General features: G+C 51.0%; 1 protein-coding gene across 1 annotated transcript; it reads left to right on the top strand.

Annotated features, from left to right (window-relative positions):
• Positions 1 to 13405: 13405 nt before the first annotated feature.
• MAP2K6 (mitogen-activated protein kinase kinase 6) lies at positions 13406 to 59061 on the top strand. Its single transcript, XM_066332332.1, has 12 exons — positions 13406 to 13458; positions 38427 to 38493; positions 39701 to 39749; positions 42851 to 42964; positions 44308 to 44427; positions 45144 to 45260; positions 46423 to 46474; positions 48324 to 48451; positions 49549 to 49626; positions 51997 to 52136; positions 55083 to 55128; positions 58479 to 59061. The coding sequence occupies exons 1-12, from the start codon at positions 13443 to 13445 to the stop codon at positions 58554 to 58556; spliced, it is 1005 nt and encodes a 334-aa protein (XP_066188429.1). The 5' UTR covers positions 13406 to 13442; the 3' UTR covers positions 58557 to 59061.
• The last annotated feature ends 10893 nt before the right edge of the window (positions 59062 to 69954 follow it).

Here is a 69954-nt window from a genome sequence, read left to right as displayed (position 1 = left end):
CTCTCCCAGGCTGGCTCTGGGGTGCCCCATGGAGAAGTGACTCCTGGAAGCACGAGGGATGTGAGATACAACTGCACATCCCTGCAGAGAAGCTCTGGGAAGGAATCCCACCTCCAGCTGCCCTCTCATTGAGACTACTTCCAAAATGAGAGTAAAATCAAAAATAATTTTAAAAAATATTCTGCTTTAAAAAAATTTAAAAGAGAAATCCAACCACAAAATGCTTCAACACCAAGCTGTGACAGCAACCAAGCCCTGCAGGAGAAATGAGTACAACTCCTCTGGATATTTTCAGGCAAGAAACGTCTCCCAGTGACAGCAGAGTGTCTGGAAAATAATCCAAAGCAGCAGTTCTTGCTTCCAGGTCATGAAAATGACTGTGCTTCTCCCCTCTGCTCACAGCATGCCCTGGAAGTGCCACTGCCTGCACATTCCAAGAGCATTCCCAGGAACAGAACCTTTGAGATCCCTCCTCAAATCCCCACAAGGGTCTGACCCAGCAACCCTTTCCCCTCAGCCACAATATTTTAATTAATCCCCCCAAAACTGGCCAAGATGATTTAACGAGATTCAACCAGCACTGCCAGTCCCTCTAATTATTTCCTAACCACTTCAAAAACCCCCAAATCCTCCCACATCTCCACTGGAACTCTGCCACTGTTCCATTTACATCACCCAGGTTGGAGGAAGGGTCACTGGAAGAATGTTAATGAATTTTTCATATTACACCTGCCACCTCCAAGTAAGCTACAGAATGATAAAGGACACTGCAGGAGCATCACTTGAATGGCGAAAAAATTCCATTTGGGGGAGGAAAAAAAACAACCCCAAACCCTCTGTGAAAGTCCAGATGAAGAACATGAGCACAGAGGCTGAGCAGAGAAAGCTGCCAAGGCATTTTAATTGATGAGCAGCAGACAAAACGAAGATATTTTCAACCTGTGAGGATCCTCCTGGATTTAGGCACCGCCTTGTGATTTGTGCTGATGTGGGAAGTGGGTGACACAAAACCCCTTGTGGACATCTCAATCACAGCCATCTCCTGCCACGGCTGGGGCTGGGCTTTAATTCCACATCAGAGATGTCACTGCTCCTTAAATATAATGCTCAGATGATCCTTGGGAAGTGTCCCCTCCCTTCCCCTGGCATCAGCCTGGCAACGGGCTTTAAAGGTCACATGCTGATTTAGCGCTGCACATCACGTTTGCCTCGTCTCCCGAGCCAAAAAAACCTCCCCCAAAAACCCACAAAAACCCCGAATAAAAGCCAACCAGAGGAGTGTCAGCCGCAGAGAAATGAGCTGTGCCCCGAGGCAAGAACAACCCATCAGTGAAAAACCCCGCGGAAGGGCAGGAAAATCAGATTATCGACCCGGCTGCTGGAGACAACAGCCGAGGTGATGCTCGAGCAAAACTCTGCTGTGCTCCTCACAGCGCCTCCGTTACTCAAATTGCCATGTAAAGACACTTGAGAACGCAGGCGCTTTATGCAGGGATTTCAAAAAGCCGGGCTGAATTCCCTCCGTTGTCCGAATTTTGTCCCTTCTCGGCCCCAAGGGGAACCCCCGCCCTGCCCGGGGCTGCGGATCCTTTCCCTCCAAACTGATCCCTGTTTCCTTGCGGGGACAAGGAATGACACGGAGCAGAGCCGGGTCCGGCTGTCCCCGCACAGCTCCTGCAGCATCCTCAGCATCGCCCTGCATCCCTGAGCATCATCGGAGCATCCCTGAGCATTCCCCTGCATCCCTGAGCATCATCTGAGCATCCCTGAGCATCTCCTGCATCCCTGAGCATCATCGGAGCATCCCTGAGCATCTCCTGCACCCTGGAGCATCCTGTGAGTATCCCTGAGCATCTCCCTGCATCCCTGAGCATCTGCTGCACCCCGGAGCATCACCTGAACATCCCTGAGCATCATCTGAGCATCCCCCTGCATCCCTGAGATTCCCCTGCATCTCTGAGCATCTCCTGCACCCCGGAGCATCCTGTGAGTATCCCTGAGCACCTCCCTGTATCCCTGAGCATCCTCTGCATTCCTGAGCGTCCCGGAGCATCTCCAGCATCCCTGAGCATCCTCCAGCCTCCGCGAGCATCTCCCTGCATCCCTGAAGATTCCTCTGCATCCCTGAGAATCCTCTGACCATCTCCCTGCATCCCTGAGCATCCCCAGCATCTCCCGCATCCCCACCGCGCCCCAGCCCCGGGGCCGCCGGCGTGTCTCAGAGGGAGCACACTCCTGCTCCCCACTCCTCCCTTTCCCCCGGCTCTAAATCCCTGGGAAGGCGGTTTTCTCACCGGTTTGCGCCCAGCCCGGCTGCCCCAGCCATCGGCTCCCGGCGCGAGTAACGCCGCGCAGCCAGGTGCAGCCCAACTCCTCCTCTTCCTCTCCGCTCCTTCCCCTTCCCGTCCTACGTCCTACCCGGGCCGGGCCCGCCTCTGCCACCGCCCCCGGGACCGGGACCGCCCCGAGCGCGGCCGGCGGAGCGCCGAGACCCCGGTGCCCCCGGTACCCACCCGGTACCCATCGGTACCCCCCTGTACCCCCGCTACACCGGTACCCCTCGGTACCCACGGTACTCCGGTACCCTGGTGCCACCGGTATCCCCCGGTACCCTCTGGTACCCTGGTATCCTCGGTACCCCGATACCCCTCGGTACCCCCGGTACCCCCCGGTACTCCGGTACTCTCGGTACCCCAGTACACCCCTAGTACCCACCGGTACCTACCGGTACCCTGGTATCCTCGGTACCCCAGTACCCTCCGGTACCCCCAGTACTCCGGTACCCTGGTACCCCCCGGTATCCCCCCATACTCCCCGGTACCCCCCGGTATCCCCCGGTACCCCGGTACTCCTGGTACCCCCCTGTACCCCCGCTACACCGGTAGCCCTCCATACCCCCCGGTACTCCGGTACCCCAGTACCCCTCGGTGCCCCGGTACCCGCAGCTGCTCCTGCTCCAGTCAGGATTCAGTGCCTGGATCCCTGCAGGGGTCGGGAATTCCTCAATTGAGGCATTGAGGAATTCCGGGCTGGTTTGAGCCGGAGTGTCACGCCCAGCAGTGACCAGGCTCTGTAACCACAGCCTGGACTCCACGCTGTTTTCTTGGAAAAAAGAGATCAGGACATTGTGTCCTCATGTGGAAAGAAGGGTCTCACAGCTCAGTATCCAAATGAAAAGCACTGTTTGCACGAGGAGGTCTCAGCCATGAGAATCCTTTGCATCCACTCCCTCAGCCACAGCAATGGTTGGGGAAATCCAGGATTGAAGCATCAGCCTGATCCCAGGGCCCTCGTTAGGCACAAGCCCCACAGCAGCACAAATCCCATGAAAACTTTATTATTTTTCCCCTTACTTTCTACCTTAACCAAGAGTATTAGCTCAAAGGACTCCGATTAAATAATTGCCTAAAGAATACTGAGTAAATACAATGACATAACTACAACTTCAATTAAAAAAAAACCACCCCAAACCCTTTTATCTTCATCCACCAAACACAATAAAAGCCAGTCTGGGGCTGAATTCTTCTGGTCACTTTGTTGTGGTCTCTGCTTACACTTCAAAAGTTGTAACTCCTCATATTCATGTTCTACTTCTTCCTGGCCTGGTGGAAGTTGGAAGAAGATGGTTTCTGAGGTCCCCTCCTGATGCTCAGATGGGTTTTGCCCCTTTTATTCTTTTCCATGTTCTCTGTATTCTTCACACATCTATCTGTAACTCTGTCTTGTTCCCAAAATCTCTGTCACCATCCAGAGGGAGAAAGGGATTCCAGAGGGGGAAACTCTGTTAGTGGCTCGTTTTCCCAGCACTTTTCCATGGCCTTTCCCTAGGCAGAAAGACACAACAAATTCCCGAGCCCCAAGCCCCAGAGGGTGCAAGGCCCCAGTGCTATCTCAGCTCTTCTGGGAACCAAGGATGGGAAGAGCTCCTGGAGATCCATTCTCATGGTCAGAACGCAGAGAAGGGGCCTGACCTGTGAGGGAATTGAATCACCACTTGTGCTCCTAATTAGTGCTTTTCATCAATCATGCTGATTTCCTAAACCACATAAATGTGTGCTTGTCCCCGTGGGGGTGGATTTTTTGTGGACATCTTTCTGTTCCTGCTCCTGAAGGCTTTTATTAAAGATCTGCTCTTATGTTACCTCCTTCCAAAAATTACCTCGAGCTTCATTTCCAGGTTGGAAAAAGGCAACATCCAACCCAACCCACTCAGTGAAGCTGTGATTTGATGCTCTACTCACCAAGTTTGTAACTATTTTTGCAGTTTCAGGGTGTTTTAGCCCAACAATTCCTCCTTTAGAGGTTCACAGCTACAACCCCCCCAAGACAATTCACAGCAACAAAATGTGAGGGCTCTGCACAAAGCACAGGAGGTGGCTGCTCCAAACATCTGGCTGTGTTACTTGGGAGGAAAACATCCCCTCAGACGTTGCTGGCAGCTGGGGGAGACACCCCTGGCACTGTGTGCTGCTGCAGCCAGGGAAACACCAAACAGAATCAGCACCTGAGGGTCAAACCCAGCCTAAACCTCAGGGAGAGAACCTCCAGAGAGCCACGAAACCTAAAGCACTGCTTTTCATCTTCAAAGCACCTCCAAAGCAGCACCTAATTAATTTGTCCAGCAGCCCTGTGTGCTCAGGAGCCTCAAACATCATCTCTGTTTGTGAGTACAAAGAGCCAAAGGTGATGGGATTTGTTCCAGACCAGAAGGAGTCTGTGCTGAGGTGGAGCTGGGTGCTGTGTTTGCACCACAAACCTCTGCAGGTTGCACTTCCAAGCAGAAGGGTTGAAAGACAAAGAGGAGGATTTAATCTCTTGTAGTGGAAGAGGGATCTAAACAACTCCACCAATGGCACCAAATGATGGCAACTTCCCGTGGCTCCAGCTGCAGGAAGGCTGAGGGAGCTGGGATTGTTCACGCTGGAGCAGAGGGAAATTTTTTCCAGTTCTCATCACTTTGGACACTGTGCATCACACCAGGAGCTGCAGGGTCACAGCAGAATGTAGAATGGCACTTCCTCCCTGCAGGTTGGATCATCTCTTCCCCTTTCTGTTTGCAGGGTCTCCTGCCAGGGGTATTCCATTGAAATGGAAAGTTGTGCCCAGGTGCTCACCTCAGGGACTCAGCAAACAGGATCTTATGGGAGCACAGCTCAGTGCACTGCAGAGGGAATGCATTCGTTCATCCAGAAAGGAAACATGACTGGCTGGATTTCCTTTCTTTCCTCTCTCTCCTTCTGTGACTCAGCCTTTTGAGAGTAAAGAGAAAAAAAAAAAAAAAAAAAAAAAAAAAAAAAAAAGGCATCAAAATCACAAAGGACCATTCCCAAAATCTTTGCTGCATCCCTGCTCGTGCTGTGGAAAACCTTCTGTGCTGGATGTGGAGCAGAGCAGGAGGGAGGTGCCTCCAGCAGGGCAGACTCTGCTTCCTGAAGGTAAATAGGGAGGTTCTGTGCTGTGCAGAGAGGGCAGAACAAGTCCAGTGTGGAGACGAGAAATAAGTGGCCAGAGATGGAACCTTATCCTGGGTGGATGTGGCCCTCCCATCCCCTCTGTGTGGGGATGCTCCCACTGCTCTTCCCAGTCTGCAGAGCCCTTTCAGGAAGCCCAGGAATGCTGCAATGATTTTGTGCAGTGATGCAGAAGCTGCAGGTAAACAGCTGCTCTTTCACAGCTTCTTTTTTTTTTTTTTTCCTGTCAAAGCCTTTGCAGGGCCCTTTGGGAGCCAGAGGCCCATCACAGGAATTACTTAGATTCAAACACAGAGAAACCCAAACCGGTTTGCATTTTCCTCTGGGTTTATTAACCAACTCGAGCCCTGTTCTTGCCTTTATTTTGTGGCTGTTTAGATATTTTCTCTTGTGCACACAGCTGGCTCAGGCACTGGCTGAGGAGATCTTCTCCACCTTTACTGGAAGTGAAGTGTTTGCATCAATAAATCTGTGGATAAGCACAAGGACGATGCATTTGCATCCTCTACAGCCCAGAGTCCCTGCCAGGGAAGCCCTTAGCAGGAATCCAGAGCATTTAGAGGCTTGTCTCTTTCTGGGAGCTGGAAAGAGGCTGAAATAAACTGTGCAAACCCCAAATTCCTCCAGTGTTTATTGCTCCAAGGCTGCAGCTGCACCAAACTGCAAAGGGTTCTTGGCCACTGTCAAAGCCACCAGCTCCTGGACACCAAAAATATCTTGATATTCAGCCCCAGGACATGATTAACAAATACAATTTAGCCCTGGATAAAAAGGAAAGGGCTTAAAGCCCAGTTGAGAATTGCAGCATTTTGCACCCCTGTAAGTGATCATGCAAACCCCAGTTCTTTAGGGGTCAGGTTTGCTGACACCATGCAGGACCCAGGTTTTTCTCTGAGCCTTCTGGAACAGCATCCAGCCTGGCTCAGAGTAAAATTTCATAAGAGAAATTTCAATCTTGGCCTAAGACTTGGCACAGGGAGTCCCAGCCCAGAATAGATTTTTACGGGAAGTTAAAAACCTTGGGGGAAGAAAAAAAAAAAAAAAAACAAACCCCAAAACAACCCAAGCTTTAAACTGAAGCATCAAGAGAGTCTCAACGAGAGCCCTGCCAGCAGCTCAATGCACAATATATACATTGTGTGCAATGCATAGATCATGCCATAATTACAGCCAGATGGGTACAAACATAGATCCACTCTGGCCATGAGTAATACCTCATGACTGCAGAAAAAAAAAAGAACCCAAATGCCTATTTTAAATCAGCACAGTTTGAGGTGGGGGAAATGTGACCTATCCCTGATGGGGATGTGACAGAAAATAAGTTGTTTTGTTTTTTTTTTCAGCACCGCTGTGGTGTGGGGCACCATCCCCCTGGTCCTGCAGCCACTTGCCCACCTCCAGCTGTGCTCCCTTCCCAGTGCTTTTTTTCCTGGATGGATTATTAAATATGATTTCCTGCTTTCAAAAAGCTCCTGGCTGGCTCTGCACTGCAGCACACTCCAGATATCTGTGTCTGTTCAAGGAAGAGATGTTTCCTGCTGCCATCCCAACAAAAAATCCCTTCAGACAGAGGTGCCACCTGTCCTTGTTTGGCACTGGAGCTGCTCAGCCTCATTCCACCATGTTTTAGAACATTTTTGCAGTGGATTCCTCCTGTTCTTTCCCCTCCCTGGCTGCTGGTGAGGCTTCTGCTTCTGTCCCTAAATATCCGGGTTTTTCCTTGCCCTGCACACTCCATACAGGGAATTTTGAGGGTGGCTGGGACTCCAGCATTGCATCCACATTAAAAAAATCAGGATGTGACCCTGGAACCAGGGATGTCACCCTGGAGCTGGGGGTGTCACCCTGGAGCTGGGGATGTCACCCTGGAACCGAGGATGTGACCCTGGGGCTGGGGATGTGACCCTGGAGCTGGGGATGTCACCCTGGAGCTGGGGATGTCATCCTGGAACCGAGGATGTGACCCTGGAGCTGGGGATGTCACCCTGGAGCTGGGGATGTCATCCTGGAGCTGGGGAGGTGACCCAGAGCCAGCCCTGATAGCACAGCAGACACGAAAGAGCTCTAAGTGCTCCCAGCAGCCTGAAGGATGCATTTGGGTCTATTACTGCAGCAAAGCCAACACTGAATCTCTTACACACACACAGAGGTGCAGGAAAGGCACAAAGGAGCAGATGCAAACGATAAAAATACCCCAAACCCAGCAGTGTTTGCAGCATTAAAACCCCATGCCAGCAGCCAGGGAAAAAAACAGCACACTGAGCTCTGCCCCTATGTGACAACCCCAGAGTGTGACAGAAGGATGTGACCTCTCACTTTCTGCAGGGACCCAGAAAAAGGTGACCACAAGAAAAGATGCAATTGGTAAAATTTCAGGTCTTTTTATAAGAAATAAAACTATCCCCGAGAGCAGGAATGCAAAGGCTCAGAGGGAAGGACAAGCAGTTCAAGACAGGCCTTATAAAAACACCTTTTCCCCAGCCCCAGATCAATGATTTTAGAAGTGTGAGGCTGCTTTAGTTCACCTGTGCATTAATTGCATATTTCTCTAAAAATCTGAAATTCCTGCCTGATTGTCCACCTCTGTCCCTCCTCTTTAGGTTAACACACACAAACACCACCCTCAGCCCTCCTGGAAGAGCGTGCTTGACTCACCACTATTGTCCAGCCAGATTTATGGCTCTAAAACCTTATTATTACTAAGCTGAAAGACATTTTTATTGATTGGCCTCTGCCTCCTTTATGAGCTGCAAGTACTTCTTGCATCGTTTTATCCTCACAATTTTTTCACCTCTTCAGCTAAAAGAAGATTTTACCAAGGTCCCACCCTGCGTGTGCTGGGGCAGCAGAGTTTGTTTAACTTCTGAGAATTCCAAGCCCTCCTGGATTTTCATCCATCTGCTCAGGATCCAGGGTGGTAAAAAACCGTGCTGGGACTTCAGAGCTGCAAGAGGAGAGGCTGGAAGAGGAGGAGGAAATTGAGACAAAAGGTGAGACGGGGCTGAACTCTGCAGGGCTTGTGTTTGGCTTTAAATTCCTGCAGGCTGCAGTTCCCGGGGAACAAAGGAATGCAGGAGATCAGCCCGGCAGCATTCAGAGCCCCAGGAGCAGATGGTGCCCGCTGCCATCGGGACAGCTCATTGTTTTCTCACCTCCTCTTCTCCCCCAGCCACATTCTCCTCGCCGGCATCTGCACCCTCTGCTTGCTTTGGTTTTTCTCGGAGCTCCTTCCCCAGCCATCCCTTGGGAGGGGCTCTTTTCCCAGCTGGTCCCTCTCGTGTTGGAGAACTTGCTGCAGTTGGTTCATTTTCTGTAGCAGAGAGCGTGCCTTGCCTGCTGCCCCATGACCCTTAGGGTCATTATTCCGACTATTTTTAATTTCCAGTTTGTTCCCGTACCTCAGGAGCATTAGGGAATGGTCACATCCTCTTGTCCAGCTGTTCTGTGGGGACTGGCCACTATCTGAGCTAAAAAATAATGAGAAATTTCCTGAGGTTCTGTCCAGAGGATGGGATCACACTTGAAAATGTCATTTTGTCGTCATCTCTCACAGGACAGACCAACCCAAACACTCATCCCAAATTATCCCTCCTTCCTCACAGCTCCCATTGCCATGCAGGGGGTGATGGCTGGGAGCAGAATCATCCAATAAAATCATAAACCAGAGGCAAAGAAACTGAAATAGCCACTGCATCCTTCAGCACAGGAACTGCTGGAGCCTGTCCCACCTCCTGCTCCATAAAGTTTGATCGCCAAGCTCCTCTGCTTGATTTCTCCATTTGCAAGGTGCATTAGTTTTGGAAAAAAACCAGGAATTCTGTCTGTCCCTGCACGGGGCCATCATCCAAAATACACAAGAGCTTCAGAGCAAAACCTGTGCCCCTTCCCACCTCCTGACACGCTGGGAAAAATCCTGATTCAAGCCCCCAAACCTGGTGTTGGTGTTCAAGGATGCAGCAGGCAGTACTGCAGGTTTTCTGGACACACTTTGGCTCCTGTTTCCCACCACCCATCATTATAACAGCTGAGAATCACATGTGAGCAGCATCTGAATTTCCCAAAGAATTCCTAGTGAAGGGGGATGAACCAGGGGAAGGGACCCACCTCCCCAGTGAGGAACTGGGGTATGGAAACAGCCTCTGCCAAAAATCCTGCAAGAGTGAAGCAGGAGAATTTGGGGATGCTGGAGCTCTGTGGACAGAGCTCTGGGATTCATTTCTGGCCCAGGAATGAGTGTTCACACACACACTGACACTGAAGCCTCCAATTGTGTGGGGTTTTTTTTTTTCCCCTGGACAAACCCAGCACATGACTCTGCTCGCCTCCCGAGCTCCTGATCAAAGCCAACGCCAGGAACAACCTCGTGGCTAAAACAAACAACATTTGGGGGCAAACCTGCTGTTTACAGACACACAGAGGAGATTTTTCAGCACTGAAACCACAGAAATTGTTTGTCCAATTTCTCAGCAGCAAATTCGTTCCTTAGCAGTGAAAGAGTGAGCTGGGAGGGGGAATAAATTAATAAATCAGAACTTGTAGAAAATTCAAACTACTGCAGGCAGGGAGTACTAGGGAAGAAAGTTATGGCCAGATCTAGAAGTTTGAGCTATTTAGTTCAGCTCTGCAGTAATTCTACTTCCCCCTTCCTTCCCTTTTCCCTTTCCTTGTCCCTTCCCTTTTCCCTTTTCCCATTTTCCCTTTTCCCTTTTCCCATTTTCCCTTTTCCCTTTTCCCTTTTCCCTTTTCCCTTTTCATTTTTCCCTTTTCCCTTTTCCCTGAGCAGGTCACCAGATAGAAGGAGGGTAAATCCCACCTGTACAAAGGAGATCTGGTCACATGATGTGCAGAATTTCAATTTTGGTAAGTGAAGGCTCTGTAAAGAGGAAACTGGAAGGTGAAAGGCCGGGCACTGGGCTGGAGCAAACGGGAACACAAAAGATAATAAAGTGTTTTGGTACCACTTGATTTAAATATAAGGAAGAATTTTAATTTTTTTTTTTTTTTTTTTTTTTTTTTTTTTTTTTTTTTTTTTTTTTTACAGTGAGGATGGAGAGACAGAGAAGCTGTGGCTGCTCCTGGATCCCTAGAAATGTCCAAAGCCAGGGCTTGGAGCAACCTGGGGTGGTGGAAGGTGGAATGTGGCAGGAGTGGGACGAGGTGATGTTTAAAGCTCCCTCCCATCTCAAACCACTCTGACAAACAGCTCTGAGTCCAGTCCTGCTCCCATCCTGTCACCTTCTAATGTCCCCTCTCGGCTCCAGGCCATCTCACAGGGGTGGGGAAGCTGCAGCCCTGGCACATGGGGACAACCCCCGGGTTTGGGGTGACCCTGCTGTGCCTCTGCCCTGCTCCATCCTGCTGCAGCCTGCCAGGACTCATCCTCCAGCCCGGCCTCTCACACCCTGCAGCCCTGCCTGAGCCACTCACGGGATGGACAAGCCTCTGCACATCCCAGCCCAGCCTAAAACCGTGAAAATCAGCAGAGAATTCCCCAGGGCGCTGTGCAAGGATGCCCTAATCCTGGGGAAAGCAGTGGGACCCCAGATTCCTGCACACCTTTGGGGAGGGAGGACAGGAAAAACGTGGAAAAAGACAGTAAAAATTGCACTGTGGAGGGACACAGGGCTTGCTGTGCTGTCCCTGTGTGTGTGACAGGGACATCCCAGTGTGCCTGGTGGCACCTGACAGCCAGCAAGGGACAGGGACAGAGCTCCAGGAAACGAGGGAGAACCGGGGCTCCATCCTCTATGGGAAATAATGCCATGAAATGGTGTGAGAGGAGGGTTAGAGCAGGGATCAGGGAAAGTTTCTTCCCCCAGAGGATGGTTGGGCACAGGAGCAGGGAAGTGGCACACCTCAGACCTCCCAGAGCTCAAGAAATATTTGGATGCTCCCAGGGACATGGTGGAACCCTTGGTGTGTCCTGTGGGGAGCCAGGAGTTGGATTCCATGCCCTGGTGGGTCCCTTCCAGCTCAGGATATTCCAGAATCCCATGAAAACAGCTGGATTTGGACATGACCCAGTGGTTGATTTTCCGACAGTTATCTGAAATTTTCATGGAAACCCACAGGAGCAGCCCTGAGCTGACACCTGCCTGCGGGTTTGACCAAAAGAAATTGCTTAGAACCATTAAAAGCCAATTGAAAGCTGCAGCTTTGCAGCACCGCTTCATGGGACTGTCACTGTCCAGCTCCCAGTCGTAACGTGTGAGTGAAGGGTTTGTCACCATTTCCGTGGCAAACCAAAATTTCGGGGATTTATTCCTTGGCTGAAAGGATTTGCTTGGCAGGAAGGACCACGAGCAGCAGCACACTCCCCTCAGACCTGAATCCCTCTGAAGAGCAGGAATTACACACAGAGCCCTAATTGAGGGTTGCAGCTCCTCCAGACTTTGGCCCTTGCAGCTAAAAGTGGCAAGGTCAGGTGAGTGCAAGTTCAGTGCCTGGGGCTGGCCGGGAGAAGGAGGCACGGCCCCAAAATCAGCTCTAATGCACCTTTTCCAGCTCGAGGAACGAGTGGCAGCACTGATTTCACTCCCATCTACTCCCTCCATGCAGCCTGTTCACTGGGTTTTGTACCTTTGTCATCAGTATTTTGCTGGGATGTAAAATATCCTCAGCATTAATTTAACTGCCAATGGTTTTAAAGCACGCATTTCTTATCCCTCGGTTATTTTTATGACATTTTATTTCTTTTCCACCGTTGCTCCTATAAGGAAACATATAAATGATGGTAAACAGTGCTTTGGGAAGGTTTAATTTTAGCTTTCCTTAGGATTTTTTTTTTTTTTTTCCTGAAAGAGGGCTCCTGTGTGGCAAAGGGGGTACCCACCTACCACTCCCCTGAGTCTCCCATGTGGGCAGTGTCCCCAGATCAGGGAAGTGTCACCAGATCAGGGAATTGTCCCCAAATCAGGGAACTGTCCCCATCTCAGGGAAGTGTCACCAGATCAAGTCTATTGACTCTTCCCACGGGAAATCTCCAAGACCACCTCAGAACACCTCGTCTGACTTGGGATGAACTCGCTCCATCTGATCTGCCTGCAAGGGGAAAAATTAAAAACCGTGGATCCAGAGCTTGCTGATGGCAGGGATGGATGCAGGGATGCAGGGAGGGATGCAGGGATGCAGGGATGCAGTGATGCAGGAATGGATGCAGGGATGCAGGCAGGGACACAGGGAAGCGATTATTAGAAGCGATTTGAAACTTTGAAGCGATTTGAAGCAATCTGAAGCGATCTGAAGCAGTCTGAACCGACCTGAAGACATTTTAAGCAATTTGAAGCAGTTTGAAGCGATTTGAAGCCCTCTGAAACGGTTCGAAGCGTTTTGAAGCGATTTGAAGCGGTTTGAGGCGATTTGAAGCCACTTGAAGCGTTCCGAAATGACTGTAAGCCGTTTGAAGCGATTTGAAGCGGTTTGAGGCGATTTGAAGCGTTCCGAAATGACTGTAAGCTGTTTGAAGCGGCTTGAGGCAGCGCGGGGCCGCTCGAAGCCGCCTGAAGGCGCGAACCCCTGGGCGCCCTCTGCCGGCGGCTCTCTGAGGGAGCGGGGTGAGGCGCAGGCCGCGGACTCCATTTCCCATGAGGCGCTGCGGCGGCGCGGCGCGTGCGCACCGCGGCCCCCCGCCTCCCCCCGCCCCGTGCGCGCCGGAGGCCGGGGCGCCCGCCCCGGCCCATCATGTAGGTGCAGCCGCGCCGGCCCCGCGCCAGCCGCGCAGGGACCCCCGCCCCCGGCCCGGCCCGGCCCGGTTCGGCCCGGCCCGGCCCGGCCCGGCTCGGCTCGGCGCGTCCCGAGCCCCCCGCGCCGCCCAGGCGGGAGCGCGCGCGCGGCGTTCCGGGGGGGGAGCGCGCTGCTCGCATCTTTTGTGTGTGTGTGTCGGGCGGCTCGCCCCTGGCGGGAGCGGCGCGGGGGAAAGGCTCTTTGTGCGCGCTCCCTCCCCCCCCCCCCCTCACGGCCCGGCGCGGGACGATGTCTCAGCCCCGAGGTGAGCGCGGCGTGCACGCGCGTGGCCGCTGGAGCGCGCGTGCGTTTCCGCGGGTGCAGCCCCCCGCGCGCGTGTGCGTGTGCGCGTGCAACGGGGCTGCGGGCGCGCGCGCTCGTGCAACTCCGGGGTGCGTGTGCGCGCGCGTGGGGGGTGTCGCGTGCACGCGCGCGCGCGCGAGTTCGCTCGTGCAACTTGCTCGTGCAACCGTGTGCACGCGCGGGTGCAGCCGGAAAGGGGGGGGGGGGGTTTTGCAGGCGCGTGCAACCGCGCGTGCATGCACGGGTGCGCGTGCACGCACGGGTGCGCGTGCACGCGCGTTTGCACGCCCGCGCTTTTCCCCCCGGGGGGTCGTCGCCTGTCCCCGGTGCATTTCCCAGTGCATTTCCCGGTGCATTTCCCGGTGCAGCCCCCGGTGCATTTCCTGCACGGCCCGAGAGCCCTCGGGCCGCCTTTGGCACGGCCGGGAACACGGGACGGGTGTTGCAGGAGCAGCAGCTGCAGCCGGGGCTCGGAGCGGGGGGTTAAAGCAAAGAAAAAAAAAAAAAAAAAGCCAACAACAACAACAACAAAAAACTTTCAAACAAGTCCGCGAGGGAGATGAAAGGTGAAACTGGAGTGGAGTTACCAGGAATTAAATATATACCTATGTTTCCATGGGAAAGTATTGTTCTCGTGCCAGCGCTGAGATCATTTTCCACCCATTTCTCTCTCTCTCTCTCTCTCTTTCCCCCTCTGCCCTGTAATATTTGGTAACTTTTTGGTCGGAGGCAGCGCTGGGGTTTGTCACAGCAGCACGCTCCGAGCGTGCAAAAAGGCAGGAATGGAGCGTTTTGGAACCGCAGGGACCCGGGAGCGTTTTGGAGCTGCAGGAATGGAGCGTTTAGGAGCTGCAGAAGGGCAAAAGTTGAGAATTTCGGCGTTTGCAAAAAGACAGGAATTGGGGCATTTTGGAGCTGCAGAAGTGGAGAATTTCCAGTTGTGAAAGGGCAGGAATTGGGCATTTTGGAGCTGCAGAAGTGGAGAATTTTGGAGTTGCAAAAGAGCCGGAATGATGCATTTTGGAACTGCAGGAATTATGCATTTTGGAGCTGCAGAAAGGCAGGAGTCGAGCGTTTAAGAGCTGCAGGACTGGAGCATTTAGGAGCTGCAGAAGTTGCAAATTCAATTGCAAAAAGGGGCAGAAATGGAGCATTTAGAAGCTGCAGAAGTTGCAAATTCAATTGCAAAAAGGGGCAGAAATGGAGCATTTAGGGGCTGCAAAAATTGGGCATTTGTGCAGCTGCAGGGACCGAGCATTTTGGAGCTGCAGAAGTTGAGAACTTCGGAGCTGCAGAAAGGCAAACCCTGAGCGTGGAGGAGCTGCGAAAGGGCAGGAGTTGAGCCCCGAGGAGCAGCGGGAGGGGGTTTGGGAAGGGGACGAGCAGTGATTTATTTCCGCCAGCGTGGTGGTGCTGCTGGTGGTGGCAAAGAGCAACTCCGGCTCTTCGCTTTTTTAACTCTCTGCTTATTCCGGAGCGGCTCTGCCTTGTGCCCTTGCAAGGAAGGGCAGGGTGGGAGGAGGTGGAGAATTTAATATTGCAAAAATGCTGCGGGAATGCAACAGCCCCTGCACGGAGCAGGCGGGGAGAGCTTTTAAGGAGGAGCTGCTGAGGCCATTCATTGGGAAAATAGATGCCCATGTGTCAGCGAGCGGCCGCACAGATGCAGCTTTCGGAGCTTTTTGGAAGTGCACGGGCTGGGATGTTGCAGCTTGGCTCTGCCTGCATCCTGCAGCCCTCGTGCATATTTGGGATTTAGCAGAGGAGCAGGTCCCAAACTGGGTTTGGAGCTGCCTGGTGTTGTGTTTATTTGTTGGTGTATTCCCACTAAGCCGTCTGCGGAGTCTTCCACAATAATCCTTGCGAAGGGACGACGTCGGGGAAGGAGGTGCCTGCACAGCTCTTGCCACACAGTTTTGTTTTTTTTTTCTCCCCCTCTTTGTCAAAGAAAAAAAAAAAATGTAAAGTTGTTGTATAATTTATTCCTAATTTGGGTTTGCTGCAGTCATCTTTTCCAGGCGAGCAGGGAATTGTCAAAGTTTCCGATGCGAAGCGCCAAGGAAGTTTGATAATGCGGGATTGGACCTGGTGGTACCCAGAGGACTCTGCCCCAGGCTGGAGGGTCCCTGGGACACCCTTGGGGGGGACAGGGGGTCCCCAAAACCCCTGGGGGTGGCACAGGCTGAGGTGGTGACAGGCAGGGAGCGACCTGTGCTGGTGGCCCTGCAGAGGTACTGAGTGTCCCCAGCACCAGAGCAAAGGGAAGATGGAAGTAGCCAACCCACAAAACATGATCTCAATGAATGGCATCATTCTTGACTCCCTTTGCCGTCCTCCTGGCTCTCTGCAGCCCCAGTGCCTGCATTCCTGGCACAGAGAACTTTCCCAAGTTCAGCTGTTGAGGCCAGGCTTTTGCAGGGGAAGGGGTTTCAGCTCCAGAGGTGGTGTTCATTTGGGGTAACCTGCATTTCGGGATCACCTTTCATGTGTTGCACAGAAGGTTCCTCAGCAGCTCTGGAAAATACAGCCCAGAGCCCCAGCCAGCTGCTGAGCCCTCTGCCTGCTTTGAATCCTTTCCAGAGTTGTTCTGAGAATTTGCCAGAGATTATTTTTTTTTTTTTTATTTGATGCAGCGTGTCAGGGGAACATGTGAGCAGCAGAGTTGTTCTTATTCCCTGCCAGGAATCCCACCTGCTTCAGGGAGACCCTACCTGTGCCATGCAAAAAAAAACCAGGGGGAGAATCTGCTTCCTGCACAATCTGTGAAGGTTGAAACTCTCCCTGGAATTCAGAAACAACGCTTTTCTTCTGGCCTTTTCTGTAGCAGGAATGAGCAGATGCCTCCAGCGTTGTGGTCACCTGTCCCCTGATGGGCTCCCTGAGGCTCCATCCCAATACACAATACACCCCTGCATTTCATCCTGTTCCCACCTTCATTCCCTATTGGAAGCTGCAGACTGGGGTTGGTTTTTTTTGTTGTTGTTGGAGGTAGCAACCCAAATCAGCTTTTTCCTGCAGCACAGCAGGTTCCTGCAGCCTGTTCCTCACCTTCAGAGATGAGGCTGCTGTGGCCAGCAGGGCCTTGATGTTGATGGGAGCTCAGGAGTTGAATCCTTGCCCAAATCCAGCCCGTTTGGCTGTCATGACTAATAGGATGTTATTTTGGAAGAGGAGGGGGGGAAAAAGAACCCAAAAAACCCAAACGGAAGTCCATATTCATTTCAAGCCAAGCACAGTCTGGGGCTGTAAATCCCAACTCTGGTGACAGCAGACAGATCCAAGAGTCTCCTAAATTCCTTGCAATGGGGGGAATTATTCCCTAGCAAAGCCCACGTGGGAGAAACCACCTGCAAACATGCAAATTTCTCCACTGAAATAAGAAAAGAGAAGGGGGAGCAGCGCCCATGGGAGCACTGATTCATAAATACATTGAAATGATGTTTGAACCCAGTCTTGCTGCCCGTTGGTCTCACACCTAAACCTCAGAGCCTGTTGCTCCAAACACAATTCCCAGTGCTCCGGCTGCAAAGGGAAGCTGGGATTATGAGCAGCACATCCCACGTGATGCTGGCTGAGCGTGCACCCTATGGACTTTGACCAAAGGCCCTGCACCTACTCCAAAGACCACGATTTTCTGTGAAACACTCTTGTTTTCCCCAGCCAGAGGTCTCGGTGGAGCAGCCGTAAAGCCGCAGCGTTAGTTGTTGTTGGGGTTTGGGGGTTGATTTTTTTTTTTGTTTTTTGTTTTTTTTGCAGCCCTAGGTAGGTGGCAGGTTGTTGCTGGTGTAAGATTAACCTGCGAGCAGCTCCTGTGGGTTGTGCAATGTGCATTTTGCCTCATCAGCACCACCTCAGCCTCTCCCCACTCACACGCTCCCGTGACACAGGCGCTTGGCAAGGGCACAGCAGTGCCACGGTCAGCCAGGTGCAAGCCCAGCAAAGCCTGGGCTAGCAGCACAGTTCAGCTCCAGTGGGTGATTTATTTCTAATTAATTAATTAAATTTTATTTTTTTTTTAAGGGCGCCCTGTTGAATCCAGTTTTGGTGCAAGGGGCTGGAGGTGCCCGTGTGCCTACTTTGGCTTAAGAGGGACCATTTCTAAACATTTCTAAACATTTCTAAAGAGGTGTAAAAACCTCCTGGGTGCCAGGCTGGAGGAATCACCCAGCTCGGGAAGAGCAGAATGTGGTTGGGGCAGAAAGTGGCTGGAGATGAACCAAAGCACTGCTGTGCCCAGGTGAGGCAGAGGAGCTGAGCCCTGCGTTGTCCTGAGGAGGTGTTTGCCCTGTCCCAACACCACAGGTCACACAGTAGCTCCCTGGTGCTACCCAGCCTCTTGGTAGGGACAGGACATAAATATTTAAAAGCTCCAACTCGAAGCAATTCTAGCAGTAAAAGTGCTGAGTTGCAGGAAGAAGGGAGCAGAGAGCTGAGTGCTCCTGCCAGGCTCCTCTGTGCCACCCTGAGAGTGGCTCCTTTTTTTGTTGTTGTTTTTGTCACCAAAAACCTCGGGGCATCCTCAGGGGTGAATTCCCTGCCCTGACACGGGCTGCTGAGGTGAGGCAAATGATGCTCCATGAAAAGCACGGGAGTGTTTTTTTGGAGGGATGGGACACTTCACGTGGAGCCACAGAAGGTGCTTACAGCAGTTGAAAATACACAAATGTCTAAAAAGTTGCCTTTGTGCCCCAAAGAATGCCTGTGTTTGTTGTCACTTGGGCCTTTTCTCTTTCTGAAAAGAGCTGTGACAGCACCTCTAGGAGCCTCTCTGAGAAGGACTGGAAACAAACACACCTGAGAAAAGATTCTTTTTTTTTTGTTAAGCTGGAGAAAGAATAGCGTGGGAGTTTTGTCAGCACAGGAGCGGGGATGCTTTTCCATCCCTCTGCAAATGCACTTGGACGCCCAAAGCTTCTTCCCCTGGTCACTGTGGTGCTTCCCAGCCCTGCCCCAAGGGGTTCACCCCATGAACTTGCATTGCTGATGCTGCTGCAGAGGTAAAGCTGTGTCCCTCACAGGGAGTGGGGACACAGGGCAGGTCCCAGCTGAGATGGCAGCGGGTGGCACAAGTATTCCATTCTGAGTAAGGATTACTCACCAGGAGTCCCTTCCTGCTGTCACCCTCGTTTTGGGGGGACCTTTTTGGGGTGCATTTGCAGGTTGGCAGCGTGGCCACCAGCAGCATCATGAGATGAAATGTGGAGTCAGCCTCCAGTGGCCAAAATTGCAGGAGAGTTCTTCTCGTTCGAGCTGCGGACAGGGCTATAATTAAAAAAAAAAATCTGTTTCGTTACCTGTGGAGTTCCTTGGGGCCTGTCTGGGGATAGTTTAAAGGATTAGCATTATCAGCTCGAGCAGTGTTAGCAGGGGAGCAGATCCAGGAGGCTGGAGCTGTGCCATGTCAGATATTCTGGGCTGTGGTGGCCAAGTGGTGAAGGCCATTCGGTGCAATTTCCATCTCTGCTCGTTGCGCAAAAAGTTGGGGCTTTTTTTAAATTTTTTTTTTTTTTTTGGTGCTTTTGTCTTCCAAATCCACAATACTCTGCACTTGACCAGTGTGAATGGAAAACTGACTCCTGCTCACTAAAAAGCAGGTTAGAGTTGGGAAGTCTGGGGCTGTTGCTTGTCGGGCTTTCTCCTTGCCTCAAAGCCAGGATTAATCCCATCCTTCAAATCTCCCCATCCTTTTACTTTAGGGATTCCAAACACAGAAGGTTCATCCTCTGCAATGAACCAGGGAAGTCTCTGGGGTGCTAAAGCATTTCTGAGTCATCTTGCCTTTGGATGTGGTGCAGAGGGATTCTAAGCATCCTCAGCTCCAAGAGGCCACTGGTGCGTCCTGGTCCCCTGGGGCTGTCAGAGCTCTGGCAAATCCCTCTGGATTTGCATCCCATCCTCAAGCAGGAGCCTGGATTTGTAGGGGCAGGCTCAGGGCTAGGAGCTGCTCTGGCCACATCCCCCAGTTGGAGCAGTGGCTGTGGCTTGTTGGGCTGCAAAAAATCTGAGTCCTGTGAAGCCCAGTGCAAACAACCTCTGCAGCTGGGGTAGGGTTTCACATTTAAAGAGAAAAAGCTTTTTTTTTTTTTTTTTTTTTTTTTTCCCCTATTCGAGCAGGAAAACTTCACAGAGCTGAGCTGATCCAGTTTCTTGCTGGTGCTGTTTTGTTAGCCTACTTAGCCTGCAATTTTATAATCAAGGCTGGGTTTGCTTAGCCTGCACCCGGGCACATCAAAACTCGTGAGAAGAGCTGAAGCCTGAGCAGCAGCCACTTTTACTGCATTCAGATGAAAACAGCGTGAGGGGAGGGGGAAAAATTAAAAGAAAAAAAGAGAAAAGAAAGAAAAAACCCAGCAGAAGTTGCAGATGAGATGCCAAAGATAAGGCAGCAATAGAAAATCAGTGCAGGAGTCAACACTTCAGTGTGTCTGCAAGAAGAGGCCTTTAATGAAGGCTGAGTCAGCACGGACTCGGGAGCTGCTTTTTGAAGGGGAATCTTTTTTTCTGAACAAAAAAAAAATGTAATTGCACTCGATGAAGAATGCTTATCAGTGCCAAATGGCCTCAGAGCATCGTGTGGCTGCTCTGTGCGAGTCCCAGAGTGTTTTTGTGCCTGTGTTCATCCTGCAGTGGGGGCTGAGCCCCGACTTCCCTCACTCCTGGGTTTTCAGCAGGGCTTGTTTCACACTCAAGCAACAAGTTATAAAAATTACAGCTTCACTCCGTGGTAGCATTCCTCTTATAAATGTTTATTGCTTCTCCAGTAGTTCAAGGTCAGATATAGAAAATGACTCAAAAGTCTTTTTTGTTGTTCTGACGGCTCTAAAATGATGGAAGGTCCAATCCAGCACAGACAAACCTTCCCAGAGACCTGGCACCAAAAGGGAAGGGAGAAAGAATATTCTAAAGGCAACCCCAAAAGTAAGTTTGGATTAGATATTAAGAAAAAAAACACCTATTTCCAGTGAGGGTGGTGAGGCACAGGGTCTCCAGAGTGGCTGTGGCTGCCCCATCCCTGGAAATGTCCAAGGCTGGGTTGGACAGGGCTTGGAGCAGCCTGGAAGATGCCTGTGGAATGAGACGAGCTTTAAGGTCTCTTCCAAGCCAAACCATTCCATGTCTGGGAGATTCTTTCCCTGGATTTGCTGTCACCTCTTTGGTGAGCAGCAGCCAGAACCTGCTGGAGTGACTACCTGGAGTCCCTGCAGGTAGGAGGGGACACAATCCCTGCCACAATCCCCGCCAGGGCAGGCCACACGGGCTCAGAAGGTGCTTTTGGCAGCAGCTCTGCCTGCAGGGTTGGTGCAGCACCAGGCACAGCTCCTCCTTGCAGGGCACCTCTCCAGCGCTGGCAGCTGCCCCCGAGTTAGAGCCACGCTTCCCAGCTTGGATTTCAGCACAGCCCCTTTTTCCTAAGGCTGCTTTAATTGCCTGCAATCAGGGTCTCCGGTGCTGCAGAAGTATGGAGAAATAAAACCCAGTCTGGCTTTGTGAGGGCTGGGATTGATTTCTTCTCCCAACCAGCTGATGCTGTGACCTTTCAGGAAGGAGCTGTCAGCCTGTGGGGTTTGTGCATGTGACTGCTCTGGGCTTTAAACACAAGATGTGGGATATTTATTGTGGTTTTATCCCAGGAGAGGAGCACCTGTAGGAGCTGAGAATAGCTAAAGGAAGAGACAGGGACTTTACACGCTGTCATCAAAATGCCAAAACCCCTTTGGGCTAAGCTACGTCTTAAGTAGATTTGTTTAAGCGCTTGACAAAAACGCCTGGAGCAGAAGTCCAAGGCACAGCACGGGGCTCTGGCAGCCCTGAGGGTGCAGAGGGTCACCCCAAACCCCCAGGAGGAGGTCAGCCTCTGGCCAGCTGTGAGCCAGAGGTGCAGACACAGGGCTGACCCTGATTTCCTGGCAGCTTTGGCAGCAGCACCAGCACAGGGAAGCTGCTGCCCCTAAACCCGAGCTCCGCTGAATTTTGGGATGTGGAGTGCGGATAAATCCTGCAGTCAGTGCCCTCGTGCAGGTTTTGCTGCTCTGAAGAGAAAGATGCTGCTGGTTAAGGCAAAAGTTCCCTCCCAAGCGGACTTTGCTACTTAACCGTGTTAATTAAATGCTTTCAGAAACCACAAGATTGACCTTCGCTGCTTGCCCACGGATTTTTCTCTCATTTCACAAGCAGAGGGTTGTCAGAGTGGCCTATTAAAGGAGAAGAAAGGCAATGTTCTAATACTGTCGGGGTTTGACCTGTTCCAAAGTGTTTTTCTGCATTTTAATTCCTGAGAGATGAAAACCACAATCCCCTAACGACCTGCCAGGAGAAACCAGGCTGAGTCAGGGAGCTCTTGGTTGAAATAAGGAAGAAAATCTGATAAAACGGTGAACATACTTAAAATTTAAGGTTTTTTTAGGTATCTATGCAATATGCCAAGACAACCATCATATCTCCAGGTCCTTGTGCATCTCTGTGATAATGGAATTGTCTTTTGGGAGAGACCCTCTAGAAAAAAAAAAAAAAATAAAAGGCAAAGAACACAGGCTCTGACTTCCTTACCTCTCCCAAGGACAGCAGCAATTTGCTCATGGCTAATAAAACTTTGGAACGTCTCCACAGGAAAAAAAGAAAAAAAAAAAACCTGGATCCCTGCCAAGCAATCAATTCCATAAATTAACCAGCAGAGCAGATCGTGCCTTGCATGGAAGGACATCCCCCATCCCAGAGCAGCCCCTGAGAGCAGCATCAGAACTGGAGGGAGAGCCCAAAATAGCCCCTGGCAGCTGGGGAAGGGTGACACAGGCAGGGGTGACCAGGAACAAATCGCTTTGTGGAGACAAGAAATGAAAAGAATTCTTCACTGGGAGAGTGGCTGGGCACTGGGATGGTCTGCCCAGGAGGTGGTGGGTCACTGGGGATGTGTTTAACAGAGCCTGGATGTGGTGCCCAGTGCCAGGGTTTATTTGGGGAGGTGGTGGTGGGTCATGGGTTGGACTCGATGGTCTCAAAGGGCTTTTCCAGCCTGGGTCATTCTGTGGTTCTGTGGAATGAGACAGGGCTGAAGAGAGAAGGCAGAGAGGAGAAGACCCCAGGGCTTCTGCAGGGAATGTGCCCTGGGGATGTCCCCTTGCTCAGAGCTACCTGAGCTCCTCAGGCTTCCTCCCAGCACCACTTCAGCTCCATTCATGTCCCCAGCAGCTTCCTTCAGAGCCAGGCATGCCTTTTTTTTTTTTTTTTTTTTTCCTCTTTCCTTTTTTTTTATAATTCTTTCCCCTCAAAAACATTTGGTACTTCCCCTGCAAGAAACCAGGAGCTTTCTGTGTGATAAGGGGCTGGAACAGCTTCCTGCAGAAGGGGAGAATTCCTCCTCTGGCTCTTCCTGCACTGAGCCAGAACAATGCCAGCGCTTCCAGCATCTCTTTACCTCGGATAATCTCATTTAGAGCCCATCCTGTGCGAGCATCTCCTGCCAAGGGGGGCTGCTTTTCCAACAGTTTGCTTTAAAAAAGGATTTTTTTTAAAAAAGGCAGGAGCAATCTTGGGCTGATGCAGAGCAGGGCTCTGTTTGAAACAGTAGAGGCTGAAGAATTTTTTCTTTTTGCCCTTAAAGGAGAGGCTAAATAGGATTCTTTATTTTTTCCTGTCTTCATTCTGAAAGTGCACGTGGTAAACTCAGAGCATCCAAGTCTTCTTGCAGGACTCAGTGGGACTGAATGTGCCTGGTTGGGATTGAGCACACACAGATAAGAATTTACAAGGTTGGGATGTATTTTGTCCTGGTTGCTAAGTGGGGTGGACATTATGGATCTGTGGGGATGATTTATGTTATCCTGCTTCTCTTGGTTACTTTTTCCCTCACTCTGTTTCTGCTTTCAGTTTTTTCCCAGTTCTGCTGGTGCACGTGGAAAGCAGTCTCCTTTTTGGGAGTGTGTGTGTCTGAGTGAAGCTGCAGCCTCAAACCTCACATGGGGCATTCTGTAGAGGCTTTGACAGAAAGGCTCATAAAGGGAACTTTGTGTTTTCAGCTTCTGCTTTAGAAAGCTGGGTGCAGAGATGTGACCTGATGGGCTTTGATCCATGTGGACATATGTAGAGAGGAAAAAAAACCAAAAACCTTCCCACTTGTGTCTCTTTATTGGGAGGACAAGACTTGCTGTCACAAGTCTGTCGCAGCGCTGTGCTGCCGTGGGTTTTGGAAGTGTGCTTTCCAAATTGAGATAAAATTGCATGATAAAACCCGGGAAAAGGCTTTTGTGCTTTCTGTGTGAGTTTATATGCCAGACGAGCCAACGTGTGCCCTTCAGCCTGGAGGAGACTGAGGAGAGGTCTCAGCAATCTGCAGCTCCAGTCTGTGTTCTCTGTGACAGCGACAGGACTCAGGCAATGCAGGAGCTGTGTCACTGGGATTGGGATGGATTTTAGGGCGAGGTTCTTCCCCCAGAGGGTTCAGGCACTGCCCAGGCTCCCAGGGAATGGGCACAGCCCCGAGGCTGTGAGCTCCAGGAGTGTCTGGACAATCTCCCAGGGACAGGGTGGGGTTTTGGGGTGTGTGTGCAGGGCCAGGAGCTGCACTGGCTGATCCTGATGGGTCCCTTCCAGCTCAGGTGGATTCTGAGCAGGTGTCTGGCAGGTCGTGCTCTCTGACCTCTGCCTTGAACGGGTTTGAACTTGCAAGAGCCTCCCTGGCAGCTGCCTGCACCTTGCCCTGCGCAGCCTGGAGCTGCTGGAGCCTCTCTCCTGTGCCAGGTGATGGTGCAGCAGCTCCAGTCCTGCCCTCCCTGTGGCCCTGAGCTCCTGGCACAGCCCTGGTGGCTGCTGGCAGTGCCATCAGCAGGGGGACAGCTCCTGCCAGGAGCTCCTGGCCTGCCCAGAGCTGGGACAGTGCCCAGAGCTGCACTGCTGGAGCCCTGGGTGGTGCCAGGGCTCACAGGGGATGCACGTTTGGGTTTCCTGCAGTTCTCATGGCTTCTCCCTGGGAATGGTGTTCCTGGGTGTGTTTAAAGTAGGACCCACACGTTTGCTGGAGGCATTGCCAGCAGAGGGAGCAGGAGCTGGTTCCTGCCCTCTGCACAGGTCAGAACTGTGAAACCCCACCTTTCATAACTGAGGTATAAAAATAAGCAGGCAAGCTCTTACATCATCAAGGAATAGCAAGAGAGCTGTGTGATGGTGTGGCACAAAGGCAGGATGATCAAAGCCTTCACCATGTTGAAACTTAATCACAACATTTGGCTGAACCTTTTGCCAAAATTCCCCGTGACAAAATGCAGGGAGGCAGATCCTCTCCTTCCATGCCACAGCTGCTGGTGTTGTGGTGTTCATCTCGTGAAGGAAAACTCTGGGCAAAGTTGCCACCTGATTTGTGACCTGCACATGGATTAGCACAGCCCTCCTGTCATCAGGGCCTTCTGCAGAAGGTGAAGATGCTCAATAAAGAAATGGCTTGTGGCACCATCTTCTCTTTCCATGGGTATTCCCGTTTGGCTCTAAAAGTTATTGATATTTAATAACCCAAAGCGTGACCAAATCAATGGGCAGGTTTCTCTCTGTGGAGCACAAATGGCCCATTTTACCCCAAGGTGTCTTTACTCATGAGCAGAAAATGATAAGTCCCAAGTTTTACATGCAGAGCATCAGCAGGAGATGTCTGCTGGCAGTGCAGCTGAAATGTCCACATTTACAATGTGCTGAACAAACCCAACCTGGGCTTGGTAAAACAAGACTCCCGTGGCTGCCTGGAGCCCCTGGTAACAGAAAGAAAACTCTATTGCCTCACATTGCCCTGGTTGGGTTTTCTTCCAGCCTGCTGTGGGGGTGATGGCACCAGGACAGGGATCACCCCTCAGGGGTGAGCAAAAAGCCTCTCTGGGGAGCAGTGGGGCTGCAGTAGGTGTGGGAAGCAGGAGCTGGAGGATAAATCTCTGTGCACGCTCCTCTGGGGACAGTGACACCCCCATAGGGGTCATTCCTGACCCAATCACACCCCTGGGATATCCAAGCCCTGCTTCTCCCACGTTTAAACCTCCTGATTCCTTTGGGCTGGACAAGCCTCAGCATTGCCCACGGAGCTTTGCCAGTGGCAGCATTGGGAGGGTGGTGGTGACACACCAGTGTCCCTCCTGGAGCTGTCAGCCTGTCCCTTTTGGGGCTGAAAGCTGTAACCAAAGGTGCTGCAGCTAAGCCAGGAGGCTGGCACTGCCTTTTTCACACCCCTGATCCAGCCCAGCCTGGCACTGGGGCCAAACTGATGGGAAGGTGAGCTCAGACTGAGTGCTTCAGTGTGAGCAAGGCACAGAGCCCTCCCAGCTGTGCCTGCAGCAGCGAGCGGGTGACAATGTCACCTTCCTTTCCATTTGCATTTCCCAGTGCTGGCAGCACAGCTGACAGCTCCAGGAGGCTCTGGGTGCTGGCACTGCAGCCAGGGCAGAGGCAGGAGCTGCTCTGTGTTTTCAGACAGCTCCCTCTGTGCTGTTTCTAAACCCCTTTTTGCAGGATCCTCTGGGAGAAAATCCCCAGCTGCAGCCAGGTTAAAAACCCAATACTGGGACTGGAGAGAGACCTTGAGCAAAAACGTGTCTGTGGGGTGTCTGCTGCGAGTGCGTCTTTGTCACCCCAAGGAAATTGGGGTTTGGGGCTCCACGTGGCAGTGGGGAAAGGAGTTCAACTTGGTGATGTGAATCCCTTCCAACTCGGGATATTTATAATTACCTGGGGTGGGTACTTTAGTGTTGGGGATGTACAGAAGATTTTTAGCTGGGCTGGGGCTCATGGATTTCAAGCAAATCCTGCTCCTCTTGTGGCTGAGGCAGATGGAGCACCTGCTTTTGTGTTAAATATGGGACAATTGCTGCTGCCTGCTCAGGATTGCTGTGGGAAGCTGGTCAGAGTCCCGTGGTGGTGTTCAGGGGTGAAATCTTGGTGGGTGAGGGGGAATAAAAAAAATCAAGTGTATACTTGGGATATCTATACTTGGATATATCGGGGTATATATTGTATACTGGGAGTGATGCCCAGCTGATGGGCAAACCTGCAGCATCCCCTCAGTTCACCCACTGGTCTGGGAGCTTCATCCCTTCATCCATGGGGAGCACCCACTGGCGTGGCAGGGTCCCTGGGGTGACATTTTAGGGAGCAGAGCCCTCCGTGCCTGCTGTCAGAGGGGCAGAGCCAGGCACAAAGCCACGACCAGCCACACTGCAGGAATATTTGGGAAGCTCTCGGCTCTCTGTGCTGCTTTTGCCCTGCTGGCAGGTGTGGGAGGTGTCTGTGCCCCTGGCCACATGTCACCTGTGCCCATCCTGTGCCCATCCTGTGCCCACCTCCTGCTCTGCCACGGCCAGGTGCTCTTTGGCACGGGGAAAACAGACACCCAGCAGCAGCAGCAAAAGCAGCCTCGTCCTCCAAATCCTCCTGCACAAAAGCCCTTTTGTTCTCCGGGTGAATTCCAAGAGCTTTTCTGCAGTTTTTGGTTCCAGCAAACTCCCACTGCAAGAAGACAGGCTGAAAACAAAGTGGCAGCGAAATGAAAAGTCCCTCGTAAAAAAAAAAAAAAAAAAAACCAAAAAAAAACCCCAAAAAACTGCCCAGGGCTGGAGGCTCTTTTCTAACAGCTTCCCTGGCCTGCAGCTCCTGTGGATTTCCTGATTGGAGATCAGCAGCAAAAGAAACAGGCTCTGGGATGAGGAGGCAGTGAAACCTTGGCAGAGGGAAAATGGGGATTTGTGGGGTGATGGTGCCTGTCCCATCTGCTCACTCCCAGAGCTCCAGTGCTGGGATTTCAGTGCGGGGAGGAGGAGAGACCAGAGGCTCCAGTCCCTGTGTTGCTCTGTAGGATCTCCATCTCCCCAGAGCAGCAGGAGGACGTGGCCATCCCACTGCTGGAGGCCACGAGGGATGCAGCCAGTCACCACGAGGAGCAGAAAACCAAATCCTTTAGGCCACCTCTTGGACCCCAGTAGGATTTCCTTGGACCTTGGCTACATGTTTCTTGCAGCTTCCCTGTCCTGCGGCCGGGAGTGATTTGTGGGATTTGGGGGCTTTTGGGATGGTGTGATGGGAGGAGTGGAAGGGAGGCTTGGGCCACCTGGGAAGTCAAGTTGTTGGGTGGAAAAAGAGTTAAGGAAAGGATGGTGAGAAGAAGGAAGAGGCTTTGGTCCTGATGAGATGCCTGTCAGGCTGTTGGAGATGGAGGGGTGCGTGGCCAGAGGATGGAATTCTGCGTTTTGTGCCTGGAATTCTGCGTTTTGTGCCTGGAATTCTGCATTTTGTGCCTGGAATTCTGCATTTTGTGCTTGGAATTCTGCGTTTTGTGGGCTGCATCCTTTGGCAGCTGCTGAGCTCCTGGCCCATGGGGGTCCCTTGCTTTGGTGGATGTGACTCAGAGCCCACAGCAGCAGCAGAGGTGTTTTTGCCTGGATTCCTCCGTGAGTGCAGCAGGCAGAGGGGACACACAGACAAGGCTCGTGCAGCTCTGGGAGTTGGTGAGATCCTTGTGGGTCCCTTTGCAGCAGGGATGTTTGTGATCTCCGTGTCACCCACGGCCATGGGTGGGTTTATTGGGCCTGAAATTTGAGTGTGCACATTCGGCAAAAAGTTCAGCCAAATACTGGGATTGAGTTTCCACGTGGTGAAGGCTTTGGTTGTCCTGCCTTTGTGCCACACCATCTCGCAGCTCTCTTGCTGTTCTTTAATGATGCAAGAGCTTATCTGCTGATTTTTATATCTCAGTAATTAAAGATGGGATTTTATAGCTCTGACCGGTGCAGAGGGCAAGAACCAGCTGCACCCAGCTGGGAGGAGGGTGATGCTGCTGCTGTCTGCACAGAGGTGCTGCCGTTTGGGAGGAGCTGTGCCCTTTCCCCCAGGCCATCAGAGTCTGGAGCAGCTGGCTGCACGCACCAGATGGGTTCAGCCAGAGTGTCGTAACACTAGTTTTTAATATTCTGCTCTCCCGTGGCCTGTGCTGAGAGCTGGAGGCAGCACTCCTCTATCTCCCACCTCCCATCAGCACCTCAGGGATGAAGGATTTGGGGCTGCTTTGCCTTGCAGCTGCTGTCTGGAGGGAGGCTGGCTGAGCCCCAGGCCGCCTGGCAGGGCAGGGTGTCAGGGGACAGCCTGGCCTTGTCACAGCTGTAGGTGCCAGCGTGGTGCTGGCAGCAGCGCAGCAGGAACTGGGTGGCCCCAACTCTGTTCCCTCAAAGTGGTGCCATGTCTGGGCTGGGAAGGGACATTAACTGGGGAAGGGACATTGTCTGGCAAAGCTGGGTGTTGTCACCTCCCCATCAGCGTCAGGAGGGAGCATGTGGCTGCTCTGTGCTGCTCTCTGAGTGTGATGGAATGGGGCCCTCGGTGTCCCTTTCCTCCCGTGTTGGTTTTCCTGCAGGCCAGCGCTGCAATGGGGCACAGGAAAGCCACTGGGGCACAGCCCAGTTGGGAAGTGAAATCCAAAGTGCTGGAATGTCCCAAACCAATGTGGGAGCCCATGGAACAGCTCAGTGAGGTGTCACAGATGTCCATAGGACACGGAGGATCCTAAACACCCGTACCTGTGGGATCTCCATCACAGCTTCACCTCCAGACTGGCCCTGCGTGCTGGTGTCACACAAAACCTGCTGGGTGGTTGATTATCCCAGTGCTCCCTGCAGGAGGGGCTCAGATTTGTTTGGTGAGGGGTTCCAGGGGGCACAGAACTGTCCCAGAGCTGTGTCAGCTGCTGTCTCCTCCCCAGGGTCCCTGCAGCCTCTCTTTGGGGCATGTCTTAGCACAGGATCTCACATCTGATCTCTATCAAAGCGCCTCTTCCGCTTTAAACTCAGAAGGTCTGAACTCATTCTGAGTTTTGGAAATCCACTCTTATCAGTGACAGCCTCTGGTAACCAAAATGTGCAGATAAACAAGAAGAAATTGCGTCCCTCTGGTTTCGGTGTTGACAAGAGTAACCCAGCAGCCTGCAGCCCTTTTGCAGCGTGTGTTAAGAGGAAAATGGGCAGAGTAACAGAGATTAGCCCGAATCAGGAAATTACCTGCAAAATTGAATTACTGGAGTACAGAGCTTACTGAAAGGAGGGCAAATAGGTCCTGATATTTGCAGAGTTTGGTGACATTTCTGTCCCCGTCTGCGCCGCAGGATCCGCAGATTAAAGCTGCTGGAGTCCGTGTTGCAGAGCTCTCTGCTCTGCCTCCTTCCAGTGTTCCCTTGCCGTGCTGTTCAGAGCTTCTCCTGCTGGAAGCCGCTCTGAGGCGGGCACCGAGCCTTGACCTTGTGATTTTACCTCGCAGCAAAGCCGGAGATCTTTGTCTGGGCTGTGTTTGTGCCTCAGCAGGGCTGACCTGTCAGCCGGGAGCGCGCAGAGCCGGGCCCTGGGACGCAAATAACCCTGGCATTGCTCAACCCCGCCTGCGGTTCACCGGGTGCACCTCGCCGCTGCCTGCGCAGCCCCGCGCTTCCCGTTCGGAGCCTCTCCTGGCCGGGTTTGCTACGGGCTGGAGGGTTGAGTCAGAGGAGCGAGTTCAGCCCTGCGACGGAGAAACCCCGGGGCAACCGCTGGCACGGCTGGGTGCTGGGGAACAGCTGGGTGCTGGGGAACAGCTGGGTGATGGGGCACAGCTGGGTGATGGGGCACAGCTGGGTGATGGGGAACAGCTGGGTGATGGGGAACAGCTGGGTGATGGGGCACAGCTGGGTGATGGGGAACATCTGGGTGATGGGGAACAGCTGGGTGATGGGGAACATCTGGGTGATGGGGCACAGCTGGGTGATGGGGCACAGCTGGATTCAGGCATGTCTGAGTGATGGGACACATCTGGGTGTTGGGACATGGCTGGGTGCTGGAGCACAGTTGGATTCTGGGGCACATCTGGGTGCCAGGAAACATCTGGATGCTGGGGCATGGCTGGGTGATGGGGAACATCTGGGTGATGGGGAACATCTGGGTGCTGGGGTACAGCTGGTTGCTGGGGTACAGCTGGTTGCTGGAGCACAGTTGGATGCTGGAGGCACATCTGGATTCAGGCATGTCTGAGTGATGGGACACAGCTGGGTGTTGGGACATGGCTGGGTGCTGGAGCACAGTTGGATTCTGGGGCACATCTGGGTGCCAGGAAACATCTGGATGCTGGGGCATGGCTGGGTGATGGGGAACATCTGGGTGCTGGAGCACAGTTGGATGCTGGAGGCACATCTGGATTCAGGCATGTCTGAGTGCTGGGGCACAGCTGGGTGTTGAAGCACAGCTGGGTGCTGGGGCACATCTGGGTGTTGGGATGTGGCTGGGTGCTGGAGCACAGTTGGATTCTGGGGCACATCTGGGTGCTGGTGCCCAGGCAGGTGCTGGGACACATCTGGATGCTGGGACACATCTGGGTGCAGGTGCTGGGCATGGCCACCCTCGGGACAGGACAGTGACTGGCATCCCCACCATTCCCATGTGGGTGCTGATGGTGTCTTTGGGGATTTGGGGATCAGTGGTGTGTGGTCACTGGGGCAGCTGTGCCCAGGCCGTGCCAGGCCGTGCTCTTCCCTTCAGGAGCCTTGGGAATTAAACTGGGATTTTAATTCCCGATTTAATAATTTAATGAAACGCAGCATCGCCTGCCCCCGTGGTGTGCCAGTGTTTCAGGGTTTCCTGCTGTGCTCTCATCCTGGTGCACGCTGGAAAAACTCACCACAGCCATAAAAATGCTCTTTCCCTTTCCCTTTCCCTTTCCCTTTCCCTTTCCCTTTCCCTTTCCCTTTCCCTTTCCCTTTCCCTTTCCTTCCCGTGACTCCCGGGGGACAGAAGGGAAAATAAAGGATGCTTTAATCCGGACAGAAAGGTGTGAGTTGCAGTGTGGGCACCGTGCTGTGCCCAGCCCTGGGTGTGCCAGCAGCTCTGTGCCATGCAGAGCAGAGGAGGCTGGAGCTGGGAGCAGCAGCAGGCTCAGCTCCGCTCCCCAGGCAGCCCAGAAATGTTGTTAAGGAAACACATCTCAAGTTTGCCGTTTCCAAGGAGTTGTTGCAAACAGCCCCGAGGGAAGAGACGGCTCAAGGACGTGTGGGGAATGTCCCTGTCCCTCTCAGAGGACACACCATCATCCCTGGAGCATCTCCATTGGCTTCCAGCTGCTCCAGCTGCTGCTGGCAGTGATGGAAGAGCAGCCAGTGGCACTCACTGGCAGGGCTGAGGAGAGAGCAGCTCCCTCAGGTTTGAAAGAGAGAACTAAAGCACAAATCCACCTCATCCTTGTCCCTTGGCCTTTGGTTGAAACTTCTACGGCTTTTAAAGCATATTAAATTCTTTTTGTGGCTACGTGAGGGGTCGGAAATGAGATTTTCAGACTCAACTTTTCCACATTATTGGTGCTTACACGAACACCTGTGTTTTGGTTTTCTCCAGAAACTGGGGCTTGGCTAAAACTCAGCCACTCACCCACCCTGTCCCTGGCACAAAGGGGATTTTGGGCACCTTTACCAAAATGTTACCGAGGCACACAACCCAGCCATGGGGAGAGACCTTCCCTTGTGCCTCCCTGCCACTGTCACCAGCACCTGCCTCCCTGTCACCTGCAGTTCCACCCAAATTTGGATGTCACAGGCATCCAAATCCCAAATCCCTGGGCTGGTGCCACGCTCAGACTGCCCAAATCCCGAAGGGTTTCCCACCCATTTGCAGCCCTGCAGTGGGAGGAGGATGATGGTGCAGGAGCCATCACTCTGGTCGTGGCTGTGGGGATGTGGCCACCAGCGTTTGGGACTACAAACCCCCCAGAAGTGGCTGCCTGAGGGATGTACCCCCCATTTGTGTTGTCTTTGAGGGTTTGGTTTTTATTTCAGCTGGAGTGGAGCCAGAAGGAATGCTCCAGCAGCACGGCTTCTCATTGAGAACACACTTTGTTATCTGGGTGTATTTATATTTTTCAGCCCCAGGCTCTGCTGGTGGCTGTTGTTTAGTCTGCAGTGGGCAGGGTTTGGCTGTGGGGACACCAGGAATGTCCCTGCTCCTCTCCCACTGGGCTGGGGTGTCCCCACGTGTGGGATTCCTGGAGGGGATTTTAAAAACCTTGAAACTTGGGCAGGATTAAAGGCTTTAAAACCTTGAGCACTGGGCGGTGGGGATGAGCTGCTGCTGGGGCAGGTGACAGGACTGCAGGGGATGGCCAAACCCACCCCCAGCCCTCACACTGTGCCAAGGTGGTTTGTGTAACAACCATCAGCATTTGCAAGTATAAATAATGAACCTGCGAGTTGATCTGTAATATTTATTTAAAATTTTTTTTATTTTTTCACTTTGGTGATTTTTGGTCGTTCTGTCGAAGTGTTTTTTCAGTACAAGGTTGCTACACCTACAGCAGCAGTGGCTCCAGGTGACCCTGCTCTGACCTGGCTGTTGTCAGCAGCTTTGAGATCTCTCAGTGTTTGTGTCCAGGAAGGTTAATGAGTGAATTTCTCAGAGATTTGGGAATTTCCAGGTGTCCTGCAAGGCTTAAAGTTCTCTTTGAGCCCCTCAAACCCACTGTTGTTGCTGAAATGTGGATCTTTATCCCTTTGCACTTGCACACACCGAGGTTTTGCATGAGGAACTTTCTCCTGCTGGCCATCTCCAGGGTGCCTGGGACACAAAATAATCTTAATTCTTTAGGTTTGCCAGAACTGTCTGAACTGAGAGTTTTGCACCTAAGCCACTGTGTCCTGTCCCTCTGCAAAGTGACACTTCAGGATCAGCCAGAAGTTGATTGTGGAGCCTTGGAGCTGCCCATGAGCCTCCAAAATTGACTCCTCTTCCATGGAAACCCACCAAACATTCCCATTTTGTCTTCATTTTAGGGGTGGGGGTTTGCTCACACAGAGATAGGGGAAAACCAGATCATTTAGCTTTCAAAACCTTCCAAGAAATCAGACCAAAAAAAACCAAAAAATCCTTGGGGGAGACAGGAATCGTAAATGAGCCACTTTTATCTCGTAAAGGAAGGGGAGAAAGAGGCATTTCCCTCCTGTGAAATTTTACCAGCAAGTGACATGCCTTAGAGTGTTGTTTGAAAGGAAATGTTGCTACATGGCTATTGAACACATTTTTAATAATAAATTGTGGCGAAGACAGAACTAGTTAATATCCTTTGAAGGAAATTGGAGCTTTCTGTGGCGAGGAACTATTTATTTTGGATTATATCGTAAAAAGTTTTTTGAGTGCAGTGAAAAGCCTGGAGACTGGGGAATGGGATTTTCCTTCAGAAGTCAAAGTTTATTTTCTGTTACAGCCCATGTGGGCAGCAAATTCCTCTGCCTTCCCTTTGTTATTCTCTGTTCTTTTCACCGTGAAAACGTGGAAATTTCCTTTTTTAATATTGTTATTTAACGCTGCCCTAATTGATGGGGGTTAACAACATCCATCCCTGAGCTCTGTCAGGAAGAGGTGAACCAGCCCCTTGGAAGTGAGTTTTTCTCCCCTCCCTCAGGAATTGGGTTGAAGACCTTCCCAGGGAAGTATTTAATGTGTTTTCATTAAGTCAGGGTTTCTTTCTCCAGCTCCAGGTTTGCTCTCAGGGTGGCTTTGGGCTGGTCCAGGTCCTGCAGGAGCAGCGCTGGGGCACAGCAGGTTCCAGTGATGCTGCAGCCAAGTGCTGGCCTTGGAAGCAGAAAATCAGGGAGTCATTAAGAGTGGGGAAAAACTCTCCAAACTCATGGAACCCAAATATTCACCCAGCCCTTCCAAGGCCCCAGAGCTTCTGAACAGCTCAGGGATGGGGATCCCACCGTGCCCTGGGCAGCCCCTTCCAATGCCTCACCACCCTTTTGGTGCAGAAATTCCTCCTGATTTCTGATCTAAACCTCCCCAGGTAAAACCTGAGCCTGTTTCCTCCCCTCCTGAGATGGAGCTGCTGCCTTGAGCAATGCACTTGCCAGAAAAGCTTTGTAAAGGTGTAAAAGAAAGTAGATTTAAGCTTCTGCTTGATGTTCCAGACATGAAGCACAATGTCACGAAACCCTGGAAGATTTGCTTATCTAAACTGGGTTCTGGAGATGTCTCTCAGCATCACTCCAAGCCAGGCTTGGGTTTTTTTTTTTTTTTCAATTATTCTTAAAACTTGGCTTTTGAGTCAAGTGCTTGTGGATGTCTCCGTGTGCCAAAATGCAGGGGGAACTCTCAGATGAGCTTCAGCTCGAAGGCTCCAGGACCAGCAAGGCTCCAGGGGCTGTTTACACAGAAAATTCCTGGGGTTTTGGGTGCTGGGGAGGAGATGGAGCATCCCATCTGCTGAGCCACCAGGCAGAACCTTCTGCAGGAGGAGCCACATTTAGACTCCGTGCCGTGTGTGGTGGTTCACTGGGGCTTTCCTTAGTGCAAATCTCAGGAGATTGCAGTAAAAAACCCTCTGCACGGGTGGTTTGTGCCTCAGGATGGAGCCTTGGGCTGGTATTTTGGTGTCTGAGGCACCTGTGGCTCCCTGGTGGCTTTTGTGTTTCAGTCCCTGAGCTGGGGGACCGATTTATTTATCCACCTGCTTTTCTCAGGTTTGCAATCTCCAAAAGCTCAGTTTGTGTGTCAGAGATGGGTCCCATGGCTTTGACTTGCCACAAGTGACACAGACCAGCAGCTAAACACACCCACGGTGGTTTGGTCCAGGAAACAAAGCTAAAAACAGTCATCATCCATAAAAAACCTCTGTGGAAAATGCTGCTCTTCTGGTGGATGGAACAGGTACCATCCCACTTTGGTGTGTGATTAAGCTGCCCCCACATTGGGAGCTCCTGTGCAGAGGATTTTTAATCCAGCATCATCTCCCCAAGCTGACGTCTGCTCTGGCAAACTGGGGGATTTTATTGTGACAGCCAGACACTTGCTTGGCAGTTCCTATTGAACAGAGCTGATCTTGACACTTCCAATTATTATTTTCCTTTCAAAAAAAAAAAAAAATTAAATTTTACAAAAAGCCATTTTAAGTATGTTTGTGTTTGGGGGAGGAAGTCAATCGTGTGTGAGGTGGATTTTGGATTTTTTGGATTTTGGAGCAGGGGATTGGGTGAAGGGGATCCTGGTTCCTGCAGCCTGCTGTGGTGGTTCTGCTGTTTAATCCTGCTTTCAGAGCACTGGGGTGCTGAGGCTTCCTGCAAACCACTTGCAGACGTTGGCCCCAGAGGCTTGGAAAGATGAGTGCTTTGCATGTTGGAACAAAAGGAGCTCAGAAATTTGGCCTGATCCAGTTAAAAGCCATGAAATCGCCTGATTTCAGCCCAAGATTCATTAAATAACCACAGAGTCAGCACAATTATCCCCGTGGCACCTCTGGGTGCTGCAGGTGCAAATCCTGGCCGTGGCACTTCCCATTTCCCATCCCTCCTCCTGAAATCCATGTCCTCTTCAAGCTCCTGTTGTTGCTTTTTTCTGCTTTTCTTGAAAAGAAACCCCCCAAAGAATGTTCAGCTCTGCCTGTGCCTTGGCAGCTCGAGCGCACGGACAGATTGCGCTTCAAAAAAATGGCAGAGTTTCAAAATATTGTGTTCTGCGAAGAGGAGACAAGGAAAATAAACTCCCCGAAGTGCAGATTTGATTTCCCCAGGAGGGGAAAGGCTTTTAGTGTTTATTTGGGTATTTGGGGTTGGCGTTTTGCTCCCTGGTTCTGGCACCACTCGCGAAGCGCGATAAGGTTCAACCTGTTCTGGGTCCAGTTTAAATCAGCTTCATTCCCAGTGGGTTCATTTTCTCCCTCCCTGAGCAGGTTCCTGAGGCTCAGGGATAACGCATGGGGTGGTGCAAGCACAGCCATGAAGGATCAAATGGAAACAAAAAAAAAAAAAAAAAAAAAAAAGAGGAAAACCAGCAAATTTGTGCCCGTTTCTTGTTTGATTTTGTGTGACTGCAGCGGAGTGAAAGGCTGATCCTTGGGGTTTGTTTGCTGAGTGTTAACAGGGACAGTCCAGCCCTAAAAGAAGTTTCTCCATGGGCAATTTGATGTCTTTTCCACATGCAAAATTTTGTGTCTTTTTGTGTGACATTTGTGTGATTTTTGTGTCTTTTCCACGTGCAAAATCGGTTTGAATCTGTGCCTATCCATTTCCTTGAGGATGCAGGCAGGAGGCAGAGAGGTCACTGGGATGGATGGCAGCTTGGAAAATGCCAGAGGAAGAGGGATTTCGTTTGCCTGCGCTGCCAGACCTGTCTTTTTGAGATTCCTTTGTCATGTGCCAACATCTCCCTGTTCCACATCCCGCGGGGCTGAGGTGCACTTGGCACAGGAAAGGGAATGTGGAGCATCAGCAGGGTTTGCTCCTCACCTCTGCCTCTGGATACAGCTGGAAAACTGGGAGGAAAAAAGGCAAAGAGCAGCTCTGCTCACTGCAGGAGTTCCTCCATTGGTTTTTAGAAGTGTTTTTTTGCTTCCTTACACACCAGCTTTTACTTTTTGGGAAAATTCAGAGCTGTTCTTTGTGCTCTCTGTGATCTTGCTGCTTTTATTTTGCTTTTCCTGTGTGGGCTTGGGAGCTCCTGGGAGCAGAGAATTGGCTTTTTTTGGGGTTTTTTTCCCCATTTTTCTTCCCCTATGTGCATTCACAGCTCTGTTGATTTCTAATCCCAGCAGTGAGGGTGCTCAGGGGTTTCCATCCCATAAATGCTGTTCCCATGAGGTGTCAGCTGGGTTCTTGCAGCCTGTTCCATCCTGGAATGACTCTGTCAAAAGGAGAGAGAACAATCCCATCTTTTGGAGCAGACAAAGAAAAAGAATACTAAAAAAAAAAAAAAAAAAAAAAAAAAAACAAAAAACCCCACCAAAAAATCCACTAAAACAAAAAAACAAACTGAAAAAACAAAAACAAAACAAAACTCCAAACCCAAGCAAACAAACAAGCAAACAACTTAAAAAAAACCCCAAACAAAAGCAAAACAAGAAACCTCTCCAACAACAACGAGAAAAAAAAAAACCCAACCAAAAAACTAAAACCCTAAAAAAAAAAAAAAAAAAGCTAATCTGAATTGATTAATTGATTCATAAAGGTCATTTTCCATTCTGGGTGCCTGCCCTTTGATCCAGCACCCCTCTGGCACTGGGATGCACAGGCACCTATTGATGTGTCAAAAGGAAAAACAAATTCACACATGGATAGGTGAAGGTTGGGAATACAGAATACAACTCATCCTTAAAATAAAGACTAATTGATCTAAAAAGTTAGGTGAAAAATGCTGAATGCCTCAATTAGATGCTTGTGCCCTTTTTTGAGGGGGTGAGGATTTTATTACCCAGCCAAATGTTTGCCTTGGGGTTTGGTCACAGGGCTGATGCTTCCAGCTTCTTTTCTCCATGAATTTGAGCTGAAATGGGGCTGGACCTGTGCAGTCATAAAAAAGGTTCTTGTGTTTCTCTGCTCAGCTGCCTCACATCTTGAGCTGCATCCAGCTCAGAAAAGCTTGGCTGGTCAGTGTGAATAGAAACAAATGGCTTTGGAGCCTGCAAACTTCAATTCTGCCCCTTTTTTTTTTTTTTTTTTTTCTGGGTTTGCAGAACTTTGAATGACCAGGAGATGAAACATTGCAGTTAAACAGAATCAGAACCTGCGCTTTCAGACGCAATTTTAAGGAGATGTTTCATCCTGCCAGGGTTTGAAGTCGTGGATCTGGAATGGTTTTAAATCTGAGAAATGTTTGAAGGGATCCTACGTGGGTGGGAGGAGAAATACCTTTCCCTTTGCATGTTCTCGTGGCCTGCCTTTGCCAGAGCTCCTGCTTCTTTTCTGGACCAAGCTGGCAGCCAAGAGCTCGCAGGTTTAAATGAAATCTTGCTGAACAAAGGCACTTTATGTTTGAACTGTGTGCCCTGAGTCTGCCCCAGCAGCCCTGGCTGGGCATTTCTGTTAAAGAAGGTCAACAAAGAGCAGACAAGCTGTGTTTTTGCGAATTAACCCCAAAGAAATCATAACAACAACAACAACAAAAAAGTGCCTTTCTTTAATTCTGCCTCTTTCTTGTTGCACAGGCAAGAAGAGAAACCCTGGGCTGAAAATTCCTAAAGAAGCATTTGAGCAACCACAGACAAGCTCCACGTAAGTGTGCAAACACTGAGGCAGAATGAAAAGCAAACCACGAAGCTCAGCTGCCTTCCAGCCCTTGGCTGGCACCTGCAAATGTCCAAGGCCAGGCTGGATGGAGCTTGGAGCACCCTGGGACAGAGGAAGGTGTCTCTGCCCATGGCAGGGAATGGAATTAAATGATCTTTAATTCCAGCCCAAACCCATTCTGGGATTCTGTGATCATTCCACAACCCTCAGCTCACCACCCTCTACCATCTGTGCCTCATGCAGGAAAAGAGAAAAACCCAGGAGGAGCCCCCAGTTTTGACTGGTGTGGCACTTTGGTCACCAGTTTGAGTAACAGGCATTTGGTCAAGGCATAAAACTCAGCCCCTGCCTGCTCAGCCTGGCAGAAGGAATCCCTCTGTTTTAAAGGCACTTTATGCTTGGCTTTCTTTGTTTTCTGTGGGGATGGAGTGTTTTCAGCCTGTTAACCTGTGCTGTGGGGCTGAGGTGATGATTTATAGCAGGTTTAGATGTTCCTGCCCATTTAATCCCTTTTTCCTGAAGGCTGGCAGAGATTTGGTGCTCGCCACCTGCTTTGATTTCCCAGTGAATCCCTCTGGGTTCCTGCAGGGGCAAGGAGAAACTGGCATTTCTGGCTCTGAGAGGTGCCAATTGCAGTCACTTTTTTATTCCTGAACCCCTTTTGAGGTGACTTTTGTTGATCCTGCAAGGCCAGGAGGCTGCTCAGCGCTGCAGGAGCTGCTGGCCTGAAGATGTGAGGGGTTGTTTTAAGGGTTGGATTTACTCACGGAGGGAAAATTTGATCTTTTGTTAACAGAATCACAAAATACAGGTTGGAATGGGCCCTCAAGAATTGTCTGGTCTGACCTTTCTTGGTGACAACAGGGTAAAATCTTGGTCTAGAGAAGATGGCCCAGCAACCTGTCCAGCTAAATCTTAAATGTGTCCAAAATGAGGGAATCAACCCCATCCCTGGAGAGATTATTACAAGGGCTGATTGTAAAGTTCTCACTGAGAACTTTTCCCCTTGTGCCCATTCAGAATCTCCCCAGAATTAACTTGTTCCCATCACCCCTAATCTTTTCCAGGTGACTCCTAAAAAAGTCTCCCATCTCTTTTGTAGCCACCTTTGAAATTCTAGAAAGTGGTGCCAGGGCCTTCTCTTCTCCTTTGTAGGAAACATTTCAAATCTTTTCCCTTTCCTTTCGTGCAGGCCACCCAGAGATCTGGACTCCAAAGCCTGCATCTCCATTGGTGAGGAGGTAAGGCTGGGACACCTCTGGCACCAGGGGACCCTCCTGGGCTGGCTGCTTGTGGGATTGCTTCCCTTCATCCCCCAAAAAAAGGGCAGATGATTAAACCCCAGCTGTTATAAACAACGCAGCCCATTTTGACCTGAAAGAGAAAGCAGCTGATGGGTGAATAAAAGCTGTGAAGATCCAACCTGGGAGCTGGTGAGCTCTGGAGGCTTGTGAGGCACATCCAGCCATAAATATCCCCGTGGCACCTGGTGTTTGTGCTGCTGCAGCCAGGGCTGTGTGGGTGGGAGCCCAGCTGGAGCTGCTGGTTGGCACTGCCCTGCTCACCCTTTGCCTCCCATGACACGTGGGCTCCCTTCATACTTTCCACCATGGAAATTCCTTCCTTGCTGCACTGAGGTGCAGCTAATCCCCTGGAAATAACCATTATAAAGCAAAGGGGGTTGTTAACAGAGTTGTTGGACTCTCCTCTGCAGTTTCTTTGCTCATTTAAAGCCTTCACCCCAAAGGTTTCTCTTTGCTCATGTTGAAGGTTATCTCTTCAGGAGTTGAATTCAAGGTAGATGTTCCTGCCCTGGAAGCAAATCCTTCTGACAGCATGGAAACCAGCCCACCTGAATGAAAAAAAAAAATCAGAATATGAAAAAAAACCAAAAAAACCAAACCCCAGGACAGTTATTACTTTGATAGGAGAAAAAAAGCAGAGCAGAATTCAGAAAAGCGCTTTAAATCTGGACAATAAATTTATGAGGTGCAAAAGACAGGCCTTGGTGTCAGTGAGGTAATTTATGCAGTGAAATGCTAATCCAGTAGTGGTTTAGAATGCCTGACTTTGGAGGCTTTCCTTTCATTTTGCATTTTGTATTTCCCCTGGCTGGGAGCAGGGCCTGGGAGGTGAGAACAGTGAGATGCAAAATGATGCAGCAGGGAGGCAGAGAAAATGCCTCCTCCAAGAAAATCACCTCTCCCCTGCAGTCCCAGGGATGAGGGGAGGCTCCAGGGCTCCAAAAATGCTCCCTGCAGGAGGCAGTGAGGCCGGGCTGGACACTGCAGGGGGAACTCACACTTGCACACTCACCCTTGCACACTCAGCCTTGCACACTCACAGAGTTTTCCAGGCACGGATCTGTGCCTGCCCCACTGGCACCTTGGGCTTGCATTTCCCATGGATCTGTGACCTGTTCATCCAGCCAGGCGCCTTTAGGGTGGGCCCCAGCATTCCCACACTCCCCCTGATCCCGAGGGGAAGCCACTTCTCCTCCTTTCCCTTTAAACTCCTCCTGAGTCTCCCCAAACTCCTCCGTTCGAGGAGAACGCCCCGAGCGCGTTTTTGGAGAGGCTCCTGATGAGCAGCAGGAGCAGTGTCAGGCAGCCAGAGCTGCTTAAATCCCTGCTGGGACTCCCAAATGTTGGTCAGAGCTCCTTGTGCACATTCCCAGAGCGTCTCCCTGCTCTCTGTGGCATCCCCAGCTGGCTCACTGCAGGCTGCAGGGATTTTTCTGCTGCGCTGGCAGAAAGCCGTGTGGGATTATTCCCTGGGAATCAGCTCATCCTCTCCCACTGCAGGGGGATTGACTGCTGGGGTTGTGCTTGCAGCAAGCAGAATGCCTGGCTTTAGTGGCAGAGGCAGATTTGAAACACCCCCAAATTAATAATAATTATTATGATTATGATTAGAGTGGCTGCACGATATTGTGGCAGAAAGGAGAAGGGCAGGGATGCAGGGTCCATACGAATTCATCCCTTGTGGAAAAGTAGGAGAAAATGATGATGGACGAAAGAAATCCTACCTGATTTGAAAAGAGGGCACATCCAGTTGATGTTTGGCCCATCTGCAGGTTGGGGGAAATGAGTTTCAAAAAATCTGGAGATGTTTCTGTGGTTGTTTGGAGAAAGAAGAGGATGGAGGGAAAATGAAACGAAGTAAAATCGAAGATGATTCCGTAGGGAGAAGCTGCTGTGGTGTTTTGTATCCCAGCCCTCACAGGATGGAGAGGCTGAAAGTGCTACCAGCTGAAGGTGGCTGGGAGGGACAGGACAAGAGCATGGAGTGACAGGACAAGGGGAAGTAGATTCAAAAGGAGAAAGGGTAGGGTCAGACTGATATTAGGAGGAAATTCTTCTTGTGAGGGTGGGGAGGCTCTGGCACAGGTGCCCAGAGAAGTTGTGGCTGCCCCTGGATCCCTGGAAGTGCCCAAGGCCAGGCTTGGAGCAGCCTGGGACAGTGGAAGGTGTCCCTGCCCGTGGCAGGTGGATGAAATGAGATGATCTTTAAGGTCCCTCCCACACAACCCATTCCATGACTGCAGCTCAGAGCGCTCTGTGATCCATGAGCCCATGACTCGGGGCTGTGGGTGGCTGTCAGGCAGAAAACCCATGGAAGGAATGGTCCTGCTGTGCCTGCCCTGCTCAGGATGCTCCTCCACACAGCCTGGAGCATGGACCAGAGGGCCCCAGATGGCCCCAGGAGAGGACAGGGACACGAGTGACGCTCCTCAGTCACTGAATGCCTCGTGGTGCTGCAGGGAGGGCCCCAGTGTCAGTGCTCAGCACACAGGAGAGCTGCTGCCTGTTACTGCAACAGAGTTCAGTGTGGGGAGCAGGGCTGCAGCCAGGGAAACCTCTGATCTGACATCTCTGCCCCCCAAATGCGTACTCACTGCTCTGGGGTTTATCCCACTGCTTCCTGTGCGGTGCAGAACGAGGGAAGTGACCCTCCTTGGTCTCTTCTGGCATGTCAGAAGTTAATTTGACTTTTTGCCCTTCCCCAAGCTGTGCCTGGGGCTTTGTGACACAGACCCACAGGACACGTCCCCTCAGAGCTCTGTGACCACTGTGGCGGTGGCTGACCCTCCTGCAGCTCTCTGTGATGCTCAGCAGTTCAATTCTGTCCCAAAACTGACCATTGAGTGTCCCTTTGGCCAAGGAGCCTGGAGGAAGACGTGTGTCACCTGTGTGTGACCTGTGTGTCACCTGTGTGTCACCTGTGTGTCACCTGTGTGTGTCATGGCGTTTGCACCTCCTCAGCTGGGGAGGGGACACAGGGAGAGGGAGGATGTGCCACGACAAACACTCAGAGGCCACTTTGGGCTTTTTTCCCCCAGAACTTTGAGGTGAAGGCCGATGACCTGGAGCCCATCTCCGAGCTGGGACGAGGTGCGTACGGGGTGGTGGAGAAGATGCGGCACATGCCCAGCGGGCAGATCATGGCAGTGAAGGTACAGTGAGCCTCGGGGCTTCTGTCCTGTCTGGGGTGCTGGGCACACTTGGAATCCCACCTTGTTCCTTCCCTGACGTTGGCTGCTGTCCCCGTGAAACCCTCTTTCCACGCAGGGCCCGAGATTTGGGTTATTGGGGTTATTTAACCAAGGGGGGTTTTGGGGTTATTTGGCCAAGAAAAGGGGGATGTTGGAAAAGTGGGGTGCTCCAGCGTTGTAGTGCATCAGTCACACTGTTCACCTTGATCCACAATATTCCTGTTTCTCTAGGATTCAATAGACCATCGTTTTTTAAATATACATGTACATAAAAAAATTTCCTTTGTTTTTTCTGCTGTAGCCCCTCAGATTCACTTCATAATTATAAAGAAGAATAATAATTGCACAAAAGACTCTTCTTCATGTGGGGCTTTTTCAGTCTCCTTGGGACAGGAAGTTTTTTGTTGTGATTTTCACGTTTTGCCTGCCGCAGTGGGATCTTGACTCATGGCAGGCTTGTAGATATTATCATGAAAAGTTTTCATAACAACAGCTTAGACTCATAAATTTGGAGATTAGGGAAATGGTCATGGGAAAAACTGTAGCTTGGGAAGGACCATTTTTTCGCTTGGCTGAATTTTAGTTTCCTTTCAGAGGAAAAGATCTGGAAGCTGTGAGCAAACCCTTTGCTCCTCAGTTATGGGCAGAATTTTCTGTGGGTGCAGAGGTCCCACGGCCTCTGTGCTCTGCATTTGGTCTTTTTGTTTGCTTTGGTGCTCACCAAACTGCCCAAGACCTCTGTGAGGGCGATGGAAGATCTCAGCTGGGCGAGGCAGGAGCGTTCAGGCTCTCTGTGATGCTGAGCAGTTTAATCCTGTCCCATAGCTGACCTCGAGGGGCTTTGGCCCAGGAAGATGTGTGGGACCTTTGTCTGCCCTGTTGTGGTTTTGGGCAGGTCTCTGGGTATTTCATATCAAGGATATCTCTTCCTGGAGGCCTGGGAAATGCATCTTTTCCAAAGCCAAGGGTTAGCCCACGGTGCAGGGCTGGAGCCTCTCTTGTGCCCAAACCCTGCTGATGTAACACATGAACTCCAAAAGCCTCCAAAAGGAACTCGATTTCCTGCTCCTTTCTCCTCTCCCAAGCCACTCCTTCCTTTTGGCTCTTGCATAGAGTGGTGTTTGCAGAGAAGAGCAAAGCCACCGGTGCTGAGAGGACCCCTGGGTGCTCCTGCCGTGGGTGCTGGGCTGGGGACACGCCTGTGACAAAGGTGGTGACAACGGGGTGGCAGCAGGGGGGCTCTGGGGTCCAGGTGTGGTGCCAAGGCCCTGGGGCAGCCAGCCCTGACACGTTCCGTGTTCCAGCGGATCCGAGCCACGGTGAACAGCCAGGAGCAGAAGAGGCTCTTGATGGATCTGGACATCTCCATGAGGACGGTGGATTGTCCCTTCACCGTGACCTTTTACGGCGCGCTTTTCCGAGAGGTGAGGCTCCCTGGGGCTGAGTTCCCACTCCTGCACTTCCTCCAGGGGCCAGGGGTTTAATCTCCACCTGCTCACGGAGGTTGGCTCAGGCCTGGGCCGAGGATGTGTCACTTGCTGTGGCTGGGAGGGTGGGACAGCCACCACCAGCTCCCAACATTCAAATCACCCTGGCTTGGTTTCATCCATGGGGAGGAAAAGTGTGGAAAGCTCTGAAAAGCAGGATTTATTGAAGAGCTTTAAGCACAGCTCTGCAGAGCTGAACTTTTCCTGGCTGGGCATCGGGAGCTTCAGCTCCTGATAAGTTTCTGGGCTCCTAAATCACCGTGGCTCTGCTTTGGGAAAAGCCCTAAATGGTAGGGAATGTGAACAGCAGTGAATTCCTGAGCAGGGAAAAGAAAACCCGGGACAGCTTTGCTGAATGGGTTGTGAAAAACAGGGAAGGGAAGGGAAGGGAAGGGAAGGGAAGGGAAGGGAAGGGAAGGGAAGGGAAGGGAAGGGAAGGGAAGGGAAGGGAAGGGAAGGGAAGGGAAAAGGAAAAAGGAAAAAGGAAAAAGGAAAAAAGGAAAATAGGAAAATGGAAAAAGGAAAAAAGGAAAAAAGGAAAAAGGAAAAAGGAAAAAGGAAAAAGGAAAAAGGAAAAAGGAAAAAAGGAAAAAAAGGAAAAAAGGAAAAAGGAAAAAGGAAAAAGGAAAAGATCTGCTTGCTTTCCTGTCCAGGGAGACGTGTGGATTTGCATGGAGCTGATGGATACCTCACTGGACAAATTCTACAAACATGTCATTGACAAAGGCCTGACGATCCCCGAGGACATCCTGGGGAAAATTGCAGTCTCTGTGAGTCCGGGGTGGGCAGGGCAGGGAAAGGGATTTCCCCTCTAAGCCAAACCCTGCCTGACCCAAGCTCCCTGCTGTCTGTGCTCCATGTGCCAGCCCAGGTGGCCTTTCCCACAGCTGGCCTCACATGTCTGTGGGTTATTTATTATAATAAATCATATGATTTAAATTCTGAATTTAATAAATCATATTAAATAATAAATAGAAATAATAACAGGTTTAATTTTATTTCATTTTGAATTAAATGGAAATAAAGTTTCTGTAATAAATATATAAAGATATAGATAATTTGTATCATAAATCTAATAAATCATGTTAAATGACAAATATAAATAATATGGATAATTTTTATTTACTTTTAGTGAATTAATTTTAATAATTAGAGATAATATTTCTATAATGTATAAATACACATAATGAAATATTTATTAAATAATAAATATAAATAATAATAGGTTTAATTTTGTTAAACTTTGAATTAAATAAAAAATAAAACTTATATAATAAATCTATAGATAATTTATATCATAAATCTAATAAATTATGTTAAATAACAAATATAAATAATATGGATTATTTTTCTTGACTTTTAGTGAATTAATTTTAATAATTGATAGAAATTATATTTATATAATGAATATATAAATGCACATAATGAAATATTTATTAAATAAATATAATAAATACACTACTTATATAATTTATATAATTTCTATAATATATATAATATATAATATAGAATATATGTAATATATGTAATATATATAATATATATATTATATATAATATATATATTATACATATTATATATATATTATATATATTATATATTATATATATATATAATATATAAAAATACATAATATCTCTAAGCGGTGTTATTCAATGGTGTTATGTATAAGCCATCACTGTGCTCTCCCGTGCACATGACGGACAGATGGCCCAGTGTGAGATGTGGGCAGGCTCCTGCAGCTCCTTTCCCTTCTCATCGGGGTCCTGGAGCCCCCGGAAGGTCCCTGGGTGCCCAGCCCCACCTCAGGCCTGCAGGGAGCTGGGGATGTGGTTCTCCTGCCCTCCAGGCAGCTCTGGGGGTGCAGCCACCTTTCATTTCTCCCCCTGGGGCTGCTGCCAGCTGGGACTGACTCTGCCTTTGTCGTTTCAGATTGTAAAAGCTCTAGAGCATCTCCACAGCAAACTCTCCGTGATCCACCGAGGTGAGTGCCAGCACACACTGCCCTGCTTTCAGCTCCCAAAAACCCAAATTACCCTGGATAAGGCGAGTGTTCCACAGCAGAGAGACTCCCCAGCATCTCATGGCTTGTAGCAAAAACCAAAGAAGAGGAGATGGGCTGCTGTTTGCTCCTTAAAAATCTGCCTGCTGCTCCCAGCATCTCCCTGAAGTGCAGGAGGAGGGGCTGGCAGAGGAGGGGCTGTTTCCCTGGGGTTCTTTCCCCTAAATCCATGGTCTGCTTCATCACCTGGGAGAAAATTCAGCCTTTTCCCCCTGACCTTGGGATGCTTTGGAGCAGGCTTGGCCCAGGTTTGCCCCGCAGTTCTGAGAGGGATCTCCCTGCCAGCCTCACCCTCCTGCTCTGCTCCAGCCATCCTCACCCCTTCCATGAGCTTCCCTGGGCACCAGTGCAGCACAGCAGGCTGGCGCCCAAACCAGCCTCAAGTGAAAGCAGAAATTCCCTCCTCAAACTTTACTGATGTTTTTTCCCCTGTCTCAAAGCTCTGTGAGCACACTCAGAAACAAATCTGCAGTTGCTGCTTGATACCTTCATTGTTAAGGGGCCATTTTCAATTTGTGATGAGGAGGAAGGAGCCCTCCCTGAGTGCCTGGGAAGCAGCAGAGTTCAGCTGGAGCAGGCAGTGGCACTGGCTGTGTTCTTCCTGGGGCTGGGGGTTGAGTTTTTGCCTTCTGTGTCCCTTACAGGAGGTGGAAAACCCTCCTTGGCTGCTGGGTTTCTCTGTGTACTTATTTGATTTCCACTGAAAATTGTCTTGATTTCAGCGTAGGAACAGATGGGTGAGGATTTTGGATACCTGAGGCTTTTGATTGCAGAATGCTGATTAGAGAGCAGATGTTAACGAGCTGTAAACACACAATTCTAATAAGCAGGACTCAAAACACAGCTTCTAGCATCCCTCAAAAGGTGTTTCATCTCCTGTATTTAATTCTTTATCACGTGGAGACAGAGGATCTTCAGTGACCTGTTATTTTGGGGTGGCGGCAGGGAAGGGATTGCTCCCTTTGGAGCATCCCAGAGAAAGCAGGGTCACCTGTGCTGAAATTCCACTTGGGATTAGCCTCACAGAGACTGCAGGAGAACACCTCCATGCTCTCCTGGGTAGGACTCCCTGGCATCTCTGGGTGCCTTCATTTCCCTTTCTGCTGGGGGTTGTGGCTGCTGAACACACCAGGGATTTGTAAAGCCACGATGGGAAGAGATAAATGTGGCAGTAACAGAAAAATGAGCCTCTGGGCTGGTTTCCATGGGCTGTGGAGCTCCCACTCTGCTGCTGCTGCTCACGCTGCAGTCGGGCTTCAAATCAGAGGCCGTTCCTGAACCTTTGATCCTTGGCTCACTTCACTGCTCCCTCCTTGCCCTGCAGCCCTTTCACCTTTTCCTGCCCCCACATCCTTCCCCAGTGTGGGTTTTCCCTTTTGCTGCCATAATTCCAGAGCCAGGGGGCTCTGCCAGAGGCAGACACCCCACGGCATCACCCTCATCCCTGGGGAGCTGCTCCTTGGGAGCTCCCCGAGCATTCCCTGAGCTGTGGGATGAGCTGGCCGTGGGCAGGGTCACCTCCTGCTGCCCGAAATCAGAGAGGGGAGTGTGTGAGTGAAGGGACACTGGCAGGACACATGACAGGCCCATGAGGCTGTCACCTGAACGCTCCACAGCTGCAGCCAGCGGGTTTTTTGGCACGCCTGGAGCACCGGGCTCTGCTGGGCTCCTGGGCTGCCCTCTGCTGCTGGGACCCTCTGTGGCTGCTCTGTGGCTTGTGGCCCAGCCACCTCCACGTGACAGTGACTGTGGTCTGTGTTCCTTCTTGCAGATGTAAAGCCCTCTAACGTGTTGATCAATACGCAGGGGCAGGTGAAAATGTGCGATTTTGGGATCAGCGGTTACCTCGTCGACTCTGTTGCTAAAACCATGGATGCAGGATGCAAACCCTACATGGCTGTAAGTGGAGCAGCTGCGTGGGGAGCAGCCAGAGGAACATGAGCCCGGGGGGAAGGATCAGCCTCTCCTGGGGATTCCTTTGGGAAGATGCAGCCGTGAAGTTCAGGGATAGAATCCCCTTGGGAGGAGAGGCAGATCTCGTGGCTCAGATCACATCTCCTGCTCCTTCTCGCCTGCCTGTGACCTTGGGGAAGGCTCTGGAGCTGCTCCCTATTGCCTGAGTGCCTTTTGCCCCATGGGGACAGCAGTACTTGGCATGGGGAGGAAGAGCAGTCCATCCTCACCCCTTCCCTGAGCTTCCCTGAGCACCAGTGCAGCAGAGAAGTCTGACACCTAAGCCAGCTTCAAATGAAACCAGAAATTCTGGGAGCTGCTGTGCAGGATTTGTGGAGCACCTGAACAGGGTGAAAACAGTTCTGGAGAGCTGAGGCTTGTCAGCCCCTTTGTGCCAGCTCAGCTCCACCAGCCCAGCCCCTGGTTCAGGTGCCACCTGTTTCTGGTGGCCCATGTCACTGATGCCTCGAGGGGCTCCCTAGAACAGAGCGTAGCCAGAGTTAAAGGAATAAAGTGGGTATTTATTGAAAGGCCTTCACAGGATACACCTTGGGCAGGACAAGAGCCTGGCTGAGGCTACACTCAGGATGGACAGTGGGTCACAAATTTTTCACACTTTTATAAGTTTTGGTCCATTTCCATATTGGGGTTAATTGTCCAATTCCAGCTCCAGGTGATGCAGTCCCACTCTCCCAGTTTGCTCTCCTCAATCCCAGTTGTTTGCACTTTTTGGACACTGAAGCTGCAGCAGTGTCCTTGGTTCTGGGGCTGGAAAAGGATTGTTTTATCTAAACTGTGAAGAGAAATTGCTAACGCTTAATATGGAGTTCAGAGTTATGGACCAATGCAGTGCAGGATCTGGAAAATATCAAAGCTAAACCTTAAGGCACACGCCCTTACTGGTGAGGATGGGGAATGCTCAACCAGGAGGGTGAGCTGTGAGCTCAGGGGTGCTGGGCTGGCACCCTGAGACACCCACCCTGGGTGTGGGCAGGGCACTGGGGCCCTCCCTGCTCCTCACCCACCTCTGTGTCTGTTGGCAGCCTGAGAGAATCAACCCGGAGCTGAACCAGAAGGGATACAGCGTCAAATCCGACATCTGGAGCCTGGGCATCACCATGGTAGGGTCACCTGGGGGCTGCCTGGGGGCTTCTGGGTTCATTCTCCTCCCCACAGTGATGCTGGTGGCACGGGGTGGGGACAGGAGGAGCTCAGGGAATAATATGCCACAGTGTAGTGATGGATTTAAATAACTCAGACTAAGTTAAACTTAGACTCTAGTTAAACTGCAGTTATTTTTATCAAAGCCTCACAAATTTATCAAGGTTGCTGAGGCATAAACACCGTTAAATTGAGAGAGAAGAGCTTAAGAACCAGAATACTAAAAAAGTAAGAAATAGATAAAAGAGACCCAACATAATGATAGAGTGTGACCAGTCTAATAGACTAATGCTTCCTGAAAAACGTGTTCTGAAGTGATTGAAGCACCAATCAAATAATGCATAATCATGTAAAGAAGCACTCTTAAAATGTACAAAAAGTAGCTTAATGTAAACAATAAATCAGCTTCTGCTCAATCATGTTAGTTAGAAGTTAGAATCATATTGGTATAGACGTCCTGAGCTCCCCAGGGTGGGAGGGGAGCAGGAGGGAGCTGCTCTGGGGTGTGGGGCTGGAGCTGCTCTGGGATGTGGGGCTGGAGCTGCTCTGGGATGGGAGGCTGGAGCTGCCCTGGGATGTGGGGCTGGAGCTGCTCTGGGGTGTGAGGCTGGAGCTGCTCTGGGATGTGGGGCTGGAGCTGCTCTGGGATGGGAGGCTGGAGCTGCTCTGGGATGGGAGGCTGGAGCTGCCCTGGGATGTGGGGCTGGAGCTGCTCTGGGATGGGAGGCTGGAGCTGCTCTGGGATGTGGGGCTGGAGCTGTTCTGGGATGTGGGGCTGGAGCTGCCCTGGGATGTGGGGCTGGAGCTGCTCTGGGATGGGAGGCTGGAGCTGCTCTGGGATGTGGGGCTGGAGCTGTTCTGGGATGTGGGGCTGGAGCTGTTCTGGGATGTGGGGCTGGAGCTGCTCTGGGGTGTGAGGCTGGAGCTGCCAGGAGATGGCAGCATGAGCTAAGGCAAGGCACACGGAGCAGGTTGGATTCCCGGCACAGAAAGTCCTCCCAGCACTCAGCCGTTCACCTCTCTGCTCTCAGGGGCCGTGTTTTTTTAGGGAATCCATCTGCTCCTGCAGTTACCCCGTGCAGGGGGATTTTAACTCCCAGCCTTTCCAGGAGGTGTGTGACACGGGGGTGACAGGGACTCCTCCAGCCCCTCCTGTTTGCTGGGGGAGGATCAGCCGTGTGTTGTGGGGTGAGGAAATCATGGAATTCCAGAATGGGATGGGTTGGAAGGGGCCTTAAAGACAATCTCATCCCACCCCTTGCTATGGCAGGGACACCTCCCACTGTCCCAGGTGGCTCCAAGCCCCAGTGCCCAACCTGGCCTGGGACATTCCAGGGATCCAGGGGCTCTGGGCACCCTGTGCCAGGGCCTCCCCAACCTCACAGGGAAGAATTCCCTCCTAATATCTAATCTATATATATCTTTATATCTGTATATATCTCTCTACATCTCAATATATCTATATATCTGTATCTATATATAATATAGATATTTTATATATTATATATAAAATATATAATATAATAGATATGTATATTTTTTATATCTATCTATCTGTCTGTCTGTCTCTCTATATCTTTTAGCTCAAAACCAATCCCCCTTGTTCTAGCACTGTTTGCCCCTGTGTAAAGTCACTCTCCCTCCTTCCTGGAAAGCCCCTTTAGGGACTGAGAGGGGCTCGAAGATCTCCTTGTAACATCCCCACGTCCAGGCTGAGCAACCTCATTTGTGTGGAGCCTACACAAGCACACGTGGCCATCCCAAACCTGTGGGGTGGGCTGTGGGGTGAACACCCCACGCTGAGGCTGAGGCAGGGCTCTGTGTGTGTCCCCAGATCAAACTGGTGATCCCAAACCCGTGGGGTGGGCTGTGGGGTGAGCACCCCACGCCGAGGCAGGGCTCTCTGTCCCCAGATCGAGATGGTGATCCCAAATCTGTGGGGTGGGCTGTGGGGTGAGCACCCCATGCTGAGGCTGAGGCAGGGCTGTGTGTGTGTCCCCAGATTGAGGTGGTGATCCCAAATGTGTGGGGTGGGCTGTGGGGTGAGCATCCCATGCTGAGGCAGGGCTCTGTGTGTGTCCCCAGATTGAGGTGGTGATCCCAAATGTGTGGGGTGACCACCCCATGCTGAGGCAGGCAGGGCTCTATGTGTCCCCAGATCAAACTGGTGATCCCAAACCTGTGGGGTGGGCTGTGGGGTGAACACCCCATGCTGAGGCAGGGCTCTGTGTGTGTCCCCAGATCAAACTGGTGATCCCAAACCCGTGGGGTGGGCTGTGGGGTGAACACCCCACGCCGAGGCTGAGGCAGGGCTCTGTGTGTGTCCCCAGATCGAGCTGGCCATCCTGCGCTTTCCCTACGACTCCTGGGGCACGCCTTTCCAGCAGCTGAAGCAGGTGGTGGAGGAGCCGTCGCCGCAGCTCCCGGCGGAGAGGTTCTCGGCAGAGTTCGTCGATTTTACCTCGCAATGGTAAAGCTCCCTCTCGTCCTCGCTGCCCCTGGCCCTGCTCACCCTCCCCAGCTCTCTGCAGGAACAGGGAATACAGGTGACCTCGCCCCTGAGAAGTAAGAGCTGTGTTAATTAACCTTGCCCCTGATCAGTGTTAGCTCTATATCCAATTAGGACGAGGGAGATAAAAGAGAGGGTGAGCTGGTAAGGGGAGGATCATCACGGAGGAGGGACTTTGAGGAGCATGAGGGAGAGAATCATGAAGCTGGACCACTGCTGTGATTCTCCCTCAGTTAGAGCCTGTTGTTGGAACCTGCAGTCACAGTCTGGCTGGGTAAGAGCCTTCATTTAGAGTCTGCAAACTCTAAATACCTGCAGTCAGAAGCTGCAAGGGAAACCTACAGCAGGAGCCTGCTGCAGCCAGGGTCAGGGAATAGTTAAGAGTGAAGATGCCTAAGCCGTGAAGAGGAATAAACCAGGATCCTTTTTATGCTGTGTTTAGCAAGGAGTCTGTGCCTCAGCTCGTTTTTACCCTCTAATAAGAGGGTAAAATAAGAGGGTAAATTAAAAGGGTAAATTTTTTACCCTCTAATAAGAGGGCTGCTGCAACAGCTCTTAACCCCCACTTTTGGGCAGAGCATTCCCTTTGGGAAGGGCTGGGTGTCTGTGCCCCCACTGAGCTCTGGGCAGGTGCCTGGCACCGTGCAGGCACAGCAGTGCTGGTGGCAGCTCTGGGGCTCTGTCTGAGGAACAGGCTGGGCTGCTTTGAGGGCACACACAGGATTCAGGAGGCTCCTCGCCCTGATTGCCCCCACAGCAGCAGCACAGGGGGCTGTGAGCAGCCAGGCAGCTGATGTCCCTGAGTGTGGGAAGGGCAGCAGCGCACGGAATGGCAGCATCCTCTCTCAAGGGACGTGTCCTGAGGGCAGATTTGACCCCGTAATGGCCCCTCTGGCTGGTGTCTGTCCCTCTCCTGGAGCAGCAGGAGCATTTGGCTGTGCTGTAGGAGAAGGGCTGGAGCAGCCCTGCTGCACAGAGCTCAGGCAGCCCCCAGCACTGCCTGCCCTGGCTCTGGCTCCCTCCAGCTTCCCTCAAAGCCAGCAGGATTTGGTTTTCCAGGGCTGCAGTGCCACCCACCCGCCTGCCAAGCTGGCAGCTGTGTGTGTGTGGTGCCCACAGAGGATGGCAGATGGACAAACAGAGAAATGTGAGACTGTTCCCGAGCTGCCAGCGCCGGCTCTGCTGACCCACCGGGGGAATTATCAGCTGCTCCTCCTGGGGACTCTCAGTACCCGTGTTTAGATTCTTCAGAGTCTTGTTCAAACACGTTTTCATGTCCCTGAGGTCCAGCTGCTCAGCTCCTGAGCCTCTCTGGGGAATACCTGCCATGCCCACTATGCCCTGGCTGCGGGAGAGGTGGGAGCTGCCTCGGAAAAACCCTCTCACCAGATGCCCCCCGTTCCTGCAAGGCCCACGCTGAGGTTTTGGAGCAGCTGCTGTTCCTGCAAACAGTGCTGCTGGCTCTGCTGTTTGCCAGCTGCCTGCTTGTGCCAGGCAGGCTGCTCCTCTCTGAGGGATTTGCTCTTCCAAGCCCTGTTGTGCCTTGCAGCTCAGGCCGTGGCTGCTTTAGGAGTTACATCCACAGCCACTTTGGGGAGCACGTGGTGATCCCTGTCTTTGCAAATCCTCCAGGGTCACTGAAGGTCCCTCGCTGCCAGCAGGGTGGCATGGACTTGGGGTGGTGAACTTTGCACCAGTTTCGTGCAGAGGGCTTGGAGTGGTGAACTTTGCACCAGTTTTGTGTTCCTGGGGTCTGGGAATTCCTTCTGACACCTGACCAGGTCACAGCCACTCTGCATCAAGGCTGGCTTAGGACTGTGTTTATCCCTCTGCTGCCTGGCCAGTGAAGTCTGATCACCTGTAGGCACTGCAGGAAGGTTTCTGGGATATCTGAGTCAGGATCAGATCCCAAGATAACTCCTCATTCCTGAAAATTTACATTGATTTCAGTAACTTTTATCACCAGATTTCCTGCGATTTAGTAACCTGGGGATGAATTTGTTTTGTAGAGGGTCTAAATTAAGAGGATTACACCAATTCTGGACACAGCTAACCTTCAAATTCACCTTGTCATCTTGGCTGGGGCTGCTCCTGAGCTGGGAGGATGTGACACATCCCGTACCTTCGGGCCGGCGATATTGGCACGTCTCGGGCCCGGGTTCCTCTGTTCATTCACAACATGACACTAAACACGAGCCCTCTACACACAGCAAGCAGGAAATATCTATTCAGTGTGTGTCCTCTGCTTCCTCTGGGCCCCGGCAAATCCCAGCAGAGGTTCTCACTTTTGTTTTGCTCAGTGTGACACCTTTTCCCCGCCACCGCCGCGTACGTGTGTGAAGATCTTTTCAAGTTGCTCCAAGTGTCTTTCCCCTAAATACACTGCCAGGAAGTGAGTAGAGATTACGTCCTGTCTTTTAAAAGCTATTTTCTGCTGGAGGGAAACCAAAATAACTCGCAGCTACAACCCTCCAGGGCCATCTGTTGTAGGAGAGGAGAAAAAAAGGATGTCCCATGGAAGCGTCCCCGCTGATAACGGCGCGGAGATAAACAAACAGTTGTACACGTGCTCTGCAGCCACTCAGCCACTGCTCCCAGGCAGAGCCTGAATCCATCCCCTGAGTCACTGGCCTGCTGGAGGGCACCCAAACTCCCATTTGGACCTGGCCCCCAGCAAGAGGCAGTGTTTGAAGAGGTGATTTTGGTGGACGTTGAGCTCTTGTACCCAGCTCTGCTGATTGTTGTCATCCTCGAGGCCCAAATTGTTCCCTCAGCTTGGATGAGTAGCTGAACTTCTTCTGCAGAGTCTTTAAACCTTACCTTAGTCATGGTATGACTTTATGGCCTTACGTAAATTGCTGACAGAATGTAAATTCTATTCTTTTTTCTTTTTCTTCCCAATTAAAGCTTGAAGAAGAATTCCAAAGAACGGCCAACATACCCAGAGCTTATGGTGAGTGTGGCTGCATCAGGCAGTGTGTTCAGAGCTGGAATGGGTCACAGCCAGGTGCTGAAGGCAGAGATTCCAATAGCGATGGTGTTTGGGGATGCTTTGCATCTCTTTTTTCACACCAGATGGGAGAAACGGGACACTTCAGAGTCCTGGGAGGGTGGCTGCAGATCAGAGATGCTCTTTGAAATCTCAGCCAGGTGCTTTTCCAGTCAGATCAAGGGAGAAAATACATGTTAAAGCAGGTAATGGACAAGAATGAGGCTGTGAAGGATCAGTTGGTGAGGCTCAAATGCTCCTCTGGGGTTTGTGTGATCAATTCAAACACCTCAGTTGGCCACGGATGCTCAGTGGCCCACTGGGCTTTGCTGCCTTGGAGAGGAGGATTTTTTTGGCCAGAGTAATTCCTGGATGTTGGGGACAGGGACGAGCCTGTGACTAATAATTCTGGTTATTGGATTTCATCTGCTGCCTAGAGGCTGTTTTCTGGGAGGGATAACTGAGGGAGAACTAAGGAGGAAAATGCCAACAAAGGTTGGTGACAGGGGAAATGCAGGGCACTGGTCTGTGTCCAGCCAGAGCTCTGGGCTGCAGCTGGCAAGAACAGATTTTTCTGCTTGTGGTTCCACAGCTTCATGGCTTCTCTCTCTCTCTCCTGACTTTCTGGTATTGATCCTAGTGCTCCTAAAAGCTGCCAAAAAGCAGGAGAGCTCCAGAAGTTGGTGTTTCACTGCTGCAGACATTTTATCCTTTTTTACTCTCACACGATTTGCAGCTTTCTGAAGGCAGGAAGGTGCCTAAATTTGTTTTTTTCTGAAGATCCTGGCCCTGCATTCCCACCCCTGTCCAGTCTCAGTGTCAAGATCACCTGGATTAAGGGGCAGGATTTCTTTAGGCACTGGTATTCCCTACCCCACAATTTTTTGGGATACACGTTCTGCCACCAGAGTCAGACCCATCACCACCTCACACCTTCTGCTCAGAGGTGAGAAGGTGGCAGGTTTAAGGTGATTTTTACCTGCAAGCCATACTGGAAATCCACCACCCTGAGTTTTAAGCAGTGAATAATTCCTGTGGCATTCGGTGCTGGGCCCTGTAATGCAATTAAACTACAAATAGATCTGATTGACACACAGCTTGCCCCCAGACTGGTTTCAGACAAAGTGAGGCCTGAACTTTACAGCTTTTTCAGGGGGAGAGGGGTGGTATATTATTGAATAAATCCATCTGTATATTCCAAACAAATTTCTGCCCTCTGCCAAATGGCCTTTTATCAGCAAAGGTTCACTGAAGCAGCTCCGTCTGCTGCAGCATTGATACCCATTGGCAAGGGAGTGCATTTCTATTGAATTAGGTTCTTGGATCACCCCTGCAGAGCATGTCAATGCTGTGGTATTTTATGGCTGACAGGGAGGTTGTGAGGTCCTGTGGTTGAGGGTTGCTGTTTTGTTGGTTTTTTTTTTTTCCTCTCTCTTATGGCATTAAGTTGCGGCGCTGGATTGGAGTTGTCATTTAGACCAAGGCTGCTCCCTTGCTTTCCTGTGGAATTGAGGTTTCTCATGGAAAATGTGACTCTGGGCTATCTTGAGCATCAGGAAAGCTGATAGGGGTGCTTAATTTCATTTAAAAACCCACTTCCCCAGGTGAAGTGGAGCGTGAAACTACTGCAGGAGCGGTGGTCTGTCGCTGTTCATGAAAGAACAAAGCAGGCAGCAGAAAGGTCAGCAGGAAAGCTCTCTACTTTATTTTTCTGACTTCATTTTATATCCACTTTGAAAAGAGGGCCAAAGATTGGCTACACAGGTCGCCACCTCTTCGACCTCGTTGGTGAACATCACCATCAATCGTTTTTCTCCTCCCAGAGAAAGAGATAAATCAGATAAATTTAGGTAAATTCTAAAAACACACATAGTTTTCTTGAAGCTGCATGAAAACGAAATGCAAACAGTGGAAAGCAGGCAAAGGTGAGGCAGCAGTGGTCTGCACACCCTGCCTGGCACAGGGGCTCTGTGCCAGGCTCAGGGCTTGGCTTCCCTGGGGCACAGACCTGGAGGGCACTGCTGCCACCCATGGCACATCTTTGAGTGTTTCCAGGCTGTTGTTGCTGTGCTTTGGCTGTCACTTCAGTGGAGTGAAAGCAGGGATGTGGTGCTGGGATAATAACAAGGCATTGGGGTCACCCCTCTGACTTCTCCAGGACACTTCAGTTCCTGTGAGTGTCTGACCTAGGGAGACCTTAAGTTTTGCCTGGATCTTTGCCTCAACCCATTCCCAGCCTTGTTTCCCACATAATTGTGCTTCCTCTTCCTTACTGGTGTGTCTTTGGATCGCTTCCCAGCCACTCAGAGCTGCCTCATCTCATTCCCTGGGTGACTTTCCACTCCAGCCCACCTTGAAAAGTTTCTTTGCTTTGCTCTTCTCCTCCCTCCGCTTGGCCCCTGCCATAAAAGATCCTTAAACAGCTGATGTTCAGGGGGGCAGCTTGGAAAAACCCTGGAAACACCAAACTGCCTTTAAAGATTTGGCTTCAGGGGAGAGGGCTGGAAATCAAACCGCTGACCTTGTAGAGAGCAGAGGTGACTGTGAGCCCTGCAGGGCTGCCCTGGCTGCCTTTTGGTTCTCTCTGACACCCTCCATACGAATAAATCTGATTATTTGCCAGGACAATGAGTGTCAAACAGGGTTTTGGGGCTTTTCAGGTGGGATCTCAGCTTGGGGTGTCACTGAACCAAGCAAACTGAGTTTGTGGTCCTGGTGGAGAGGGGTTTTGTTGCTGTTGGAGGGGGTTTGGTTGTGTTTTTTTCTCCTTAGCCGTGTTTTTCCATTCATGCTGAAGTGGCAGCAGGGTTTTCTGGCAGGCTGTGTCCCCGTGTGGGTCAGGATGAAGTGGTTACACACACAAGTGGGGATGGTTTTCCAGCTTTCCTGTGTGGGGTGAAGGAGCTGCTGAGAGGAGGGGCAGTTCAGGGCAGAAATGAGACTCAGGGTAAATACACAGATAAAGCTGAGGGGAAACCACTGCAGTCAGCAAGGTTTTCCCTGCTCCAGCTGGAGCACGTGGGATGGGTGACCATGGTCTGGGGGTGTTATGGGGCAGATGGAGAGGGTTTTCTGAGCCTTCCCCTTGCCTCCAGAGCTGCTCAGCTCAGCCCTCCAGCCAGGGCAGGGTTTGGGTTTGTGCCCTTGTACTCCCTGACCTGCCTCAGCTGTAAAAACCCAATATTATGATGCTATTCTTCACTGTCTAGAGGATTGTCTGAAAAGCTTTTTGCTCAGCGTGGTGAATAATCAACTTTACTGTTTTTGGTTTTTTTTCTTTCTTTCTTTCTTTCTTTCTCTCTTTGCTTTCCCAGCAACATCCTTTCTTCACCCTGCACGAATCCAAAGAGACAGACGTCGCCTCTTTTGTCAAGCTCATCCTGGGAGACTGAGAACTGGACTCGTAAAAGAATTGCCCTTCTGTGGACTGGTGGGTGCAGGGGAGGGGTGTGTGGCAGGACTTGTCGTGGAAGCACCAACAGAAAGTCGACGTGTTTTGTTTTGTTTTGATTCTGGGAAACTCCCCCGCCTCGCCCGAGATTTTTTTGTTTTTTGAAAAGGGTTCTTTGGTATCCATAGTGACATAGAACGAGCTGGTTAGTGGAATGAATTTTAAGAAGGTTGGTAACCTTAAAACAAAAACAAAACAACAACAACAACAAAAATTTTTTTTTTTTTGAAAGAGTGATTTACATATTTAATGACAGTCAAAGTTCCTCTTCCTAACTTGCTCCTCATCCCCCCCTTTCCCTTCCCCTTGAACCAGAATTTGCTTTGTCATGGTAATAGGTGCTATGGTAGTCATGAAGTTGTATGTAGATTTATATTTTGTCCCTTCCATTATTTTAATATTTATGTTAAGTGCTTGATGGAATAGATTTCTGTTTTATATGAGGATGAGTGCGTGGTGATGATGATGATGATGATGATGATGAGGCCACAGCAAGCAGCACTTGTAGGGCTTTGCTGGGGAAAAGGTGTCCAAGGAGAGGAGAGAGGAGAAGTGTCTCTGTTGTGGAATATATTTAATGTGCATCATGGAAGGAATTGATAAGCAAGACCTGCAGCTCAGCTGCTGGAGCTGTGCCAGGGAGAGGGGCCCCGGTGTCCCCTGTGGTCACCACGCTCTGGGTCCAGCCTCTGGCTGTCACTGGGTGTCACTGAACCCTGTCTCACCGCCCTGCTCTGCTGGGAATCGCTGGGACAAAGTCTGGGACAGAAGGGGAGGAGGTTTGTCAGAGAAGTTGCACAAAGAAGAGGAGGAGGCTGCCCCGGGCAGTGGCCACCTGCCCAGCAGCGTTGCAGTGCCCGAGGCTCCCTTGGGCTGGGGATGAGCTGCTTTGGGCCTCAAAGGGAGTTCCCCTCTCCTTCTTGGGATGAAAGACAGGATGACAGGATGCACAGCATGATCCCCCTGAAAAATGGGATGGTTTAGTGTTGGTTCCCAGGGCTGGTGGCACTGCGTTGGCAGCATTCCCTCCGTGCTTGCCCAGAGTCTGGCAGTGCCAGCCCTCCCGGGAGGTCTGGGCTGTGTCCAGCCCCAGCTGGGAGGCTGCAGGCAGCCAGGAGCACTGGGCTCTGCCCTGGGCTGCAGCCTGGGAAACCACGCAGGGACACCACTGACCAGGAGCTCCCTGCTGCTGCCCAGGGGCAGGAGAAGGGGCTGGTGAGGTGGGAGAGGAGCTGGAGATCATTGGGGTGGAGCAGGGGGCACTGTGAGTGTTGCTGAGCCTGGAGTGAGGCTGCTGGCTCCACTTTAACACTGGTCTGAGCCCCAGCTGCTGGCCTGGCCGTGAGCTCCTCTGCCTTGGCTCCTTCTCCCAGCCTGGAATGGGAGCTGCCTGTGCATTCTGGGGAGGCTGCACAAGTGCCTCGTGCCCCTGCACGTGCTTCCATCCCCACCCCTCGCTTGGGCAGAGAGCTGAGAGCCAGGGCTGAGCAGAAACACACTGACCCTGTGCAGGATGTCACTGACCTGTGCAAGGTGTCACTGACCCTGTGCAGGATGTCACTGAACCCTGCTCTGCAGTGGTGAACCTGTGCAGGATGTCACTGACCCTGTGCAGGATGTCACTGACCCTGTGCAGGATGTCACTGAACCTGTGCAGGGTGTCACTGAACCTGTGCAGAGTGTCACTGAACCCTGTGCAGGATGTCACTGAACCCTAATCTGCAGTGCTGAACCTGTGCAGGGTGTCACTAAACCTGTGCAGGATGTCACTGACCCTGTTCTGGGTGTCACTGACCCTGTGCAGGGTGTCATTCCAGCTTGCCCTCCAGGTGAGCAGCTGCAGGCTCTGCTGGTGCAGGTTTGGAGCAGTGTGATTTGGGGAAACGATCCCCTGGAAGGGCTGATGGAGAGGGCAGTGTTCAGAGCAGGGCTGTGGGGTGGTGGCACCCCCGGTGCTGGGGACACGCCAACACTTCCAGGAGGCGCACAAAGACACCGCCAGTGCCTGGGCTGCCACTGTCACTGCCACCACAGGGGTGGCACTGAGCCTGGCACGGGGCAGCCGTGCCCTGGGGCTGGCAGTGACAGGGACACGGGAGCATTTATCAGGATTTATATCAGGATTTATGGATCCCTGTGCCCTCAGCTGCAGAGCAGGGGGCTCACAGAGGGCTGGCAGCAGTCAGGGTGTCAGTCAGGCTTTGGGGAGCAGGTTCCCCTTGCTCAGCCCTGTCCCAGGAGCCCTGGGGAAGGGATAAGCTCCATGTCCTGCTCTGTGCTGAGGGGAACCTTTCAGGGTTTTTTTTTTTTTTGTGGCAGATGAAACACGAGGATGTTTGACTTCACAGTGTAATTTTAAGAGGCCTGGCATGGCTCATGATCTGCCCTCTCATATTCCATGGTGTGTGTGTGTGTGTGTGTTTTCTCTCTCTCACTTTCTCGGAGTCACAGAGCTGTTTTGATTGATTGTCCTCAGCTGCAGCTGAAAGTCCAGCCAGCCGGTTTATAGACTTGGTTCCAGCATCAATTCTCACTTTGAAAAACATGACATTTAAAACCACCCTTTGGTTTTCCTACATATGGATCTGATGCTTTTGTTAAAGATTGTTTTTGCTGCAATATAAGTCTCGTTTGGACACCGCATCTCCTTGACCTCAGAGCACCTTCATTTCAGTGCCATTGTAATTGACAGGTTGAATTTATGAGATACTGTCAAAGCTCAGTATTAATAGCAGATATTAATGTCACCAGCGTTTTCCAATAGAGAATTAATGGCAGTGTTGTCTGCAGCTGGTAAGCCTCTGGAAGGATTCCTCCGTGCCTCCACACAGGGCTTGCTTTTCTGCTTTTCTGCTCTAATCCCTTTGTTTTAATGGCATTACAATAGGGCACGTAACAAATCACTTCCCTGCTCCTTCTCCGTGACTTTGTTCCTTTTAAAGCCGTTTGTGCCAGCCCGGGGTAAGTGTGGAGCTGTCTGAGGATGAGGATGGAAAGTGCTGTGAGGGATGATGCTCAGTGCTGAGCCCTCGTGGTGCACACAGAGGGATTCCTGAGCCAGGAATTCCTCAGAGAGGAGCCTGAGCTTGGTGGCTTCAGCTCAGGGAGGAGAGCCAGGGGCTGCTGTGTGCCTCAAAGCTGCTGGGCTGCGGGAGGAGAGTCAGGCTTTTCTCTCTGCTCTCCAGTTGTAACCTCTGTGAAGATGAAAAGATTTTCTTTGCTGCTCAGATCTTGGCCAGAACACGAGCACAGGGACAAGCACAGGCTCTGGGACATAAAAACCTTTCCTGGCTCCCTGAACAGCCCAGGTGCTGAGCTTTAGGGATGTTCTTCACAAAGGTGTTCTGTGTTCACACAGCACAGGGCTCGGCATTGCCCCAAACTGGGGTTTTTAGAGAAGCAAATCTCAAATGCCATAAACTTGAAAGAACCCCAAAGCCAGGGAGCAGAGAGAGCAAAGCTGCTGGGAGCTCAGCACGGAGCTGGAGCAGCTCTGGGTGGGTTTGCAGGGCGGGGAGGGCCTCTCCAGCCTGCCACAGGTCAGCAGGAGGCACAGCCCATCCTCTTCCTCCTCCCACCACACAGCTCCTGGTGCTCCTGCCATCTCCAGCCTGCTGGAGGCCTTGTCACTGCTGGAGCTCTGCCGTGTCAGTGGCAGCAAAGGTGTCCCCAGGAGCCCTTTGGAGCCTCCAGTCTGAAAGAGGAGTTGGGAGGGCATTTTCTGGTCCCTGTTTTTAACCACCAGGTTCATGCTGCTGCACTGGGTGCAATGCCCATCTTGCCTGGAGTTCTTCCAGGTGTACAAACCTTGACACAGATATCTCTGTACTGTATTTCTGTGGTTTTCCCTGACTTTTGGTGAGTTTACTGGTGACAAAGAGGCAACTCTGACTCGTTAAAGAGGTGGAACTCCGTTTCTGGAGGCAGGTGTGTGACGCAGTTGGTGGGTCCTTACTTGGAAAAATCTCTAAAAATAAGAAATCTGAATTCATCTCCCTGTTGTTGAGCAGATGCTGCTGGGTCAGTGCTGCTGCACCTTGTCCTGGTGAGGAGGGGCTGAGGGCAGAGCCTGGCATGCCCAGCCCCAGCTGGGATTTCTCCAGTGCTTGCTGCCAGCCAGGTGTGCACCTGCACATTTCCCTTCTTCCCTACACCTTCTGCCAGAGGAAATCCTCCTTGGTCAGCACAGCATTGCTTCAGTGCCTGCTCTGGAGTAGTTCAGACAAGGTTCCCACCAGCTCCCGTGTTCAATAAATCTTTTTTAAATTTAAAACAACCTCCAAACTCCTCAGAAAAACTAGCCAAGATGCTCCTTTTTTATTTTTTTTCCCCTCTTCCATCTTGTTCCTGTTAGAGGAACACTGGGAGCCTGTCTTGGTGCTTTCACTCTTTCACATGCCAAAGATCCCTCTTAGTTCTGCTCCTGCCAAACCAGATCTTACAGTCCTGCCTCTAAAACCATCCACTTCCCTGCTCCTTGGGGTTCCTTTTGTTGCTGTTGCTTTTTCATTGAATTTCCTCGTGTTTATTGACATGTCTATTGTTGAGCTTCCTGGACACATGCAGCTCTCTTTTTTTGGGATACAGGGAAAGACAAATAGTTGCCTTCACTTCTGTGCCCCTGCTGCTGGGGAAATACTGTCAGTGATGTGATTCCTACAGATGGGATGGGTCTCATGTAGGGCTGGGGTCATGGAGGGTGTAAACTGGCACTGCTCCATTGGCTTGGCTGGAACGAGGCCAGTTTTGTCCAGCTGAGAATCTGTCCTTAGTGTCTAAACAGTTATTACACACTAATAAAGATTAATGATGCTAAATCCCCACGGATTAGACATGAAATGGCAAGTTTTTGCTCATTAATCTTTATTGCCACGTTGTGGTGGTTGATGTCAGGCTCCTCTCTCAGCTCTGGCCAGAGGAGGGGACTGAGCCTGGGGAGATGGAGGGTGGGCAGAGCACACAGAACTCACCAGATGTGCACGTGTTTCACCCTCTGGGTCCTTCCCCCAGGTTTCCTTGAAACCAGCAGCAGAGGATGGATCCCAGAGCTTTGCCCGCTCCTCTGGCCTCTGCCCAGATGTAAAACCCAGATTGTTTCTGGTGAGAAAGGATCAGATATCATTAATATCTCAGCTCAGCCTGAGCAGATGGAGAAGGTGAAATCTGCCCTGTGCTCTGCAGAGCTGGGAGATTCCCCCTGGAGCATGGCTGCAGGAGTGGCAGCTCTGTTGAAGGCTGAAAGGACTTTGCTCCTTCGCGTAATCCCACTCCATCAAAACAAATTAACAGAGTGTCTTTTGTTAATAAATAGAGCCAGGAAAAGCTGCATCTCACTTTTGAGGTGTTCGCAGATGAATAAACACAGCTGGGAGCTGGTGGTGCCAGTGCTGCAGGCACAAAGGTCCATTGCTGGAGACATGAAAAGGACTCTGAGAGTGCAGTGAGAACTTTAAGGGTGGATTTAATGGCACAGGGACAAAATGAATCCTCTGATGGGCAGCTGGTGTCAGTCCACTGTGGCAGGGAGGGTCTGGAGCAGCAGGAGAGGTAGGACACAACCACAGGTCCATTGAGGGCACAGCCTGGCTGCCCTTTCCCTCCCCACATCCTCCTTCAGGCCCAGATCTGTGGGCAGTGGGTGGCCACTGCACCCTCCAGTTCCAGCAACGGGAGCAAAATCTAAAACCCAGAAAAAACCCCCAAAAAATCCACAGGGGGAAAAACCTTCAAGTGATCCCAAGGCACACTGCAGGGCCTTAAACGATGGGAAAAGCCTGGAGGAGAGGTGTCTCTGGCTGAGAGGGAAGAGGGGAAACGTTTCAGATGGTCTCTAAGCAGCTGAATGCTGGAAATAGCCAATTCTCGGGCCACCAGGAGGAGGGAATTCACCAGGGAGCACTTGGGGCTGCAGGATTTTGCTCATTAATCTTTAATGTGTGTGATGTGATGTGGCTCCAGAGCAGCTCTGGGATGCTGGAGAGCTCTTGGCCTCTGTGGACTCCCGACATCCCGGGCACCTTCACATTTTTATTTCCATGTCTGGGGTTTTCCTGGCAGCCAGCGGGAAGGGACCTGCAGAGCCAGCTGTCCTTGGAGTGCTTCAGGAGAGGCAGGAGCTGCCTTGTCCTCCCCAGTTCCCTGCTCCTTAATTCCACAGCTGGGGATGACTTCAACCACCACCCTGCAGCTCTGCGGGGTTTGTCCCTTCCTTTGCTGCCGTTCCCCTGAAATTCCCTTTGGGAACGCTGGGCAGCTCTGGGGCTGGAGCAGCCCTGCTCCGAGGTGGCTCAGCCCGGGCTGCAGCCAGCATGGGCCACAATCCCTTCTTCCAGAAGGTTTTGGAGGCCGGGGAGAGTGTCCAGCAGCCGCGAGGTTCCGCGGGGACAAGCCGGGAGAAGGTTGGACCGCGCCCGCAGCGCGCTGGAAGTGGGGATGGAAATCTCAGCAGATCAGACGCCTTTTCGGCCATTTCCAAAGCTCTCTGGCTTTAGCCAGACCTGAAAACCCTTCCTAGAAGTTTTTATTTTCAGGGTGTTTTGATCTGTTACTTTCGCTTTTGGGCTTAGCTGTAAATCCAGGAAACTCGGAGCGGTGTAATTTTTGAATAAAGACTAAACGCACCCTGAATATTCCTGAACGGATCAGGAAAGCTGCTGATTCCTGGGTTATCTTCCAGGAATAATTCCAGGCCAGCTCAGGCTTTAATTCAGTCTGGTTTTGCCCCTAGATAATGATCCTTTCAGAGGAAATAAAGAGAGCAGACCAGGATCTTTCCAAAAGGCTGTGACCTGACACACTGAACCATTCCAGGAGGTGGATGGAGATAAATGCTCCAGTGAGAGGGGCCAATGTCTGGAGGCTGGAAGAGCAGCCTGGAGTATCTGTGGCCTCCAAAAACACACATAGACACAGTTTCCCCAGGAATTGTGGGATGGAGGTGCTGGATTCTACCGTATCTTGGGATTTTTCCCCCTTGGAGAGAACATTCAGCCACCTCCGAGTGTCCCACAACAGCCAAAAGCCTTCAGCATTTTTTTGGATTTTGGGGTGGTTTTTTTTTCAGGATGGATGCTGTGAAAAGTCAGGAAGGGCCATGTGTCCTTGATTTGCACGGCCAGGGTGAAGAAATGTGGATTAAGTGCCTGGCAAAAGCCAAAAAAAAAAAAAAAGGTGTGTTTAAAGATAAATCCCAGTGTCTGTCAGAACTGTTGAGGCAGGATCAAATTCTCCCAAATCCAGGTAACAGCTGCAGAGCTCTCCATCCATATTGAGCCCAAATTTAGTCACAAATCCTGCATAAGCACCTACAGCATGGACTGTGCCTTCTGGGGGGCTTCTGGCGGGTTGGGGCTCAAAATCCAATATCCCCCGACCCAGGATTTGGCTCTGAATATTCCCTTTAAAATCCATGTGTAAAGTGAATTTCCAGGGCTTGGCCGCTGTTTTTATTTTGGTGAATCGAGTGGTTTGTGCTTGGTGAGAGCTGTCCCTGTGCCAGGGGCTGCTGGAAGCAGTCACAACATCCAAAATAGCTGGAATTCTGCATTTTTTAATAGCAGTACAATGAGGGGAAGCTGCTAAATGCAGCTTCTTGTAAAGCTGGAAATGTGTTGGGAGTAAAATTCGTCGTTTCTTGTAGGAAAAACGAAACAACTCTCTAAAATTGTCCAAAACCTTCAATTTAAAGGAATTACAGTTTTATTGGCTAAGATCCATGCTTAGCATTAGTGTGTGGGATTTCTAGACTTTCTGTCTTAAGGTGTGAAGCTTTTTCTCCACACGGTGGGAAATCTGTAACAAGGATATTTCTACATCCTTTTGGCTAGGGGGAAAAAAACCCCCCAAACCCTAAAATATGAGCAAAAAATGGAAAAGCACCCAGTTCCCAGTGGCCTCTGGTGTTGGAGGGGACACTTGAACATGTTAGGGAGGGGAAGACTTTCCAACCTGATGTAATGCAAGTCCTTATTTTACTTTTTTTTTTTTTTTTTTTTTTTTTTTTACCGTAACATCATTTGATTTCTTATCTGTGAAAATCTCTGCTTTTCCATCCCCGTGGAAGGCTGATTATTCTTCCTCATTTTCTTCTTATTTATTATTTATCCCTTTCTGGTACTATCCAAGAGGTGCTGAAGGTATTGGCAGTAGACAGCTAACTATGATTTTAAATTATATTTAAAGCAACTTAGATTTTTTTTTTTTAATTGTCCTGGTTTGCTCTAGAATTAGGGATGGGGATAAAGAATCTTGTTTTTAAAGCTTGTAATTTTTTTTTTTTGAGTTTTCTTTAACCATCTTGGGGGCTCACTTTTATGTTTTTGTAGGGAAGCACAAAGAGGTGGGTTTCAGTTGTTCCTTTGGGTGGGGATTGAGTAGCACCAGGGTTCAATTTAGCTGGGAAAATGCTCTGTGTCACGTCATTAAAATCACCCTCAATTCTGAGAAAACCACCACTTTCCACCTGAAAATTCAAAATCTGGTTGCTGACAAACTTGGTTTGTCCAAGGCTTGTGCCAAAGCTTTTCCCCTGTCACATTTCCATGGAGTTTGCTGGAGCCCTGGGTGGTCAGGGCAGGGCTGGGGACAGCCAAGTGCCACCTCTGGGGACAGAGGACACTTGTCCTGCAGAAATAATGGAGCAACTCACGAGCAGCTTCTTGCTCTCTTGGAAATGTTGGGGGGAATCCCTGAAGTGTGGGAGAGAATCAGGACTAGGGGCTCAAAACCCATCAGATTTTGTTATTTTTATTCCCTTTCCCACCTTGGAAAGGTGCTTCAAAAACCTCCTCAGCCATTCTGGTAAAGAATAATAGAGAACCACGGAGTCATTTAGGGTGGAAAAACCTTCAAAAATCATCGAGTCCAACTGAAAAAACCCAGCACTGCCAAGGCCACCAGTAACCCGTGTCCCCAAGTGCCACATCCACACGTTTTAAACCCTTGCAGGGAGGGTGACTCAAGCCCTGGGCAGCCTGGGCGCTGTGGTGCAGCTGTTTTCAGACAGCTCATGCCGCTTTTCTGGTTTGTTTTCTTTCCCCAACGTATAAGAAACGTTGGGTAGCCGAATGTGGAATTGATTAGAAGTTCATAAAAGCAGGGGACCTCAGAAGGATGTGGGTATAAATGCTTTTCAGGCATCCGAGGTGAACTTTAAATGGAGCTTTGGCCCTCATTTGCTTTCTGCTTTTCAAAAACCATTTATGAGAAAGTGGAGCTGTCAAAGCCATGCATGAACTTTGCCTTCTTGCAAATAACTTGTCTCAAAGTAAATTGTCCAAATGCACAAGAAACTCGTCTCAGAGTAAATCCAGTAGCTCTGCAAAGCTGGAATTACGTGCATTAGAGGGTGTGAGAAGTGTGTGTGTGTGTTTGTGTGTGTGTGTGTGAGCACGTGTTGTGCTTGGGGAGGGCGCAGGGGGTAACTCAACCATTTTGAGATTTAAACAAAACAACAAAAAAACCAACACAACCACAATGCAAGTGCTTTTTTTTTTTTTTTTTTTAAGGAAAAAAAAAAAAAAAAGGCAGCATAAAATATTTATTTCTTGGCAGAAATACATCAGACCACATCTCCCCATCCTTCTTTTTTAATTGCTTGGTGTTTGTTTGTGTTGTCTCAGGCTTTGCTGGTTTCCTGTGCTGCTCACAGCCCATCACCTCACACAACCCCTCTCCCAGCCAGGGCACGGGGCAGCTCCAGCTCCTCAGGAGAGCCCCTGGGCTGCAGGCAATGCAGAAAATGCAAAGGTGGTGTTGGGTTAAAGGCAGCACAGTGCAGCGTGGGTGATTCTTCATTTTCCGCCTTGTGGAGGGCACTTTTTCCTGGTGAGAATCCAAACCCTGAGGCAGAACCCCGAGTCACAGCCTTGGGGAGGGTGGTTTGGCCAGGCAGAGCAGCTCAGAGGGCGTTAGTGGAGAGGAGAGAGGTGCTGGTGTGGGTGTGAGGGGCACTGTCACTGTGCTTTGCCCAGGGTTTGGAGCTGCGGGATGGACGCTCTGAGCTCCCAGCCCTGTGCAGACTCTGCCAGCTTCCATCAGTCGCAGGCTTCTTTCTCCTGTGCTCCAGAGCCCTTCTGTGCTCACCTGGCTGTCCTCCTGCCCACCTGCACGTGCCCTTCCCCTGGCTCCACGTCCCCCTGGTGTTGTGTTCACCCGTCTCAGTGGTGTTCTCGTGCTCTGGAGGTGAGCAGCAGCAGCACAGTGACAGCAGGGCCGTGTGTGCAACGTCTGAGAGGCTTTTACTCCGTCTTGTTGAACGAGATGCTTTTAGGTTCCGTGCTGAACTGGTTTTCTTTCTGCCACAGATTCTTTCTCCCCACCCTCTTCACTTCGTACAGATTGGCAAAATGCATTTGACTTGAAAAAAAAAAAACAAACCCTCAAACAGCCCCAAACTCTGCTGATGGGATAAGTTACTCCTCTTTACTGCGCTTTGATTTGATTTCTCAGGATACCCAGAGGTTTTTTTCACTGCTGCTCAGAGGGGACAGGAGACCTTTTTGGAGACTTCAACCACTGTAACAGTTTTCCAGATGTGTGTGCGTGCGTGTGTGTGTGTGTAACCCGGCACTGTGCGTGCGTGTGTTCTGCTGAATATCGTGTGCATCTCTGAAATGCTTCAAACAACTGCCTGGAAGTCAAAAAAAAAACCAACCACCTCTTTCCAGTCATATGTTTGCCGTGACTTTTCATAACCACACTTGAAACTAGTGGTCTTGGATGGAAATATTCAAAGAGCAGGGCATCTTTATAGCAATGGTATGTCAGTCGAATTACGGAAAAAAAATGTACACAAAAAATAAATAAATGAAATTTAAAAGTAACGTTGTCCCAGCCTACCTGTGTTTCCCTCAGTGGGAGTGTTACCAGTTGTGTCGGGACACGCTTTGGGCTGCTTTTGCCATTGCTGTGGGAGGTTTTTGGGGATCATCTTACTCCCAACAGCTTATCATGCATTGCTGAGAGCTCAGGGCTGCTCAAGCTGCTCGGCAGGGATAATTGTCAGCCCTGGTTTCCCTTTTCCCTGCTCGGGCTGGCGGGAGCAGGCGCAGCCACATCCCGTCCAGCCCACATCAAAGGCACGGCCCAGAGGGATGGGAGCAGCGGCTTCCTGCCCCCAACCCTCCCAAAAACCAGCTTTTTCCAGGGGTTCAAGGGGACACAGCCCCGTGCCCAGCGCTGCTGCATGGTGCTGCTCCTGGGGCTGGGGTCTCAGGCTCAGCACCTCGTGCTGATGTGGCCGCAGGGGTCGGATGCAGCTGCCGGGCTGCAGAACAGATGTGATGCTTTGGGTTAAGGTTCCTGCATTCCCCTACAGCCCCACTGCTGTTAACCTGCCT

This window comes from Sylvia atricapilla, chromosome 18 (assembly GCF_009819655.1).
Source record: "Sylvia atricapilla isolate bSylAtr1 chromosome 18, bSylAtr1.pri, whole genome shotgun sequence".
Classification (NCBI taxonomy): Eukaryota; Metazoa; Chordata; class Aves; order Passeriformes; family Sylviidae; genus Sylvia; species Sylvia atricapilla.
The sequence above is the reverse complement of the archived record's forward strand: the minus strand, read 5'-3'. Positions and strand labels throughout refer to the sequence as shown.

Bases quoted from the DNA above. Each gene is read 5' to 3' on its own strand.
- MAP2K6 (XM_066332332.1), top strand. The intron at 46,475-48,323 runs GTGAGTGCCAGC...TCCTTCTTGCAG, and splicing joins ACTCTCCGTGATCCACCGAG to ATGTAAAGCCCTCTAACGTG. The intron at 48,452-49,548 runs GTAAGTGGAGCA...GTCTGTTGGCAG, and splicing joins GATGCAAACCCTACATGGCT to CCTGAGAGAATCAACCCGGA.